Source organism: Oncorhynchus mykiss, chromosome 9 (assembly GCF_057628025.1).
Source record: "Oncorhynchus mykiss isolate SJ-2025 chromosome 9, ASM5762802v1, whole genome shotgun sequence".
Taxonomy (NCBI): domain Eukaryota; kingdom Metazoa; phylum Chordata; class Actinopteri; order Salmoniformes; family Salmonidae; genus Oncorhynchus; species Oncorhynchus mykiss.
The window spans coordinates 39,642,970-39,715,058 of NC_143030.1; the positions used below are offsets into that span (position 1 = coordinate 39,642,970).

The 72,089-nt window shown below is 43.3% G+C and overlaps 1 protein-coding gene and 2 long non-coding RNA genes across 4 annotated transcripts; 1 reads left to right on the forward strand and 2 right to left on the reverse strand.

Annotated features, from left to right (window-relative positions):
* Nucleotides 1–1,804: 1,804 nt before the first annotated feature.
* Nucleotides 1,805–5,734, reverse strand: LOC110531960 (putative G protein-coupled receptor 139). 2 transcript variants are annotated; one of them, XM_090184173.1, is made up of 3 exons: nucleotides 5,223–5,439; nucleotides 3,398–3,546; nucleotides 1,805–2,999 (listed from the first exon to the last, which is right to left on the reverse strand). In XM_090184173.1, exons 1-3 carry the CDS (start codon nucleotides 5,299–5,301, stop codon nucleotides 2,208–2,210), a joined length of 1,020 nt encoding a protein of 339 aa, XP_090040299.1. In that variant the 5' UTR covers nucleotides 5,302–5,439; the 3' UTR covers nucleotides 1,805–2,207. The 2 variants fall into 2 exon arrangements, with proteins under 2 accessions (XP_090040299.1, XP_090040300.1); XM_090184174.1 differs by lacking the exon at nucleotides 5,223–5,439 and adding an exon at nucleotides 5,559–5,734 and having other exon boundaries at nucleotides 2,076–2,999.
* Nucleotides 5,735–8,595: 2,861 nt separating this feature from the next.
* Nucleotides 8,596–14,091, forward strand: LOC118966030 (uncharacterized). The gene is made up of 2 exons (XR_005053229.2): nucleotides 8,596–8,896; nucleotides 13,562–14,091. It is a non-coding gene; the product is annotated as an uncharacterized LOC118966030 (long non-coding RNA).
* A 6,029-nt stretch (nucleotides 14,092–20,120) lies between these two features.
* On the reverse strand, nucleotides 20,121–27,124 carry LOC149980909 (uncharacterized). The gene is made up of 3 exons (XR_016483226.1): nucleotides 27,080–27,124; nucleotides 20,877–20,946; nucleotides 20,121–20,260 (listed from the first exon to the last, which is right to left on the reverse strand). It is a non-coding gene; the product is annotated as an uncharacterized LOC149980909 (long non-coding RNA).
* Between the last annotated feature and the right edge of the window lie 44,965 nt (nucleotides 27,125–72,089).

The following is a 72,089-nucleotide window of genomic DNA, read 5'->3' on the forward strand; positions in this document are numbered from 1 at the left end:
CTCTGTTATTTATTTTGATCCTGACAAACTCCCCAGCTCGACGTAAACAATCACACAGCATCTGATGGAGACAGACCGGTCGAGTGGTGAATGAGGTGAGGCCCTCTCCTCCATAAAGGGAGTCACTCGCCCGCCCAACTGGTCATTCTCGCCTGTCTTCCTTGCGGAAGTTGACTGCGTACACTAAAGCGCTCTTCAACTCGACTGGATTTCCTTTTTTCTTACTGAACCTTTCTCAGGAGAACCGTGAGGTTAACACTGCCAAACGCAGGACTTCAACTTGAAAGGTTTTGCCTCGAGTAGAATTAATTAGTATAATTAATTTTCTACTCGTCAGTCTCCGTTTAGTCTCCCAAAAACAAACACAATTGCATTTTATCGATGGCAAATGCATGGGCAAATGGTAGTCTTACCAGACACTGACTGATTTTCTGATCCACATTGTTAAGGTATCGTGACCAACAGTGCATATCTATATTCCCATTCATGTGAACTCCATAGATTAGGGCCTAATTCATTTATTCCAATGACTGATTTCCTTATGAACTGTAACTCGGCAAACATTTGAAATTGTTCCATGTTGCGTTTTATTTTTGTTCAGGGTAATAGAGTTTGAATTCAGGCTGAAACACAACAAAATGTGGATTAAGTCGACGGGTATAAGTGCCTTCAGAAAGTATTATCTGTTTCCATCACAGTTTGAACAATATGACTTTACTCGCATAACTGGATGGAAACGTGGTTAGTTATGACATAATACTGTGGTTGAAATCTCACCCTCTAAACAACAGTTTACATTGATTGCTTTTTTTCAAAGCCAATGTATTTTCCACGTACTTTCCACATCACAATGCGTTGACAAATGCCCTTGATTCAACCATTTTGTGCCCAATACACAGAAAAGCATATTTTCCATCGTTTTACTCAAACCTGGGAATTGGCACACAAAAATACCTTCCTCTGATATTGTAGATCCCCTCTTACGACTTAGAAAATCACTTCTGAATAATAAGCACTTTACCTTGTGAGGATCTGACATTCTGGGGCAGAGATATTGGGACTCCATTTTTGAGGTAACAATAGATTTTGACCATTGGGCACCAGATTTCTATGATGTGGTTAGCTGATACGTACATTACCTATCCAGGCGCTTAAGATCTGGCATGCGTCAGCAATGTCTGAGCAGGGGAACACAACCTGAACCTACCATCCTATAAGTAGTTTGTGCTGACTTCAAAATGGCGTGATTAATGTAGGCCGGCTCTGGCTCAACCTATTGATTTTGCCCAACAGCACAGTCGTTGATGTTGCACGCAGCCATTGGTTGATGCATGCAACGTCTGAGCAGGGGAGGTCAAACTCATCGGGTATGTTCCAGTTGTAAGGCTACTGAAGGCGAATATTGACCAAAGTCGTCAGGGGAGGTGAATCTGATATAGCCGAAAGTCGGACACTGTAGTGGCTTTCCATCAGCAAGGCTCAGATCAGTATGGCCGTGTGAACACAGCTGCCGTTGTTAAATATAAAAACAACTCTTTCAAGCAGGCTTAAGCAAACGGCAGACAATGCTACCACTCCAAAATATTTGTTGACAAAACAATCAAGATAGCATTTCTTAATCCCAGGCAGCTGTTTTAGGAAATGAAAAATGCTACAGCCAGGAACAGAGCTCTCCCTTTCTTGTACATCCGTCTCCTTTTGTTTGCATTCTAACTGGAAACCTATTAAAGGAAATTAATTCTGACTGCAGGGGCAAACATTGCAGGGTGACCGTTATCCTACTTTTACAGAGCAACAAAAGCTGTAAAGTACACATTTAATTTGACCTTTATTTAACTAGGCAAGTCAGTGAAGAACAAATTCTTATTTACAATGACAGCCTAGGAACAGTGGGTTAACTGTCTTGTTCAGGGGCAGAACAACAGATTTTTTACCTTGTCAGCTCGGGGATTCGATATAGCAACCTTTCGGTTACTGGCCCAACGCTCTAACCACTAGGCTACCTGCCACCCCACACATACTACCCGGGTGAGAATATTAAACTGAGTTCCTAGTTAACTATAGATTTCTGGAGAAACGGTAACCATATATGAATTTGTGTTGTGAGAACTAATCCGTTTTCCATTGTTCTAAGAAACTAGGGTTTAAACAGTCTCACTAACCCCAAGTACCTTCAGCTTGATCCAGACCTGGACAGGGCTAAAGTGTTATAAATGGTAAATAGCTGGTCTAGTGCTGGGCAGGGTTTTGTTAGTCTTGCAATGGGACAAAACCTGTCTGACACAGGTTATGAATACCTGACGGAACTTGGCCTGAGTGCAGGCATACAGGTACGTGTTGATGGCTGCATTACTGAGGCTCAGCATGCTACCAATGTCAGCCGCCACATTGATCTGCAGGTTGTAGTCGTTGCGATCCTGGCCGTAGAAGAAGGTGCGTATGATGATCTGGGTGATTGCGCGGGTGACGGAAAGCAGCACAAAGCTCATGGACACAGTCACCAGGAGCACTACAGACCTCCTCTTTCTGGAGCGCAGCAGGGGCATCACCCTGTAGGCCCCTGAGGTTAGGTTGGCAGCCGTCAACACATGGACCCTGTTGCTAAGGGAGATCTGTCGCAGAGTCAGCCCGTTGAGGGTGAGGATGATGAGGAAAGGTAGGACGTAGGCCACTAAGGTCTGGGCCCCCACCAGGGCATGCACATAACCATGAGGGGCCTCAGGTTCGTATATACAGGCCCATTTGGTCTGGTTGTGGTCATAAACTGAGACATTGGTCCAGTAGTAGGGTATTGCCAGGAGGTGGCTGAGGAGTAAGATGGTGGTGATGGCTGCTAAGGCACTGCGCGGGGTGCAGAGTTTGGTCTTGATGGCCCAGGTGTGGATGGCAATGAAGCGCTCTGCGGTGAAAACCACCACCAGCCAGGTTGAGGTGTTGTAGGCCCCGTAGCTGAATATGTCGCTCAGGCGGCACCAGGGCTCACGGCTCCAAAACGGCTCCTCAAATCAAATCAAGCCTCATTTAAAGTGCATTTAAAATGGAGGGAACAGTTCCTAATGCCATCAGTGTAATAACAACAAACACTAAAATCCATTACAAAGAAATGACAAAACGATTAGTAAAGCAGGCCAGGGTTTCCCAAACTCGGTCCGTTTAGTTTTTTGCCCTAGAAGGGTTGATTATTTGTATCAGCTGTGTACTACTTGGGCAAAAACTAAAGCATGTACTAGGGAGGCCCCGGAACAAAGTTTGGGAAGCCCTGAAACGCTACTGCGTTAATACAATGCTGTTTGCTGTTACTGTAGTAATTACAGCGTTACTATAGAAATCCAATGTAAACTTTTACTGACAGAACAAGAAATGAAAAGAACAGTGACATTTCTGATGAAATAAGTACCTCCTGGTAAAATTTGACAGTGATCTCCAGCACCACGATGAAGATGAGGACCAGAGTGTCAGCTACAGAGATGGCCATCAGGTAGAAGGTGCTGGACTTGGACAGCAGGCAGTTTCTCCGCCAGAAGATGAGAAAGGTAACAATGTTGGCTGGTGGAGGGATTTGTGTCATTAGGGTTTTTCCATTGGAAACAAATTAAGCATTTAATCATACATGCATAGCATATACCAAGCTTATATCAGCCTTTGCTTAATGTTACTATAGCCATATAAACTCAGCAAAAAAAAGAAACGTCCTCTCAATGTCAACTGCGTTTATTTTCAACAAACTAATCATGTGTAAATATTTGTATGAACATAAGATTCAACAAATGAGACAAACTGAACAAATTCCACAGACATGTGACTAACAGAAATTGAATAGTGTGTCCCTGAACAAAGGGGGGTCAAAATCAAAGGTAACAGTGAAGATCTGGTGTGGCCAACAACTGTATTAAGTACTGCAGTGCATCTCCTCCTCATGGACCGCACCAGATTTGCCAGTTCTTGCTGTGAGATGTTACCCCACTCTTCCACCTAACCCGGACATTTCTGGGGGGAATGGCCCCAGCCCTCACCCTCCAATTCAACAGGTCCCAGAAGTGCTCAATGGGATTGAGATCCAGGCTATTTGCTGGCCATGGCAGAACACTGACATTCCTGTCTTGCAGGAAATCACACACAGAATGAGCAGTATGGCTGGTGGTATTGTCATGCTGGAGGGTCATGTCAGGATGAGCCTGCAGGAAGGGTACCACATGAGGGAGGAGGATGTCTTTCCTGTAACGCACAGCGTTGAGATTGCCTGCAATCACAACAAGCTCAGTTCGATGACGCTGTGACACACCGCCCCAGACTATGACGGACCCTCCACCTCCAAATCGACCCCGCTCCAGAGTACCGTGACTCGTCAGTGAAGAGCACTTTCTCCCAGTCCTGTCTGGTCCAGCGACGGTGGGTTTGTGCCCATAGGTGACGTTGTTGCCGGTGATGTCTGGTGAGGACCTGCCTTACAGCAGGCCTACAAGCCCTCAGTCCAGCCTCTCTCAGCCTATTGCGGACAGTGTGAGCACTGATGGAGGGATTGTGCGTTCCTGATGTAACTTGGGCAGTTGTTGTTGCCATCCTGTACCTGTCCTGCAGGTGTGATGTTTGGATGTACCGATCCTGTGCAGGTGTTGTTACACGTGGTCTGCCACTGCGAGGACGATCAGCTGTCCATCCTGTCTCCCTGTAACGCTGTCTTAGGCGTCTCACAGTATAGACATTGCAATTTATTGCCCTGGCCACATCTGCAGTCCTCATGCCTCCTTGCAGCATGCCTAAGGCACATTCACGCAGGTGAGCAGGGACCATGTGCATCTTTCTTTTGGTGTTTTTCAGAGTCCGTAGAATGGCCTCTTGAGTGTCCTTAGTTTTCATAACTGTGACCTTAATTGCGTATCATCTGTAAGCTGTTAGTGTCTTAATGACCGTTCTACAGGTGCATGTTCATAAATTGTTTATGGTTCATTGAACAAGCATGGAAAACAGTTTCATTTGAATAATTTATTTGATAATTTTCTCAAAGAAAGATTCATTATAACCATTAAATGCATTATCCATTAAATGCGGAATACATTAGATTTGTCAAATATATTTGTTGGAAAAAAATAACATGCATATTCTGATGTGTGCTGAACAAATGTACCAGTTTTCCTACAACGCCCCTAGTCATTGTACTCATCCATCTGTATAAGACAGCCATACCTTGCAGCAATTAGTCCTATAGGTTTAGGTATACTCACAGGGGATGCCCACTATAGCCAAGGCTGGGTAGAACACAACCTGCAGAGTGACCATCCAGTGTTCCTCTTGGGGGTTCATGTCTTTACCCACCAGATATATTGTATACTATTAGCAGAAACAGCTTCCAGGAGAGTCCCTCTCCTCTCAACATCACAGCACATATCTGTGCTTCTGTCATATCACTAAGAGTTAACCCCTCACAAGCACAACCCACACAGACATGCAAACGTGCACACAAGTCTTTATTTACCTATTGTTAATCATTACTCTGTGAGGATCTCTGAGGCACAGACAAGCTTATTGGTTGGACTACAGAGGTTGGATATTCTACTCACCTTGTGTGCATCTAAAGAACCTTCTTCCTCTCATTGATCTACTTTTCTTGCCTCATACTGACATCCAAGTTAACAACTCTAGGGAGAGAGAATGTTTTTGTAATGTTACCCGTCTAGGGAGAGAGTACATTTATGTAATACCCATAAATGTTCCTCTGTTGTTTAAGTGTCCAGTTTTCCGTTAGATCAGGGAACAACAGCAAAACCTCCTGGGAACCTATTTAGCAGGTATTGTTGTTAGTTAGGAGAACATTCAAACATGTCAAACAAAACTTAGCCAGAACATGGTTAGCATGTTCTCTGGACACGGATGTTCTTGCAATGTCCCATGAAACATGTTGAGAACATTAACATTGGATATTCTGAGAACATGTTTCATGGGACATTGCAAGAACATCCGTGTCCAGTTTTCTAAAGGTTAGGGGAATATTTCATCAATGTCACACAAAACATACACAGACCATGGTTGCCATGTTCTCAGAATAAATATATTAATTTTCTGGATAGAGGTGTGAATGTTTAAATTAACAAATGGAGAAATTGTACAATGATTGCTCTGCAAGTACAAAGCACGAGCTCTCAAACACCCCATACGTAGCGTTAACAAGAGATTGTTTGACATCTATGAACGCAATGTCATACATCACTGCAATGAGCCATCACATTGATGAAAAGTGGGACAGGAAGTCCCATGAACTGACCACTGAGAACATGGAGGAGAGGCACACAGAGGAATCAAATACCTGCATCATTGCTGAGTGAGTGGGGGCAGCAATAATGTGAGCGCCGTCTGGTAGCCATGACCGCGATAGATGGAACTGCATAGCCACCTAGCGGTCATACGCAAGACCATACCTGCATTGTGAATTCACAAGTAATTTTATGATTTATTTGTATAGTTTAAATGTTTAAACAATACAAAAAGTAACCAAATTGCTACACGATTATTCCTGGGTTTTATATCTACTGTATTTCCACCCTATGAGGTTGGAATAATATTTGAAATTGTGAAAATGGTGACAATGCCCTTTTAGAGTACAACATTTCAGCCTGTTTTGGTGGGATGAAGTTTTGGCCTGTCTGGTGACATCAACAGGTGGTAAATTAATTAATAGACCAATAAGAAAAAGAGATCCAAACCTCTCTGCCAATAACAGCTTGTTTCTAGTTTTCTAAGGATTAGAAGAAAATTCCATTAATGTCACACCAAACATACACAGAAAATGGTTGCCATGTTCTCAGAATATAATAAATTAATATTTTACACACATTTCATTGGAACATTGCAAGAACATTCCTGTGTCCAAAGATGTTTAACCATAGTGTTAATACATTATATTCAGAGAACGTGGCAATATTTTCTGTGTGTGTTTGGTGTGACGTTGATGCAATATTCTCCTGAACCTCAGAAAACTGGACGTTCAATTGAAACGTGTCTAGAATATTAATATTGAGTGTTATGAGAACATGGTAACCACTGTCATGACTGGCCTGTTCGGGTCAGGTTACCGTGGACCATAATCCTACAGAGATATCTCTCACAACCACCAGCGGGGGAGAGATCGAGAGGTATGGAGGTGGGGGGTTTAATGACAACTCCCACCCATTGTAAATCTTATGGCAGCAGACAAAATCCCTTTTGTCCTCTCAGTATGGAGGGATGGAATGTATGATGGGCCTATGGAGAATCTACCTCTGAACAGTAACATGCAATAAATGGACTTTGGGACAATAAGTTTCATCAGCCAAAATGGTATTAGTGATGATAGATGGAATATGAAAAGGAATGTCCTTTTGTCATGTTATTAAAAGTTAAATGACCACGTTATAACGAAAACATTGTGACTTGAAGAGTTCTCCCACTATTTACTTGAGGTTTGCATACTGTACGTCGTGTGGAAAATGTCCAGATCAAAGAGCATGTTTTGTAAAGATGAAATGTGAAGTTAGTTGTCTAAATTGGATCTGAGCAAAATCCAGACCTTGCCTCGTAACTAGTTACACCCAGAGAACTTGCCCTAAAGGCGGAAACTCCCATTTCTGACCCGAGGGTATATAACATATATGATAAGAATTATCCACAGACTAGGTGACCCTGCGCTGCAGCCACGGTCTGAGTAGTCAGCAACCCCAAAATGCAACACAAGGTTGAAGAAGACAAAGGAACCTTTTATATTCTGACCCATAAGAGTTTGGGGCAAGGTTAGGGTTAAAATAAGCATAGTTGAGAAATGTACCCAAGTGTGCTTTTCTCTCATGCACTCTCTTTCTTTCTCTCTCTTTTGAAATCCACATTTTGCCATGTTGCGTTGACCCGCATGGGACCTGTTTCATTGTAAGTTCGAATCAATAGCCTCAACTGTGTGTTTGTGTATGTGTATCTTATAATTTTAGCTTGTTAGTAAATAAATAATCAACTCAATTGGTGCGATACGGACTCATTTAGTGGGACTCGGGTTTGTACAGATTCCTGGATTATGCGACATTCAGAATGAGATTGTAGAGGAAATTAATTAATTAGCAACTGTTGTGAAATTGATATTCTGATATTCTTTGAGTTCATTTGGGAAATAGAAACTCAATAAATCCAATACTTTCCAATGGTGCCCCCGGTCAATGAGTTAATAATTAGCTGATTAATTTAATCACTTAATTATAGACCGTTAATCATTCGATGAGCAGCAGTCGTCACATTAATCAATACAACGTGATGACACCACGTTCTGGGTAAGTTCCGTTTGACATTACGGGAATGGTCTCTTGGAAACAGTCCTTGACATTACTGGCACATTGCTATGAAAACATTGGATAATCACCGAATGAGACTTAAGGTGGCACATCTACACCCGCTCCTCCCCTCTGGCGTTCAACGTCGTTGGTATACTAACCACCAGTCCTGGGATCCATCATTACGCGCACCTGCAGATCATCGTGATACTCACCTGGACTCCATTACCTTCCTGATTACCTCCGCTATATCTGTCACTCCCTTGGGTTTCTTCCTCAGTCAGTATTGTTCCTGTGTTCATGCATAAATGCCACTGTTATGTTGTCTCGGTTGTTGTTTTATTAAATGTTTCTCCTGCTTCTCGACACACAGCGTCAGCGTTACTGAATACTGACTCAAACAAAAGAAGCAGCAGGAAAACGGAATATCTCCCAGACGGTCAACAAGCAGGGTTACCTTCTACGTCAACAACATGACCAGCTGGCACGGCTATGGAAGAGGCTCTTCACAGTTTGCAAGCCTCAAACACGCCCTGGAGGCATTGCATTCAGCTAGAGGAGGATACTCTACAACCAGCCGACACAGCAAGCCAGCTCAGCAACCAGCTCAGGTCAGTAATGCCCATTTGTCATTCCCAGATAAATATGACGGGACCCCATCTAAATGCTGTGGCTTCCTATTTCAGTGTTCCCTCTACTTTACACATCAGTTGCGAGCCTCCACCACCGAGAGGTCAAAGGTTGCCATGGTTATTTCTCTACTGACCTACTGGGCGGGCGTTGGAGTGGGCTACAGCTGTCTAGGAGAGTGTAGAGGATGATCTAGATTCCCGTGAGGGGTTTATGGCTCTGTTTTTTAAATGTACCTTCGCTCATCCCCTCCGGAGGGCAGAGAGAGGGGGGGGTGAGTGTCTACTTCCATTACAGCAGGGTGACCAGACGGCTGCCATGTAGCGCTCACCTTCCGGACAGTAGCAGCAACCAGTGGATTTACTGAGCCAGCGCTTCGTACGCTATTCAGAAGAGGTCTGCATGAGGAGGTCCAGATGGAACTGGCCTATTGAGATGACAACCCCACCTTGGATGCACTCATTGTGATGGCCATCCTTCTGGATAACTAACTTCGGGATCGTTGGTACTAAGATGCAATACAACAAGGGTTCATCCGCACATCCACTTCTCCTGCATCGTCTGGTTTCTTCTTTGTGGCCAAGAAGGTTGGAGGGTTACGTCCATGCATTGACTACAGAGGACTCAATAAGATTACGCGAAGTATCGGTACCCTCTTCCATTGGTGCCGGCAGCCATCAAACCGCTACACTGGGCCCGGTTCTTTACCAAACTGGACCTGCAGAGTGCTTACAATCTGCATCCGGGAGGGGGATGAGTGGAAGACTGCTTTTAGCACGATGTCTGGTCACTAAGAACACTCAGTGATGCCACTTGGCTTAGCCAAAGCCCCGTCAGTATTCCAGGCATTCGTTAACGAGGTGTTCAAGGACGCCAGGTTGTTGTGTACATCAATGATATCTTGATCTATTTGGCTACCCTGGAGGATCACATTTCTCACATTCAAGCAGTCCTGGAATGCCTCCTGGCTAACCACCTGTTCATCATGGCTGAGTAGTACAAATTTCATCAGAGGGCTGTCTCCTTCTTAGGCTACCAAATCAGCGCGCAGGGAGTGAGGATGGACGACAAGAAGGTAGATGTAAAGCCTTACCTTTGATCTTCTTCTGTTGGCACTCCAAAAGGTCCCAGTTACATCACAAATGGTCCTTTTTTTCAATAATGTCCTTCTTAATATCCATAAAAACTCAGTTTAGCTGGCACGCTTCAGTTAATAATCCACCCAGTTTCCCTCCATAAAAATGAATCCCAAATGCGCTCTCATTCACACGCTTGGAAACACTACAGCCAAAATGGGAGGCACCTAGAAAAACGACAACATTTTTCCAAAAATCAACCTGAACTCTTTCTAGAGACTGTTGACATCTAGTGGAAGCCCTAGGAACTGCAATGTGGGAGGTCCTTATAATAAAAGTGACAGCTATTGAAAATAGTGGTAGGCTGAATTTGTTTTTGTTTTGGGATGGTTTGTTTCCTGGGTTTCGCCTGTTATATTCACAGACATTATTTTAAGTTTTAGAAACTCTAGAGTTTTCTATCCAAATCTACCAATTATATGCATTTCCTAGCTTCTGGGCCTGAGAAACGGGCAGTTTACTTTGGACGCGCTTTTCATCCTGACGTGAAAATACTGCCCCCTACCTAAGAGAGGTTAAAACCTGTTAAGGATATGGCAGACGTATGCCCCCTTTGGAGGAATTGGGTACCCCTAGTAAACTGAAAAAAAAATCTGTCAAAAATTGCTAATATATGCATATAATAATTAGTATTGGATAGAAAACACTCTAAAGCTTCTAAAACCGTTGGAATTATGTCTGTAAGTATAGCAGAACTCACAGGGCAGGCATTCTTCCAAACTAGTTTTTGTGGTCATGAAAGTTGGAGCAACTTTGACGTCATCGCCCCCACCCTTCCCAACCAGTTATGATTCTGGGGAGACTTTATATGTCTTCCACTAGATGTCCTCATTCAGTAGAGCTTTTAATCGTTCAAATCCCACGAGAATTGGCCCTATGGGAGTGAAATTAGTGTGTGCCATGAGAAAATATGTTGTGCGTTGTGGCGCGAATTGGTCCCAGCCATTCCTTTGTTCCAGTACTCAGAAGAAGGACAAACGACGACGGGTTGAATTGAAATTTGTTTTGTGTGTTTAAAACATCATAAAGCTTGCTTCTGCACTTAGTTTGACCTGTTTAGTCGACATATAATATGTAATTTTGAAGTTTTGATGCGCAACTTTTCCGGACCAGAGGACATTTTGGGTGCATTTCAGCTGATGTTATTAGCAGTAGCTAATACAAAGACGCAAGACTTGAAACCAAACGATGTATTGGGTAAGTATGAAGCCTTCCAGAACATTCTGAACGAAGACCATCGAAGGTAAGGGAATATTTATGCTGAAATCTGTGTTTCTGTTGACTCCAACATTACGGAGAAATGTAGCTTATATCTGAGCACCGTCTCAGAATATTGAATAGTGTGCGATTTCTGTAACGTTAAAAATAAATGTAACAAAGCGATTGCATAAAGAAGCAGTGTATCTTTCTAACTATATGTAGAACATGTATATTTAGTCAAAGTTTATGATGTCTATTTACGTTATCTTGCCGCGCTACCTAGATTTCCTGCGGACATTTTTGAATAATTTCTGAACATGAACTCAATGTAAATGGACATTTATGGATATAAATGGCATATTATTGAGAAAAAAAATTGTACTGTGTAACATGTCCTATTACTGTCATCTGATTAAGATTTTCAAAAGGTTAGTGAATTATTTATTTTTTAATCCTGCGTTTGTTGATTGCATGTTTTGGCTATTCAAATGAGCTGTGTCTGGTGGTGGTTTGACATATATGTGCTATGTTTTCGCCGTAAAACATTTTAGAAATCTGACTTGCTGGCTAGATGAACAAGGTGTTTATCTTTCATTTGAGCTATTGGACTTGTTAATGTGTGAAGGTTAAATATTTCTAAGAATATTTTTGCGTTCCATGCGCCACCGTTTCAGCTGAACGTGGGAGGGTAGATTCCCAAATGGGAACCAGTATCTCTAAAAAGTAGTTAGGGAGGGCCCCACCATAGGTTGGTGTGGAGCCCAGCGGCTGATGACGCCTTCTGTCTAGTCAAGTGACATTTCACCTCCACCCCATTGCTCGAACATCCAGATCCCAGGTAGGAGTAGAGGCAGTTCTGTCTCAACGACAGTGTAATCCACAAAAGTTGTACCCGTATGCATATTACTCTAAGAACCCTGCAGAGAGGAATTACGACATCGGTGATCGTGAGCTCCTAGCAGTGAAGTTGGCATTAGAGGAGTTGACACACTGGCTGGAGGGTGCCAAGGAACCATTTGTCATTCTCACCGACCATCGCAACCTGGAGTACATACGGACAGTGAGGAGGCTGAATCCGTGCCAAGCATGGTGGGCCCTTCACAAGGTTTGACTTCACGCTGACCCATCACCCAGGTTCTAAGAACACCAAGGCCGATGTCGTGTCTCTACGATTCGGGAGAGGGTCCTGTCCAGAATGTGTCCATAATACCATCTTCCCATGTTTTAGCTTCTTTAGTCGGGGAAGTAGATGTGGTCATCCGCCAGGCTCTGGAGAGGGAGCCCGCACCCAGTAACTGTCTTCCCGAGCGCATCTACGTCCCTAGAGGGTTAAGGGACCGGCTGCTTACCTGGGCAGCTGCTTACCTGTTACACACAGCTGTTGTCACTGGACATCCAGGTATTTCTCGCACTACCCAATCCAACTCTGAGAAATACTGGAGGCCCACCTTGGCGCAGGATGTCACTCGCTACGTCAAATCGTGTTCCGTATAGGCCCAAACCAAATTTCCCTCCGGAACGCTCCAGCAGGGAAGCTCCTTCCCCTTACCGTGCCTCAGCGTCCCTGGTCCCATCTATCCATTTACTTTGTTACTGATCTCCCCTCCCCTGGTTGTGGATAGATTTTCAAAATCCTGTAATTGAAATCCCTCTTTCTGGTGTCCCTACTGCTCTCCAGGTCGCTGAGGCATTCTTCCAGCAGGTCCTCTGGAATTATGGCCTTCCTGGAGGACATTGTCTCTGACTGTGGCCCCCAATTCACATCACGGGTATGGAAAGCCTTTATGGAGAAGCTCGGTGTCATGGCCAGCCTCAGTTCTGGGTACTGGCCTCAGTCCAACGGGCAGGTAGAGAGGATGCACCAGGAGCTTGGGAGGATCCTGAATCACTGTCAGGACTGGCAGGTAGAGTGGGCTCGATTCCTTCCATGGGCAGAGTACGCCCAGAACTTGCTATGTCACTCCTCCTCTGGGTTGACCCCCTTCAGTTTGTTCTGGGTTTTCAACCAGCCCTGGCTCCGTTGACCCTGGGTAAGACCGACGCTCCTGCGGTTGATGAGTGGTTCTGGCGCGCAGAAGAAGTGCGGAGTGACGCTCACGTGAGACTTCAGTGTGCGTCCACTGTCAAAAGGTCCAGGAAGACCATCACCACAGTGCGACCCCTGTGTTCCACCCTGGGGATCATATCTGGCTTTCTACCAGGAACCTTCCACTCTGCCTGCCCTGCCAGAAACTGAGCCCCCGAGGTCACGTATAGGTTACCACTTCCCAGTCACTACAGTATCTCACCTTTTCATGTTTTCCTTCTCAGGCCGGTGGTTCCTGGTCCCCTAGCTGATGCTGTCCCCCATGACTCCCCCTTGGACATCGAGGGGAGTCCAACATATGCTGTCAGATCCCTACTGGACTCCCGACATCGTGGGGGTTGGCTCCATCCAGTACCTGGTGGACTGGGAGGGGTATGGCCCAGAGGAGCGGTGTTGGGTTCCCAACATCACCCGTGATTTCCACCTTCGCCACCCGGACCGGCTCGCTCCTCGTCCTCGGGGTCGTCCCTTTGGTCAGCGTTGTCCTGCGCCGGAAGCTGAGCTTCGCATTTACTCCCACTCCTCCGGCATTCGACATCGCCGGTATACTAACTACCGATCCATCATTACACACACCTGGCATCCATCATTAAGCGCATCTGCAGATCATCATGTTACTCACCTGGACTCCATTACCTTCCTGATCACCTCCCCTATATGTCACTCCCTTGTGTTCCTTCCTCAGTAAGTATTGTCCATGCGTAAACGCAACTGTTATGTTGTCTCTTTTAATTAAACATTTCTCCTGCACCTGCTTCTCGACTCAGTGTCATCGTTACATAAGGGAACGTTCTCTTACGTTGTGGGAAAGTTTGTTGTTAGCTGGAATGGTTCGATGGACATCGCTCATAATATGAAGACCTAAGGGTCTTTCTTGCTGGTAAACATTTACTTTGACATCTAGCACCTTTTTTATTTGTTTTTTATTTAACTAGGCAGTCCGTTAAGAACAAATGTACAAATACTGACTACCCCGACCAAACCCTAGCCCGGATGATGCTGGGCCAATTGTGCGCTGCCCTATTGGACTCCAATCACAGCCGTTTGTGATACAGCTTGGAATCGAACCAGGGTCTGTAGTGATGCCTTTAGCATTGAGGTGCAGTGCCTTAGACATTGCACCACTCGGGAGCTCTGCTCAAAGACAGTGGATGTGTACAGTATATGTTCGATCTCTTCTCATTCAAATGATAATGGCCCAATGCATTGGCCTGTCAGAATGGGAATAACATCTCTATGTGGGTAATATCTGCTTTGCTGTTCCATCTCCACTGTGACATGACAGTAAGCACTTCAGACTAGAGGCAGGGGCTGGAAAGAGTAGACCATGGCACTCCATTACTGCAGTTGTCTGCACTAAGGGACTGTTTGTCTCTAGACAGTGTCTATTCTCTTTTCCCAATCCCTTTTGAAGTGAAAATAAAAATCAGGCTCTGACTGGAATATGGCTTGAAATAGAACATTAATTAAATGAATGAGAACATTTTTCATAACTCTCTCTGATTCATTGTGAGTTTCTGGACATGTTGCCTCAGGGTAGAATATGCAGACGCACCCCTTTCTCTCCTCTCATGGCTGACTGAGTTTGGGGAGACAACATCCATCTGTGTATGTGTGTAGTGGTTCAGAATGAAGCACTGTTTCCCAGGCAGCATCCGTCTGCAACTGCCACTCCTAGTCCATCCGTCTGCCACTGCCATAACCTGTAGGCTATGATGTCAAAAGTAGTGCATTAAGGTATAGGGTGTAATTACAAACGGGTTGGTGCATGCCAAGGAACAATGTGCTGACGTTGGCAATGTATGACCTTCTAGAATCTAGAAGGCAGAATGAGCATTCTATTGTGTTTCCTGCTGAGAGACCATAGACCGTATGAGACAAGCAGGATAAGGCTACTGTGACTTGCCCATGAACCTGTTTCATTATTAGGTGTCACAGTTAAGTGATGTGCTTGGTGGAAGTTTAACTGTTTTCCGCCTTCAAGGGGTGAATTGCTATTACTCCAATGTGAAATTGGTTGTAGGCTAGAGTTGCATAATTAAGTTTAATGCTACATTTGTCCATTAAATTGATGACACAAATTCTTCCTGCTCATATCTAATCTTATCAGATTCCAACCTGGAATGCAAATATGTCTCCCTCTATTTATTATGATATGTTACATTTCATATGGTATGTATTAATTTGTGGATGTCCATTCCACTTTGTTGTGGCTAACATTAGCTACGTGGTCAACTTTAGCTAGGGGTTAGGGGAAGGGTTAGCTAACATGCTAAAGTTGTCTGTGATGTGATTCAAACATGCAACCTTTGGGTTGCCAGACATTCTCATCTGACACCTAGTCATCCTCCTTTCAATTTTTGGGGCTTAAGTTAGAGTTTGTGTGAGGATCGATGCTGGAGACAGGAAGCAGGCACAGGGAAAACATTTAATAGACAATGGACATGAAACAGGACAGGAACAGTGTCTGGACAGAGGACAACATAACGACATGAATGCAGACACAGGGAACAGGGGAGCAGACAATTATATTCGGGGTGAGTCCAATGAGCGCTGCTGCACGTAATGATGGTGACAGGTGTGCGTAATAAAGGGTAGCCTGGTGCCCTCGAGCGCCAGAGAAGGAGAGCGGGAGCAGGCGTGACAGTTTGAGTTTATTTTTACAGGGACAGTACACATTAATTAACATTTCAGTAAAATGCCGGTTTTAGCAAGCCGGCAAATTTTCAACCGCAGTCCCTGTGCTGGTTATTAAAAATAATTACAATAACTATACAGACAACAATTGAGCACATGCAAAGCAACAAAACAAAATACATAAAAGCCACAAAGTGTTTTACACAACTCACAAGCTACAGAAAACAGATCAAATGGAAAGTAACCTTTTGTCTTATGTAACCATACCAAACGTGATATTGTGCTAATTTGGGTGTCACGGATTTACATTTACTATGATACATCTATTCTTTGAGGCCAGGCTGCAGGTACAGATGAAGATGAAGTTTTATTGAATAATTTAGTGTACTGCTGAAGCTAGCCAACAGATGGCACTGTGTGGGTACTTTGGGTAGAGGATTCCTTTCCAACAGTTTGATATTTTGGAAGCTCACATTTTCTACACCACAAGCAAAGCACAATCTTACATGACATTTAGCTGGCCTAAAGACATCTCTGTGCAAAGGTTATACGCTGACAGTAGTTTACAATTTTTCCCATTATATTTCTTATTTATTTATTTTGTTTAACCTTTATTTAACTAGGCAAGTCAGTTAAAGAATACATTCTTAATTTACAATGATGGCCTACCAAAAGGCAAAAGGCCTCCTGCGGGGACGACAAGAGAGACACCACAATACTACATAAAAGAGACCTAAGATATAGATATAGATATAAGACATAGTATAGCAGCAACACATGACAACACAGCATGGTAGCAACACCACATGACAACATGGTAGCAACACAACATGGTAGCAGCACAGCATGGTAGCAGCACAAAACATGGTACAAACATTATTGGGCACAGACAACAGCACAAATGCAAGAAGGTAGAGACAATACATCATGCGAAGCAGCCACAACTGTCAGTAAGACTGTCCATGATTGAGTTTTTGAATGAAGAGATGGAGTGTAAGACTGTATCATCTGCATATAAATGCATGAGAGAGCTTCCTACTGCAAGAGCTATGTTGTTGATGCACATTTTGAAGAGCGTGGGGCCTAGGATCGAGCCTTGGGTTACTCCCTTGGTGACAGGCAGTGGCTGAGACAGCAGATGTTCTGACTTTATACATTGCACCCTTTGAGAGAGGTAGTCAGCAAACCAGGTGAAAGACCCCTCAGAGACACCAATACGGGAATGGTCTACCGTATCAAAAGCTTTGGCCAAGTCAACAAAAATAGCAGAACAACATTGCTTAGAATCAAAGGCAAGGGAGACATCATTTAGGACTTTTAAGGTTGCAGTGACACATCCATAACCTGAGAGGAAACAAGATTGCATACCAGTGAAAATACTATAAACATCAAGAAAGCCAGTAAGTTGATAATTGACAAGTTTTTCCAACACTTTTGATAAACAGGGCAAAATAGAAATTGGCCTAACAGTTAGGATCAACTTGATCTCCCCCTGTAAATATAGGATGCAACGTGGCTGCCTTCCAAGCAATGGGAACCTCCCCAGAGAGGAGAGACAGTGAATGCCTGCAGGGAGAAACTTTGTAGCGGGGCAGGGGAAAAATAGGGAGGAGCATCGGGGCTAGTCGCATTAGAAGGGGTGGGAGATGAGGAAATGTTGGACAGGCAATGAGATATAGCTGATAGGAATCTTAACTCAATTAAGTGGTGATTAAAGAGCTCAGCCACGTGCTCCTTGTCAGTAACAACCACATTATCTACATTAAGGGACATTGGCAGCTGTGAGGAGGAGGGTTTACTATCCAGGTCTTTAAAACGGTTTTACAGAACTTCTTGTGGTTAGACCCACAGAGAGTGAACTCCTCCTTAAAGTAACTAACTTTGGCCTTCCGGATAGCCTGAGTGGACTTATTTCTCAATTGCCTGAACGAGACCCAGTCAGACTGAGTATGCGTGTGCCGAGCCTTTCGCCAAATGGAATTCTTGAGGTGGAGTAACTCTGCCAGATCACGGTCGAACAAGGGGCTGAACCTGTTTTAATTCTCATTTTCTTTATGGTGGTGTGTTTATTAACAATACCGCTGAAAATATCAAGAAATACTGTCCACGTGTCTTTGACAGAGGGGATCAAGCTGATTCTATACCAATTTACAGAGGCCAGGTCATGAAGGAAGGCTTGCTCATTAAAGTTTTTTAGCAAGAGTCTATGACAAATCAGGACAGAGAGATTCACTGAGCAGCCGTTACGAACACAGGCTGTAAAACTGTGATCACTAAGGCCATTACAGAAAACACCAGACTGATGCCTATCAGGAATATTTGTGAGGATACATCAAGGAGAGTAGCCTTTTCTGGATGTTTGGAGTCATACCTTGTGAAATTGGTAATAATCTGAGAAAGATTTAGGGAGTCCCAATGCTTTACAACTTGGTCAGGTGGTTTAAGCATGTCCCAGTTTAGGTCAACTAGCAGGAAAAATTCAGACTTAGTGTAAGGGGCCAGGAGAGAGCTTAGGGCAGGTAGGGTACAGGCCGGTGCCCACGGTGGATGATAACACCCAGCAACAATCAACAAAGAGCTATTTGAAAGATTAATGCTTTAAACCAGCAAATCAAATTGTTTGGAGAACGGCTTGGTGGAGACAACCGAGCACTGAAGGTGTTCCTTGGTAAAGATTGCTACTCCACCACCTTTGGAAGATCTATCTTGCAGAAAAATAATACAAACAGAAAGGTTAACATCAGTGTTCAAAACACTCTTTCTTAACCATGTCTCAGTAATGACCAACACATCTGGATTGGAACTGTGAACCTACACTTTCAATTGATACATTTTAGGTAATAAGCTTCTAGTGTTAATGTGCAGATAACCCAGGCTTTTACGAGAGCAGAAATCAGTGAAGCAGATATCAGAGCACAAGTCAGAATTGGAGCTAGCAACTGTAGATGGGCCAGGGTGTACATGCACATATCTAGATATCAGCAGTAATACAATCAGGGCACGGAAGAGGACAGTGTTGATTTTTTATTTCATCAGGTAAAATGAATACAAAGCTGGAGAGAGGTGGTTAGAATAGGATGGGAGGCCAAGAGTGTTAACTTATAGAGAGTCAGATTCCCGAGTGTGGTAAGAAAGATAGTCTGTGCAACGTTTGGGTAAACAAGCAAGTTCATAGTCAACAAAGCAGACAGGAGCCATGAGGCAAATAGCATAAAGCACCAGAATAAAAAATATAACGACTTGGGGCTAGCCATTGTAGGTTCAAGGAGTCACCCACCCCAACAAGATTAACTTGATAGAGTGACTCTCTAGGAGTCCAGTAGGCTATAAAAGTATGAGATAAAATAAATAAATAGTAGGCCTATACAGATTAATTAAAGCGTTTCTGAGTAAGTTCACATAATAAGCTTGGCAAGTTAATTAGTTGTCAAAACGGTGGTTGTAGCTGATGCATGGAAGTCAGGCACAGGAGAGCAGAGATGAGTGGACAAAGCACTTTACTGAGGCGATATAATTAGAACAGAACGCAACCGTGTCACAAAAACAAATGCCCAAAGAACAAGTGAGGCATCACAAAGTACAACAACCCAGTACAAAGTACCGGCTGCCACAAAGCACGGGTACAAAACAAAACCCGGCGCAAACCAGCCGGAAGCGTGCCAACCTTGACAATAAACAATACCCCACACAGACATGGAGGGAACAGAGGGTGAAATACACATAGTAATTATGAGATGTAAACCAGGTGTGCAGGAAATCAAGACAAAACAAATGGAAAATGAAAGGTGGAGCGGCTATGGCTAGAAGACGGTGAACAAATCGCCAGGTGGAATCCAAGCAGATATGACTGAACCCAGGCAGTGAGTGATGGTATTTTGGGCACCAATGGGAACACAATGACAGTAATGACAATACTTCAAGGCTCAATTTATTAGGTAACAGGATCCAGTCCTGGGTTGCTTACCTGCTTGACATTTTGCAACGTACAACAGCATGCCAACCACACTGATTAGAGGTGTATAGAAAAGGATTTCTGCTGTTCATAAAACATGTTGAAAGCAGAGGGAAATTCCTTGGAGGAGGAGTGAACGAAACAGGCATGCCACTGATTGAATAGACATGAAGAGAGTAAGGGTTGGTTGGAATTAGAAAACAACAAAAACATTCTGGCACGTGTGCTGGTTGTTATATTAGAAGAGGAGTCTTGTTTCCAGGGAAACCAGGGTTCCGTGAAGAGGAATTGCTGTGGAGGATTCGACATCTGGGGTCATCTTGTACTTCACCCCCTGAGGGACAGGGAATCCATGATAATGAAAATGATGATAATGCCATTTAAGTACAAGAGCTGATTGAAAAGACAGCCTGAAATATCTGCCTGTTTTGGCCTGCCTGGTGACATCACCAGTTGATAAATTAGTTAATAGACCAACAAGAAAAATGATTTCAAACCTCTCTGCCAATACCATAGTTTTCAGTTTCCCCCTCCCCACTCCGACAGTAATATCAAAATTATTGCTTGAGCTATTTTTGTTTGTTTTTGACCATTTGAAAACAATCACAGTACGGTGCTTCATTGTTACCCATAAAATGATATGATATTGAGATAAAAACGCATTGGACCGTTAAAAATTTCTGTATTTGGCATCTGTTCAATCCCATTCAGTAGATGGTAATGGTGATGATAAAAGGGTACCATTCTGGTGTAACTGTTGAGGATGGTTTTACCTCCCACACAGTGACGATTTCAGAATGTAAATCTTGGTGGGGCAAAACAATTAAAAGTGGGATGCATGCCAGCAAAGCCACTACACAACCCAACACTAAACAATACATTAATTTCATTATAACAGTGACAAACAGTGCCCACATAAAGCTGTCCCAACAGCAGTCCCAAATTCTTACCATTGCTACACCTGGCTATCAGCGGAGCCTTGTCTGGCAGCGAAACAGGTCATTCAGCCTCATTTACTGCCTTTAAAAAAAACAAAGCTGGTATGACTGACTTTCTTAAACAAATGTGGTTTCTAATGACAATTGAGATGTACAAACTAATCAAATCAAATCAAATCTAATTTTATTTGTCACATACACAAGGTTAGCAGATGTTAATGCGAGTGTAGCGAAATGCTTGTGCTTCTAGTTCCGACAATGCAGTAATAACAAGTAATCTAACTAACAATTCCAAAACTACTGTCTTGTACACAGTGTAAGGGGATAAAGAATATGTACATAAGGATATATGAATGAGTGATGGTACAGAGCAGCATAGGCAAGATACAGTAGATGGTATCGAGTACAGTATGTACAAATGAGATGAGTATGTAAACAAAGTGGCATAGTTTAAAGTGGCTAGTGATACATGTATTACATAAGGATACAGTCGATGATATAGAGTACAGTATATACGTATGCATATGAGATGAATAATGTAGGATAAGTAACATTATATAAGGTAGCATTGTTTAAAGTGGCTAGTGATATATTTACATCATTTCCCATCAATTCCCATTATTAAAGTGGCTGGAGTTGAGTCAGTGTCAGTGTGTTGGAAGCAGCCACTCAGTGTTAGTGGTGGCTGTTTAACAGTCTGATGGCCTTGAGATAGAAGCTGTTTTTCAGTCTCTCGGTCCCAGCTTTGATGCACCTGTACTGACCTCGCCTTCTGGATGATAGCGGGGTGAACAGGCAGTGGCTCGGGTGGTTGATGTCCTTGATGATCTGTATGGCCTTCCTGTGACATCGGGTGGTGTAGGTGTCCTGGAGGGCAGGTAGTTTGCCCCCGGTGATGCGTTGTGCAGACCTCACTACCCTCTGGAGAGCCTTACGGTTGAGGGCGGTGCAGTTGCCATACCAGGCGGTGATACAGCCCACCAGGATGCTCTCGATTGTGCATCTGTAGAAGTTTGTGAGTGCTTTTGGTGACAAGCCGAATTTCTTCAGCCTCCTGAGGTTGAAGAGGCGCTGCTGCGCCTTCTTCACGATGCTGTCTGTGTGAGTGGACCAATTCAGTTCAATTCACATCTGTGATGTGTATGCCGAGGAACTTAAAACTTGCTACCCTCTCCACTACTGTTCCATCAATGTGGATAGGGGGGTGTTCCCTCTGCTGTTTCCTGAAGTCCACAATCATCTCCTTAGTTTTGTTGACGTTGAGTGTGAGGTTATTTTCCTGACACCACACTCCAAGGGCCCTCACCTCCTCCCTGTAGGCCGTCTCGTCGTTGTTGGTAATCAAGCCTACCACTGTTGTGTCGTCCGCAAACTTGATGATTGAGTTGGAGGCGTGCTTGGCCACGCAGTCGTGGGTGAACAGGGAGTACAGGAGAGGGCTCAGAACGCACCCTTGTGGGGCCCCAGTGTTGAGCATCAGCGGGGAGGAGATGTTGTTGCCTACCCTCACCACCTGGGGGCGGCCCGTCAGGAAGTCCAGTACCCAGTTGCACAGGGCGGGGTCGAGACCCAGGGTCTCGAGCTTGATGACGAGCTTGGAGGGTACTATGGTGTTGAATGCCGAGCTGTAGTCGATGAACAGCATTCTCACATAGGTATTCCTCTTGTCCAGATGGGTTAGGGCAGTGTGCAGTGTGGTTGAGATTGCATCGTCTGTGGACCTATTTGGGCGGTAAGCAAATTGGAGTGGGTCTAGGGTGTCAGGTAGGGTGGAGGTGATATGGTCCTTGACTAGTCTCTCAAAGCACTTCATGATGACGGATGTGAGTGCTACGGGGCGGTAGTCGTTTAGCTCAGTTACCTTAGCTTTCTTGGGAACAGGAACAATGGTGGCCCTCTTGAAGCATGTGGGAACAGCAGACTGGTATAGGGATTGATTGAATATGTCCGTAAACACACCGGCCAGCTGGTCTGCGCATGCTCTGAGGGCGCGGCTGGGGATGCAGCCTTGCGAGGGTTAACACGTTTAAATGTCTTACTCACCTCGGCTGCAGTGAAGGAGAGACCGCATGTTTTCGTTGCAGGCCGTGTCAGTGGCACTGTATTGTCCTCAAAGCGGGCAAAAAAGTTATTTAGTCTGCCTGGGAGCAAGACATCCTGGTCCGTGACTGGGCTGGATTTCTTCCTGTAGTCCGTGATTGACTGTAGACCCTGCCACATGCCTCTTGTGTCTGAGCCGTTGAATTGAGATTCTACTTTGTCTCTGTACTGGCGCTTAGCTTGTTTGATAGCCTTGCGGAGGGAATAGCTGCACTGTTTGTATTCGGTCATGTTACCAGACACCTTGCCCTGATTAAAAGCAGTGGTTCGCGCTTTCAGTTTCACACGAATGCTGCCATCAATCCACGGTTTCTGGTTAGGGAATGTTTTAATCGTTGCTATGGGAACGACATCTTCAACGCACGTTCTAATGAACTCGCACACCGAATCAGCGTATTCGTCAATGCTGTTATCTGACGCAATACGAAACATCTCCCAGTCCACGTGATGGAAGCAGTCTTGGAGTGTGGAGTCAGCTTGGTCGGACCAGCGTTGGACAGACCTCAGCGTGGGAGCCTCTTGTTTTAGTTTCTGTCTGTAGGCAGGGATCAACAAAATGGAGTCGTGGTCAGCTTTTCCGAAAGGGGGGCGGGGCAGGGCTTTATATGCGTTGCGGAAGTTAGAGTAACAATGATCCAAGGTCTTTCCACCCCTGGTTGCGCAATCGATATGCTGATAAAATTTAGGGAGTCTTGTTTTCAGATTAGCCTTGTTAAAATCCCCAGCTACAATGAATGCAGCCTCCGGATAAATCGTTTCCAGTTTGCAGAGAGTTAAATAAAGTTCGTTCAGAGCCATCGATGTGTCTGCTTGGGGGGGGATATATGTACGGCTGTGATTATAATCGAAGAGAATTCTCTTGGTAGATAATGCGGTCTACATTTGATTGTGAGGAATTCTAAATCAGGTGAACAGAAGGATTTGAGTTCCTGTATGTTTCTTTCATCACACCATGTCACGTTGGCCATGAGGCATACGCCCCCGCCCCTCTTCTTACCAGAAAGATGTTTGTTTCTGTCAGCGCGATGCGTGGAGAAACCCGTTGGCTGCACCGCTTCGGATAGAGTCTCTCCAGTGAGCCATGTTTCAGTGAAGCAAAGGACGTTACAGTCTCTGATGTGCCTCTGGAATGCTACCCTTGCTCGGATTTCATCAACCTTGTTGTCAAGAGACTGGACATTGGCAAGAAGAATGCTAGGGAGTGGTGCACGGTGTGCCCGTCTCCGGAGTCTGACCAGAAGACCGCCTCGTTTCCCTCTCTTTCGGAGTCGTTTTTTTGGGTCGCTGCATAGGATCCACTCCGTTGTCCTGTTTGTAAGGCAGAACACAGGATCCGCGTCGCGAAAAACATATTCTTGGTCATACTGATGGTGAGTTGACGCTGATCTTATATTCAGTAGTTCTTCTCGACTATATGTAATGAAACCTAAGATGACCTGGGGTACTAATGTAAGAAATAACACGTAAAAAAACAAAAAACTGCATAGTTTCCTAGGAACGCGAAGCGAGGCGGCCATCTCTGTCGGCGACGGAAGTCCAACATAGTGTTGGACATAATGGGACGACAGGCAGAAAAGCGGAAATCTGTAATTTCGATTAAGACATTAATGAGTGAGCTAGGACGGACATAAGTTAGTCAATATAAATATTTGTTTAGCACTTTGAAATTTACAGCGACAGAATTCAGAAGATGGGCCATTCTTACAGTACACCAAGTCAGAACCGTGGGATAAAAAAAGGGGGCATATAAGCAGACAATGAAAGCTCTGACAATATTCGATGATTACATTTCTCTACAACAGTTTATAGGCTACATGTGCACCACCATAGACCAAATTATTAGGGTGAGACACATGGGTTACTAACATCTAACAACATACATTTAGTATTACTTTCTTAGCTACAGTATACATTTCTCCCTGGCATAGTACATAATTTATGCAGCAGCGTACAATACATTTTGTTGGCTCACCTTTTTGTCCTTCGAGGGCAAATTTTGTCATCAAAGTATGGCATTCTCTGGATTTATGGTGCTTTCAAAACAACTGGGAACTCGAGAAAAAAAAACAAGGTCGAATCATGATGACGTCATTGATCTTCAGGTTTTACCTCTAGAAAGAGGCCGGATTTACAATTCTGAGTTGGATGACCGATCAAAACTTATTTTCCCAGTCAGAGCTTAATTATTCCCAGACTTCCCAGTTGTATTCAACTCACTGAAGTCAAGTTTTCGCAGATCCGAGTTAACCTGTTAGATCTCTAGGGGCGCTATTTCATTTTTGGATAAAAAACGTTCCCGTTTTAAGCGCAATATTTTGTCACGAAAAGATGCTCGACTATGCATATTCTTGACAGTTTTGGAAAGAAAACACTCTGAAGTTTCAGAATCTGCAAAGATTTTGTCTGTAAGTGCCCCAGAACTCATTCTACAGGCGAAACCAAGATGATACGTCAAACAGGAAATTAGCAGAATTTCTGAAGCTCTGTTTTCTAATGTCTCCTTATATGGCTGTGAATGCGACAGGAATAAGCTTAGACCTTCTGCCGTTTCCCCAAGATGTCGGCAGCATTGTGACGTATTTGTAGGCATATCATTGGAAGATTGACCATAAGAGACTACATTTTCCAAGTGTCCGCCTGGTGTCCTGCGTCGAAACTGGTGCGCAAAGCCAGGTGCAAGTATTTTTCCATTTGATTGAGAGGGGAAACCATGCTTCCACGAACGATATATCATCGAAGAGATATGTGAAAAACACCTTGAGGATTGATTCTAAACAACGTTTGCCATGTTTTCAGTCGATATTATGGAGTTAATTTGGAAAAAAGTTCGCGTTTTGAGGACTGAATTTTCGTTTTTTTTTGGTAGCCAAATGTGATGTAAAAAACGGAGCTATTTCTAATACACAAAGAATCTTTTTGGAAAAACTGAGCATCTGCTATCTAACTGAGAGTCTCCTCATTGAAAACATCTGAAGTTCTTCAAAGGTAAATTATTTTATTTCAAGGCTTTTATGTTTTTGTTGAAATGTTGCGTGCTGGATGCTAACGCTAATGCTAATGCTAAATGCTACGCTAGCTAGCTACTTTTACACAAATGATTGTTTTCCTATGGTTGAGAAGCATATTTTGAAAATCTGAGATGACAGTGTTGTTTACAAAAGGCTAAGCTTGCGAGATGGCATATTTATTTCATTTCATTTGCGATTTTCATGAATAGTTAACGTTGCGTTATGGTAATGAGCTTGAGGCTGTAGTCACGATACCGGATCCGGGTTTGGGAGATCAGAGAGGTTAACAGTTGTTTTGAGCGCGGCACAAATCATGCTTCATTGACAGCTTGGTCAATGTTGAATGTTTATCATTTTAAACTTGGAAAAGAGCCTTTTAATCCCAGATTTGGGACCACATAGCCACTGTCACTGATTCCTTCCAAACCACTTTTTTTGCGATTTCCAACTTGTTGTGTAATGTTTATGGCCGATGAGCACTGTTAAGTTTTATCTATCAATTCCCTTCATTATTTCACTTCATATGACAAGGATGTAAAAGTATTTGCCAGTAAATTGTCGATTTATTCATGATGAAGAATGATAGCTAAGATTTTGAAAGTATGATGTTGAGATGATCAGTCCAATCAAAGCTACTGTACATAAATGTCAATTTTTCAGGACCCTGGCTTTCAAAGATAATTCGTAAAGATCCAAATAATTTCACAGATCTTCATTGTAAAGGGTTTAAACACTGTTTCCCATGCTTGTTTAATGAACCATAAACAATTAATCAACATGCACCTGTGAAACGGACGTTAACCTTTCTGATCTCCCCATCCCGGATCCGGGATCGTGAATACAGACTCAAGCTCATTACCATAACGCAACGTTAACTATTCGTGAAAATCGCAAATGAAATGAAATAAATATGCCATCTCTCAAGCTTAGCCTTTTGTAAACAACACTGTCATCTCAGATTTTCAAAATATGCTTCTCAACCATAGGAAAACAATCATTTGTGTAAAAGTAGCTAGCTAGCGTAGCATTTAGCATTAGCATTAGCGTTAGCATCCAGCACGCAACATTTCAACAAAAACATAAAAGCCTTGAAATAAAATAATTTACCTTTGAAGAACTTCAGATGTTTTCAATGAGGAGACTCTCAGTTAGATAGCAGATGCTCAGTTTTTCCAAAAAGATTCTTTGTGTATTAGAAATAGCTCCGTTTTTTACATCACATTTGGCTACCAAAAAAAAACGAAAATTCAGTCCTCAAAACGCGAACTTTTTTCCAAATTAACTCCATAATATCGACTGAAAACATGGCAAACGTTGTTTAGAATCAATCCTCAAGGTGTTTTTCACATATCTCTTCGATGATATATCGTTCGTGGAAGCATGGTTTCCCCTCTCAATCAAATGGAAAAATACTTGCACCTGGCTTTGCGCACCAGTTTCGACGCAGGACACCAGGCGGACACTTGGAAAATGTAGTCTCTTATGGTCAATCTTCCAATGATATGCCTACAAATACGTCACAATGCTGCCGACATCTTGGGGAAACGGCAGAAGGTCTAAGCTTATTCCTGTCGCATTCACAGCCATATAAGGAGACATTAGAAAACAGAGCTTCAGAAATTCTGCTAATTTCCTGTTTGACGTATCATCTTGGTTTCGCCTGTAGAATGAGTTCTGGGGCACTTACAGACAAAATCTTTGCAGATTCTGAAACTTCAGAGTGTTTTCTTTCCAAAACTGTCAAGAATATGCATAGTCGAGCATCTTTTCGTGACAAAATATCGCGCTTAAAACGGGAACGTTTTTTATCCAAAAAGGAAATAGCGCCCCTAGAGATGCAACTGCTACAGATGGTAGGCAATTAAGGTCACTGTTACGAAAACTTAGGACACTAAAGAGGCCTTTCAACTGACTCTGAAAAACACCCAAAGAAAGATGCCATGGTCCCTGCTCCTTTGCGTAAACGTGCCTTAGGCATGCTGCAAGGAGGCATGAGGACTGGAGATGTGGCCAGGGCAATAAATTGCAATGTCCGTACTGTGAGACGCCTAAGACAGTGCTACAGGGAGACAGGATGGACAGCTGATCAACCTCGCAGTGGCAGACCATGTGTAACAACACCTGCAGAGGATCGGTAAATCCTGTTGTTTGTGGGATCTTGATTTTGTATTGTTGCTTTTTAGCCCTACAAGGCTGTACATTTCGTTTGTTACTTTTTCTTGTTTTGTGCCGGTTATCATAAATAAAAATGATTAACCTACCCCACGCTGCATCTTGGTCCGACCATCCTTCCAACAACGATCGTTACACAAAGGTTGCGAAGAAAAAGGTCAAACGCTTCGTTAAAGCCAAGCCCACTCAAAATCTGAAAAGTCAATCGGCTTCCACTTTGAACAGAAATGACACATCATGTCGTTGCGAATGACCACTCCACTTTGTGGGGAATATGTCCACCAATCATGAATCTAAACGCCCATACCTGGAAATGGTCCTGGAGGACTGCTTGACTTGTCATGCGCTAATTGATTCGTGTGCAATATTATCACTCATCTCTCAAACATTGTTTGATGATTTCAAAAGGGCTGTGAAGCCAACTAAACGTTGGTTGAAAGTGGAACGATGCGACACTACACTTCGAGAGGTCACACAGACTACTTCGGCTCTCACATTGAGAGTCATGCTGAAACTACACTTCCAGGATGTATCGCTCGTTCACCCTGTGTATGTTACCAGACTTGAAACTGTACCCCTGCTACTTGGAGCAGACTTGATGGAATGGTTTCTCCCATTGATGGATTGGAAAACCAACCAGGTATGGTCACAGGCCACAGTGCCTTCTCCACTGACCACACTGTCTTCCCCTAACGCTAGCTGCAACGCAGTCATTCACGAGAGGTATCTTTCGAAAGCGCCCCTTGGAAAAAGACATTTAGAAACCTCTTGGTGCAGAATCCAATCCAATGAGGTATTATGATATCTCTACACATTCCATCAGCCAATCTGATTGACCATTCTTTCCATGATTTCGAGCCAGTTGTCTCTGTGAATGAGCAACTTCACTAGTAGCCAAGACCCATGATGAGGCCGGTGAGGGGGGCGAGACTATGGACAACACCGTACGAGGCCGCCAGAGCATATATCAAATCTAGATGTAAGCTCCCCCATGAGAAAAGTGAGGAGCAGACAGGCTCCTTTACGGGGATTATCTTAGAACACATCTAAGATAGTACTGAGGTGTACTACACTGGTCGTAAAGGAAGTCCAGTGAACTTGTCCACCTCCAAAACAAATGACAACAATAATCATTCCTTGCCATGTGTAGTAGCCTCTATAAGACAACTGGTAAAATGCTCTAATCATGTACTCCTATAGGATAACATTTCAGAATAAATCAGTAGGACAACTGATCCCCTTGAGTACCAGTACCAATACCACAGTCAGTCCCGCAACACTCAGTAAAAGGATTAGTAACCTCACAAGTTCAATTGCTATTGATAACTCAGAGTGCAACACGGGGAAGGGAATCTCCATTGCACTCTTCCAATGGTTTACACACATGCCACTAATAAATAGAACCCTCCGTTCAGGAGAAAGGTTATTAGAAGTCGTGAACCATGATCACACCGCGTACGACTGGTTCCGTGGTTAGAGAGTACTTCCGTCGTGAGGTTAGCTCCTCCGGGGATAACATAGCTATGAAGTATACTTCTTCATACCTACCGTCACTACAATAGTGGAAGACGGTGACTGGAAGTAAAACCACTAAAGACTCCCTCCTCACCAATTCTGACTGACCTCCAGGCATTGACCTGAAAGTTACCTGACTGCGTCAGACTCATTCTGGACAAGTTGTAATCTGCCAGGATACTTGGTTTTCTTCCCTTGACATGTGCGCTTGTGTAAGCATAAACGCACATGCACAACGGAACATCCAATTAGGATTTATGCTGGGATCACTTAAGGGTCCGAGCAAAATACCAGCCTTAGTAAAGTTGAACATTTATTTTGAGGCCTTTGCCTCTACAGCTACAGTACTCACCAGTTTTCTTCCCAGAAGTCCATAGGTCATCCATGTAGACTGCCTCAAAACTAGTGCCTTACAGCTGTAGACTTATCATGTAGGTATCAACTTTGGATAGTACCCTAAGCAACACCCCGCAAATTAGGAAAGCTCTATATATGACATTAGACAAAGCCATGACAAGGTCATTTTGCCAAGACCATGGACGTACAGTGGGGCAAAAAAGTATTTAGTCAGCCACCAATTGTGCAAGTTCTCCCACTTAAAAAGATGAGAGAGTCCTATAATTTTCATCATAGGTACACTTCAACTATGACAGACAAAATTAGAAAAAAATCCAGAAAATCACATTGTAGGATTTTTGATGAATTTCTTTGCAAATTATGGTGGAAAATAAATATTGGTAAATGTAGTTTTGTTTATGCTTTCATTTAATATTGTTTCATTGTCTTCCGCACGTAGAAAGTGATAGAGCCATTAACAACTTCCCCATACAACCATCAGTTAGTGCCACAACGCCGCTCATTTGGGAGGAAATGCAATGGTATATTTCATGAGTGTGTGTGCGTTGTTAACATCTGCCTAAGTTACTGCCCAGATCTTCCAGTCTGGACGACCAGACGACCGGTCCGGAATGGCGATCCCAATCCAGACATCCGCTGCCCAGCCTTGGAGCGGACTTCTTCATTTGCAGACACCCTACCCAGGTCGACCACCAGAGGTGGGGACTGCAACAGCGATCACCAACTGGACATCTGCTGCCCAGCGTTGGAGCGGACTTCTTCATTCGCAGAAACCATACCCGGGTCAACCACAACGATGGTCCACAACCAGGACAACCCACGGTTATTTTTATGTTGGTTTGCAACGTGCAGGTTAATCAGACGATTGAACCCAACATTTGGGGACTGTCATAACATTGGCCTGTTGGGGAGGTTTATGACCCCCATAAATACCTTTCCCCTTTTCTCTCTCTCTCTCTACTTTATAGAGTTGACTCTTGTAAAGCCTTTGTAACATAGAGATTCTGGTAACATCAAAAGGTGGGAAACTGAACCATATTTCGGTAATCCAACAGGTTGAAAATATGCCTTGGTACTTGATGAATATGATCTAAGATCAGTTGTTGTCTGAGACATTACTACTAATGACAGGATGACATAAACTGTATCTTGGAAAGTCGACATTCTAGTTATCAGATTCACATTGAATGCTTGTGCAATTTAAATGTTTAAATATGAAACTATTTGTGAAAAGATTAAATGTAATTTTAGCTTCTTAAATGAGAGAACAGTTTGTCATAGGGGGCGGCAGGGTAGCCTAGTGGTTAGAGCGTTGGACTAGTAACCGGAGGGTTGCAAGTTCAAACCCCCAAGCTGACAAGGTACAAATCTGTCATTCTACCACATGCAGTTAACCCACTGTTCTTAGGCCGTCATTGAAAATAAGAATTTGTTCTTAACTGACTTGCCTAGTTAAATAAAGGTTAAAAAAAATAGAGAAACTCTGCTAACTCAGAGGCCCTGGCCAAGTGAACAGATATTGGTTGTAAACTATGAAACACGCCCTTCTTTCACCACTATATAAACCTGTTGATGAAAATGTCTCTTTCTGTGAGTTCGACGTTCAAAAGGCTCAGATAATAACCTAACGAAATTAGCATTGTGACGATCGACATGCTGAAAGGATGAATTTTGACTATACGAGCTTAAAAGTATGGCAACTTGGTATGAACTTTGAACTCTTATTCACTACAGAAGTGATACTTCCTAGCCGTTGAGTTAGCAGCAGCCGCTGTAAACGTGGGCTAGGATAGGACGGGTGACGTATCCAGTCTAACACACACAACGATGCTACAACGTATCCAGTTTACCACCAGAGACATTCTTCAGAGGACAAGAGATCCATGCTGGACAACCCGGCCTTCTATCTACGACCAATCTACCGAAGTGCAGCTCAGAGTAAATATTTATTGCATTTTCCTTTTTCAAAAGGGCGGGTATTTAGAATGCATAAGATACTGTATTTATGATAGCATAGCTGCCTACGGCCCGATAGAGACACAAAATCTTTTTGTTCTTCTGTCTTCCCGTGTCACGCCCTGACCTTAGTATTCTTTGTTTTCTTTATTATTTTGGCTAGGTCAGGGTGTGACATGGGTGATGTATGTGTTTTAACCCTGTCTAAGGGTTTTGTATGTCTATGTCTATGGGTGTTCACTAGTCTAGGTGTTATGTATGTCTATGGTTGCCTAGATTGGTTCTCAATTAGAGGCAGGTGTTTATCGTTGCCTCTGATTGGGAACCATATTTAGGCAGCCATATTCCTTGGGTATTTTGTGGGTTATTGTCTATGTGTTAGTTGCCTGAGTCTGCACTTATCATATATAGCTTCACGTTCATCTTGTAAGTTTGTTTAAGTATTCTTCGTGTCATTAAATAATAAGATGTATACATCTCACGCTGCGCCTTGGTCTCATCCATACAACGACGTGACATCCCGCTCTTTCATTCAAAACCCAACCCCCTTTCTTTGTGTAACCAGCCGTCATATCTGTTCCGTCCGCTAGGGACGTTTTCCTTTATGACAAAATTTGTAATCAATGTATGATCCATTCTGTGTAGATGTAATTCTGTGTGATTATTTAGTAAATAAATAATTAAACCAAATGTTGTATTGCTGATTCAACTTGTTAGCCAGGGTTTGTGAAGATAACCAATAATTTACAACTTTCAGATGAGACTGAATAAAGTGATTAAATATTGACTGCTACTCATGTAAAAGATTACTAGGTCTTTAAGAGTTTATTCGGAAGATAACAGCGCTATAAACATTGTTTCGTGGTGCCCCGACTTTCTAGTTAATTAGCTTAATCAGGTAATATTAATTACAGGGAAATTATTTGATAGAATAGCATGTCATATCACTTAATCCGGCATAGCCAAAGACACGACACAAGACATGGCGTTAACATTTCCATGGCTCGTTTGATAGTCCAGATTCTGTTGAATCTATAAGAATATTTTGAATATAAATACACAAAGCAGAGGATGAGAGGCCTAAAAACTAGAGTACTAATGGTCAATAGCGAATTGTAAATAGGAGTTGGGTTTCAGTTCAACATCTGTTAGAATCTGTGGAATGTCACTCCTGTACTCAGCGCGATGTGTGCCACGCTTTAATTGGTCTGTACATTGAATCGGGATGCAGGAGACTGGTTATTTGGCCATTGGCCAAGTTCTACTGCAAGGACTTCTGATTGGTCAACCCTAGGCTAGGGTGGAGGGTTATAAATGGCATCCTGTTCCTTTGTTCAGGGGGAGAAAGCTGAGGACAGGGGAGACTGAACATCTGACTACCAGCACAACATCTTGATTTGTCCTCTCTGAATAAACCAATTTTTCTCCCCCTGATTTGCTTTGAAGTTTGTGTCATTGAAGAAAAACCTAAATTGCTAACATATCTGCACACTAACGTTATACACCACTTATTCTGCAATGCATTATTACATAGATGATATGATCTTATGTGGATATGGTGTATTGGTCCCCAGAAAATGATGGGAAATCAGGTTTGGAGCTCTTACCGTGATTAGGTTATAACCTGATCAAAGTGCAGTAGAAGGAGAGGAGTTATATGTGCACTTCTTCGTTGGTAGATTGTTGTACAAGTGAAGCCACAGACACCAGTTGAGCTGCTCTTCCATTACAAGGTGAACTGAGTGGGATCTCATCAAGCAGCTCTCTTGACTAGGACAGGTCTAGGACAGGTATTTTCCTGGCTGTCAAGATAATGCCTTTTCTGGATGGAAGTAAGGCTGGTTTGGGAATACTATATCCATTACAGACAGCATCGATCGTCTTCATCAGTTCATTACACACAGATAAAAAGGTCCCACAGGACCCTGGGTGGAAAGACTGGCACCTGTTAAGTGCAACATGTCACACTGTCATTGACTTCAACACAAGTCCATTACCTTGACCGTCTGCTGCGTTTCTGACGTGGTTGTGTGGTGCCTGGAGCCACAATCAGATAGAGAACTTGGCCATTACGGCTTGGAACAGACCAGCATTTTTATGTTTTAGATGACATTGGATTCCAGGGCAACCTCAATCAGTGGCAGCAACATGGCATCCTTATGTGATTCTGGTTGTGCTAAACTGTTAATAGACATATTATCAATAAACCAGAACAAAAACAAAGAGATCTCACAGATGCAGCAGACTTCCATGACTTTAACCATACCCATGATGACTAATTTTAGGGCCCAAGGTGTTGGGGTAATTAGGTCCCATGAGAGGAGACTTGTTTTGGGATGCTGCCTGGTGTTGGGGCCAGGTCCCTCCTGTTGTGATGGTTGTGTTATTATACTGACTCTATTTGCCCAGGGATGGAGCTCTGGGATACTGCTGGAGATAGCTACAGTACGCTGATGACTGCATTTTTGTTGTTTCACTGAGTTGACCCTGTATCCTGTAGAACTGTCTGTACTGCAAAGTCTGTTTTCCCTTTGATGGAAGGTTACTATTAAAATGGATCTGGTGAAAATAACTACTCGGATTACTATCTGATTGTTTAACCTCTCTCTCTACCTCTCTCTCTACCTCTCTCTCTACCTCTCTCTCTCTACCTCTCTCTCTCTACCTCTCTCGCTCTACCTCTCTCTCTACCTCTCTCTCTACCTCTCTCTCTCTACCTCTCTCTCTACCTCTCTCTCTCTACCTCTCTCTCTACCTCTCTCTCTACCTCTCTCTCTCTCTACCTCTACCTCTCTCTACCTCTACCCCTCTCTCTCTACCTCTCTCTCTACCTCTCTCTCTACCTCTCTCTCTCTACCTCTCTCTCTCTACCTCTCTCGCTCTACCTCTCTCTCTACCTCTCTCTCTACCTCTCTCTCTCTACCTCTCTCTCTACCTCTCTCTCTCTACCTCTCTCTCTACCTCTCTCTCTACCTCTCTCTCTCTCTACCTCTACCTCTCTCTACCCCTACCTCTCTCTACCCCTACCTCTCTGTTTGTTTTATGAGACATGGAGTGAACTCTGGAGGTGCTACTCATCACTGATCCATGAACAGAATACGTTGTCATGCTGAGAGGATTGGGGATCTAAAATGGATTAAACTGCTTGACATTTTTGATGACGGAGGCAGATCGGATTTTTGACCTCGATCCTGACCTCCTGGGACTGATGTGGTTGAATCAGAGATAGATGATGGGCAGCCGTATGCTGTATAATACAGTACAGCCGTATCTCCAGCCTGGTCTCAGAGCAAAACATATTATATTTTACTACACTTTCTTAACAGAAAAACAAAAGAAGGGTGGTTGGTCGGGGTGGATGGGTGGCCGTATAACGCAAACTTCTAGCTACCCAAAGGTTTTGTGTTTGAACCTCATCAACTTTGCAACTACTTACTACTTTTTAGCTACTTTGCATCTACTTAGCATGTTAGCTAACCCTTCCCTTAACCCTTTAACCTAAACCCTAACCTTAACCACTAACCTAATGTAGCATATCATACTAAAGCAGCCGAGCGTAGCATATCATACTAAAGCAGTAGAACATAATATAGCATACTAAATGGGTCAAAGTAAACCGGTGCGATCAAGACGTAGGACTCTACAGTCTACATTTTGTATTATATTGTACAACCGACCGCTATTACATTGGTAGGCCAATGTAATATAGCCTAATGTAAAGTAACATACTGTATCATACTAAATGGAGTGGCATGAATTTTAGTAAAATATAATATGTTTTGCTCTGAGACTAGGGTTCAGTTTCCTGATAGTGATGGAACTTAGGCCTGTGAGTGTTTTAACTATGAATCTTTCCTAAAACAGCCAAATATGTAGCATGTAGCATGAAAATAGTCACTTAGTGCGTCGGTAGAGCACGTGTCGATACTGATATGATTGAAAGAAAGGGAGCGCTTCTCTCGGATCAGCTTATTCCTTTCAAATCTTACCTTAACGTTATAATTTTTTCACAATAGTGATGATGGATCAGCTCCTAGAGAAATATTACCACCTATGGCTGCAAATGTTGAGATGGCTTATGCTTACCTCAAAAAAATGCACAAAATCACTGATTTGGCACATCATTCCACACGTTAGGCTACACATTCTGAAGAGTGAAGGCTCATCAGAGGAGGAAGGGGAGGACCATCCTCCTCAGTGAATTTCATAAAAATAAAAATAGTGAAACAGTAATAAAGTTATCATTTTTTAGATAGAACTATACTAAACATATTCACATCACCAAATAATTGATTAAAACACACTGTTTTTCAATGGTCTACAGTTGCCTCAACAGCACTCTGTAGGGTAGCACTATGATGTATCCGGAGGACAGCTAGTTTCCATCCTCCTTTGGGTACATTGACTTTAATACAAAACCTAGGAGGCTCATGGTTCTCACCCCCTTCCACAGACATACACAGTAATTATGACATCTTCCGGAGGACATCCTCCATCCAATCAGAGCTCTTGCAGCATGAACTGACATGTCCACCCAATCAAAGGATCAGAGAATGGATCTAGTACTGAAAGCATAAGCTACACCTAGCTAGCAATACAGTGCATAAAATGCGGTGAATAGTTGACTCAAAGAGAGAGTAAGACAATAGTTGAACAGTTTTTAGTTGAACAGTTTTTAGTTGAACAGTTTTTAACAACTTCCAAAATACAGGAGAAGCAAGAGAGGGAGAGAAAGAGATAGATATGTTTTGTTGTATTTTTTTTCAGTTTCACTTACTTATCTAGAGAATGCAGCTAGTTTAGCCTACACAAACACCCAGCTCAAACAGAGAGGGATCCCATGTTAGCTGGCTATGGTTATCCATAAGTCAAGGTAAGCTTTAGGTTTAATTCATGTATTGTCGCCGGGGCCAGCTGGTGTAACTGCTAAACTGCTTGATGACTGTACACTGTAATGCATGATTGTAGCGGGTTTACTAAAGTGTTAGTTCTAGTAGCTATGTTGACTATGACGTTAACTAATATGGTGACAATGATGTAGGTTGTGTGTAGCGGTTATGATAGGAATATTTGGTTGGAAAGGTTTTTTCGCCTGGTCAAAGACAGCTAACGTATTGTGCACAGAAGTCCACAAGTGAATGGAAAAGGTGAGAGAAGGAGAATTTGTAGATGCGAGAAGGAATTAACGAGCAAAGTGATCCATCTGTTTTGTTTGGCAGCTATGAAAGTGAACTGTGTTTGCGTGTGATCAGGGGTGTATTCATTCAATTCGGTTGAAAAATGTTTCGCAAACGGAATGAAACGGGGATAACATACCTGAATTTGTCCAATTGAAACTTGTTTGCAACTGTTGAACTTACGTAAACTAGATTAACTATATGCGGGCAAGAGTGTGCAAGGCAGTATTGAAAGTGTCACTGTCTGTTGCCTTGATTATTCAAATGTTTCTCTCGACCTGTGCTCCCAAGTTGTATACTTTCATTCATAGGCGAGGTTGTAGGAACCTCATGATGGGTTTAGGGAAAAGTTAAACATCATGTAGTAACCTAAACCTATCGATGTTACATTGAGCTGGGTGAATGGAATATGAACGACAGTCATCCAATAAACTGTAATAGAAATAAGGCCATGCTCATGAAAAAAAAATTGTGCTCGCTCACCTTAAACGACACAGACCGCAAACAATTCTGAAATATATTGAGACAAATTAAAGACAGTAGCCTACAAGTACCAAAATATAACTAAATTTATTGAACATAAAATCTACTACGTGACCAAAAGTATGTGGACACCTGCTTGTCGAACATCTCATTCCAAAATCAAGGGCATTAATATGGAGTTGGTCCCCCCTTGCTATAACAGCATCCACTCTTCTGGGAAGGCTTTCCAATAGATGTTGGAACATTGCTGCAGGGATTTGCTTCCATTCAGCCACAATAACATTAGTGAGGTCGGGCACTGATGTTGGGCGATTAGTCCTGGCTCGCAGTCTGTTTTTCCAATTCATCCCAAAAGTGTTCGATGGGTTTGAGGTGCAGGCCAGTCAAGTTCTTCCACACCAATCTCGACAAACCATTTTTGTATGGACCTCGCTTTGTGCATGGGGACATTGTCATGCCGAAATAGGAAAGGGCCTTTCCCAAACATATTTTTACATGTTGCAATAAAGTTGACTCTTTTGTTTGTAGGTATTTTCACTTGGTAATGAGTAATAAGTACTGAACAAAAATATAACGCAACATGTAACAATTTCAATGATTTTACGGAGTTACAGTTCATATAAGGAATTTCACATGACTGGGCAGGGGTGCAGCCATGGGTGGGCATGGGAGGGCATAGGCAAACCCACTGGGGCACCAAGCCCACCCACTGGGGAGCCAGGCCCAGCCAATCAGAATGAGCTTTCCCCACTAAATGGCTTTATTACAGACAGAAATACTCTGTGATAAGCTGTCCAGGTGGCTGATCTCAGATGATCCCGCAGTTGAAGAAGCTGGATGTGGAGGTCCTTGGTTGGCGTGGTTACATGTGGTCTGCGGTTGTGAGGTGGTTGGATATACTGCCAAATTCTCTAAAGCAACGTTGGAGGCGGCTTATGGTAGAGACATTAACATTCAATTCTCTGGCAACATTCCTGCAGTCAGCATGCCAATTGTACACTAAAACTTGAGGCATCTGTGGCATTGTATTGTGTGACAAAACTGCACATTTTAGAGTGGTCTTTTATTGTCACTTTCACAAGGTGCACCTGTGTAATGATCATGCTTCTTGATATGCCACACCTGTCAGGTGGATGGATTATCTTGGCATAGGAGAAATGCCAACTAATCGGGATGTAAACAAATTTGTACACTAAATTTGAGAGAAATATGTATTTTGTTCATATGCAACATTTCTGGAATATTTTATTTCAGCTTAAGAAACATGGGACCAAAACTTTACATGTTGCATTTATATTTTTGTTCAGTAAATATAGAAAGTGCTCATAGGTAAACTATAAGTTACTCTTAACTTGATATAGCTAAATCCTGTGTAAGAACAAGCGACGACCTTGTACTTATGCAGATATTACAGATATGCACTCTGTGGTTTACTGGTGTATTTATCTCTCACTTGATTGGCGCTTTCAGAAGCTGACGATTAGATTGTCAGAATGGGTAACACAATTTGTAGGTACACAATAATTATAATAAGTACACCTCAAGATACACTTAACTAGCTAAATCCCGTGTAACACCTAGTAATTACATTGTACTTGTGCATATATTTAATGTACTCTGTGTTGTACTAGTGTGTTTATCTTCTCACTTGGATGGTGCATCCGGAAGCCTTAACATAAGGGTCAGGATGGGTAATGTGCTACAGAAGTACATATTAATTACAAGTAAGTACCCATCAAGTTACACTCTGTGGTGTACGTGTGGGTTTATCCTCTCACTTGGATGGCAAGGGGATTCTGGATGTCATAATGGGTAACATACACATTCAATATCATAAAAAAAATACAATCAGGGATGACACCTGTATGGTAGACCCCAGTCAGTGAGGTTGACCAATATCTGATCTGTTTTTGTAAATTCAACGTGTCCCCAAAAAGGCACACCTTTTAGGGACAAGTGCTAGCGACAACATTGAGTGGAGATCTTGAAGATTGCGCATTTTAAGTAATTAGACTCTATAGCCTCCAACCTTCGTAATCTCTGACACCCAGTGTGTCTGTCCACAAAATGTTCCAATCTTGTGACCAGTTATTACCGAATCAGATGCAGCTGAGAAGAAACTAAACACTAAATTGGTGAATTTAGGAGAAACTTTCCCATTTGTATGGTAACAAACATTTGTTGTTACACATCTATAATTACAGACTGCAATTACCACCAGTTACATTTTGTTATTACAGTGTAACTATGAGTTATTACAATTAACTGCAATACTTGTTACAGTGTAAATACACATGTAATAATACTGTAATAAGGACCCCTTAAAATTAAATGTTACCAAAATGAACTATTCACTCTGAAAAATAAATCATGACTCTTGAGTCAGAAAAAAGAGCTGTTCAAAACTAACGAATTGTTTGCGAACTGCACATCAATATTTGGAGACGAACATGAAGCGAGGGACAGCCAACGAGAGCATAAAGGTCGTAGTGGTCGGTAGTATATGGGGCTTTGGTGACAAAACGGATGGCACTGTGATAGACTGCATCCAATTTGCCGAGTAGAGTGTTGGAGGCTATTTTGTAAATTACATCGCCAAAGTCAAGGATCGGTAGGATAGTCAGTTTTACGAGGGTATGTTTGGCAGCATGAGTGAAGGATGCTTTGTTGCAAAATAGGAAGCCGATTCTAGATTTAATTTTGGATTGGAGATGCTTAATGTGAGTCTGGAAGGAGAGTTTACAGTCTAACCAGACACCTAGGTATTTGTAGTTGTCCACATATTCTAAGTCAGAACCGTTCAGAGTAGTGATGCTAGACGGGCGGGCAGGTGCAGATAGCGATCGGTTGAAGAGCATACATTTAGTTTTGCTTGCATTTAAGAGCAGTTGAAGGCCACGAAAGGAGAGTTGTATGGCAATGAACCTCGTCTGGAGGTTTGTTAAACTAGGGCATGTGGGACGCTAGCGTCCTACCTGGCCAACATCCAGTGAGATTGCAGAGTGCCAAATTCAAATACAGAAAAACTCATAAAAATTCAGAAAACATACAACTATTTCACATAGGTTTAAAGATTAACTTCTTGTGAATCCAACCACGGTGTCAGATTTCAAAACTTATTTACGGCGAAAGCATACATTACGATTATTTGAGAACATCGCCCAGCAGACAAATCATTACAAACAGTAACCAGCCAAGAAGAAGAGTCAGAAATAGAGATACAATTAATCACTTACCTTTGATGATCTTCATATGGTTGCACTCCGAAGACATTCATTTACTCAATAAATGTTTGTTTTGTTCGATAAAGTCTCTCTTTATATCCAAAAACCTTCGTTTTGTTCGCACGTTTTCTTCAGTAATCCACAGGCTCAAACGCAGTCACAACAGGCAGACAAAAAATCCAAATTGTATCCGTAATGTTCATAGAAACATGTTAAACGATGTTTATATTCAATCCTCAGGTTGTTTTTAGAGTAAATAATTGATAATATTTAAACCGGACAATAACGTCGTCAATACAAAAGGTAAACAAGAAATGCACTCTCTCGGTTGCGCGCATGAAAAAGCTCTATGACACGGCTGGGTCCATTCATTCAGACTGCTCTTACTCCCGAATTTTTCAGAATACAAGCCTGAAACAATTTCTAAAGACTGTTGACATCTAGTGGAAGGCAAATGAACTGCAATTTGAGTCCTAAGTGAATGGATACTGTAATGGCATTGAATAGAAAACTACAACAAACAAAAAAATCCTACTTCCTGGATGGATTTTTCTCAGATTTTCGCCTGCCAAATCAGTTCTGTTATACTCACAGACACTATTTGTTTTGGAAACTTTAGAGTGTTTTCTATCCAAATCTACCAATTATATGCATATCCTATCTTCTGGGCCCGAGTAGCAGGCAGTTTAATTTGAGCACGCTTTTCATCCAAAATCCCGAATGCTGCCCCCTACCTTAGAGAAGTTAACACAGTGTCCAAAGAAGGGCCAGAAGTATACAGAATGGTGTTGTCTGCGTAGAGGTGGATCAGAGAATCACCAGCAGCAAGAGCGTCATCATTGATGTATACAGAGAAAAAAGTCGGCCTGAGAATTGAACCCTGTGGCACCCCATAGAGACTGCCAGAGGTTGGGACAACAGGCCCTCCGATTTGACACACTGAACTCTGTCTGAGAAGTAGTTGGTGAACCAGGCGAGGCAGTCTCTATGGGGGTGCCACAGGGTTCAGTTCTCGCGCCGAGAATTAATCACTAACTAGCTGGAAGATTATTAATCTATCATGAAAATATGGCTGTGTGGGAACCCTAACCCTATTTAAAAGGTTAGAATGTGCAGCTATGAACAGTTATGTAACAAATTACGTTTTGCATGCATTCATCTTGTCAGTTGTATTACCAGTGCTGCTGTTATAAAGTATTTGCTACCCCCCCCCCCCCCCCCCCCCCCCTCAAAAGGTGAATCCTGCTGTTTGCCCTGCGTGGAAAAGATGAGGGATCATAAAGTTGTAAGGAGAGTGAGAGGGAGAGAGAGTGTGTGTGTTTGCCTGCGAGCGTGCTGGTGTGTGTGCATGCGGGTGGTTGCTTGCACGCATGGTGCATGAGTGCGTGCACATTCTTGTGGTACAGTGCCTTGCGAAAGTATTCGGCCCCCTTGAACTTTGCGACCTTTTGCCACATTTCAGGCTTCAAACATAAAGATATAAAACTGTATTTTTTTGTGAAGAATCAACAACAAGTGGGACACAATCATGAAGTGGAACGACATCTATTGGATATTTCAAACTTTTTTAACAAATCAAAAACTGAAGAATTGGGCGTGCAAAATTATTCAGCCCCTTTACTTTCAGTGCAGCAAACTCTCTCCAGAAGTTCAGTGAGGATCTCTGAATGATCCAATGTTGACCTAAATGACTAATGATGATAAATACAATCCACCTGTGTATAATCAAGTCTCCGTATAAATGCACCTGCACTGTGATAGTCTCAGAGGTCCGTTAAAAGCGTAGAGAGCATCATGAAGAACAAGGAACACACCAGGCAGGTCCGAGATACTGTTGTGAAGAAGTTTAAAGCCGGATTTGGATACAAAAATATTTCCCAAGCTTTAAACATCCCAAGGAGCACTGTGCAAGCGATAATATTGAAATGGAAGGAGTATCAGACCACTGCAAATCTACCAAGACCTGGCCGTCCCTCTAAACTTTCAGCTCATACAAGGAGAAGACTGATCAGAGATGCAGCCAAGAGGCCCATGAACACTCTGGATGAACTGCAGAGATCTACAGCTGAGGTGGGAGACTCTGTCCATAGGACAACAATCAGTCGTATATTGCACAAATCTGGCCTTTATGGAAGAGTGGCAAGAAGAAAGCCATTTCTTAAAGATATCCATAAAAAGTGTTGTTTAAAGTTTGTCACAAGCCACCTGGGAGACACACCAAACATGTGGAAGAAGGTGCTCTGGTCAGATGAAACCAAAATTGAACTTTTTGGCAACAATGCAAAACGTTATGTTTGGCGTAAAAGAACACACCATCCCCACTGTCAAACATGGTGGTGGCAGCGTCATGGTTTGGGCCTGCTTTTCTTCAGCAGGGACAGGGAAGATGGTTAAAATTGATGGGAAGATGGATGGAGCCAAATACAGGATCATTCTGGAAGAAAACCTGATGGAGTCTGCAAAAGACCTGAGACTGGGACGGAGATTTGTCTTCCAACAAGACAATGATCCAAAACATAAAGCAAAATCTACAATGGAATGGTTCAAAAATAAACATATCCAGGTGTTAGAATGGCCAAGTCAAAGTCCAGACCTGAATCCAATCGAGAATCTATGGAAAGAACTGAAAACTGCTGTTCACAAATGCTCTCCATCCAACCTCACTGAGCTCGAGCTGTTTTTCAAGGAGGAATGGGAAAAAATTTCAGTCTCTCGATGTGCAAAACTGATAGAGACATACCCCAAGCGACTTACAGCTGTAATCGCAGCAAAAGGCGGCGCTACAAAGTATTAACATAAGGGGGCTGAATAATTTTGCACGCCCAATTTTTCAGTTTTTGATTTGTTCAAAAAGTTTGAAATATCCAATAAATGTCGTTCCACTTCATGATTGTGTCCCACTTGTTGTTGATTCTTCACAAAAAAATACAGTTTTATATCTTTATGTTTGAAGCCTGAAATGTGGCAAAAGGTTGCAAAGTTCAAGGGGGCCGAATACTTTCGCAAGGCACTGTAAGTGTGTGTGAGTATATAAAGTCAGTTGCATAATTATTGGCACCCTTGATAAAGATGAGCAAATGAACACTGTATAAAATAATACTGTATATAAATAAATATTGCATGCTAAAAAAAATAGGAAAATTATGTGATTTCATATTAACACAATTGCTCAGAGAATATTATCGGCACCCCTGTTTTCAGTACTCTAGCAGCCTACCCTTACAAGGATAATGACACTGAGCCTTTATCTAAAATGTTTTATGATATGGGAGAACACATTGGGAGGGATCTTAGACCATTCCTCCATACAGAATCTTTCCGGATCCTTGATATCGTTTGTCTGTGCTTATGAACTGCCCTCTTCAATTCAAACCACAGGTTTACAATGGGGTTCAGAAATCCATTCTTATCAATCATGTTTACGACTTCATAAATCTCACTGTCTGAGATTGTACGGCACCACAAACACAAAAAAACGAACATTAACAGCAAATCAAAAGTAATTACATCAAAGTATAATACATTGATTTTGGGTGAAGAGATGAGTGGGTACTTCACACAAAGATTTAGAAACTGAGAAAGTCACACCATTGATATAGAAATCAATATGAGTGGACCGAGATGGGAGCTCTTTTATATTAAAACACGGTTACCAGATTTCCGTGATAAGGCGAAAACACAATTTATCTTGAACAATTTAAACGTAAGGCCGAATATTCCAATAGTATAATATAATATTCAATTTGAGTTTTTCCAGGAAGACGGTTTTGATTGAACAGAGATTGTGTGTGTATCTGACCTAGGTAGCGTGGTCATCAGCAGCGCCCTTGTCGAGAGATTCCCAGTAAGCCTGTCTCCCTCAAACGCCACTGGGCTGTTAATGTGCGTAAGTGGAATGTGGACATAATTGTCATTCTGAATGTCTCTCACAGTCTGTTGCATAATTCATCAGCCGAGACTCCTTCCTACTCCCTTCTCTGGGCTATTTATAGCCCGGCCTCACTCTTAATTCATTTACAGACTTTTCCTACTTTCCATCTAGGCTGTTAAGACAGCACAACAGCACCTTTATATTTTCATCAAAAAGCTCTCTATCACTCTCTCTCTCTCTCTCTCTCTCTCTCTCTGGATTTCATTGTCTTTCCCTGTCTCCCGCTGACTCGCTTTCTCTCCATCTCACTCATTCTCCATCTTTCTATCCTTCTCCCTCTCTCTTCTGCGTTCAGTCTCTTCCTATCCACTTCCTCTAGGCCTCGGAGGGAAAAAGTGGAAACCCTGGAGTTCCTTGAGAGATGGAGATACTGTATCTCGCTGTCAGATTTCCCTGTGACTATGGCAGAGTGAAGCAGGATTTCACATACAGTATGCATGCAGATTACACTCACTCAGTAGCCACCTATCATGACTGGAAAGGCTTGAAATGTCAGCATTCATAATTCATACTCCAGATTACGAGTGTCTTTAGACCCCTATTAATGCATTAACAATTATGAGCATCCACTCTTCCACAATGAGAAAGTAAAACTTTTTATAATTTGACAAATCTGGTTATCAGCATTTCTTCTCCGAACTGTCCTGGCTGAGAAGTGTGAGGTTAATCTTCAATACTTGACATTCTACAATGACATAGAACGAACAGTGATCTAGATCTGAGAGAATGAACAATGCCATTACATTGCTACACCTATATGGCCCCTCTGACTGCTGCCATGTCTCTGAGGTTTCTGAAATCAAACCCAGAGCCCCTGATTCCTATTCCTCTCTCTGCATCTCTTTCATTATGCGCAGCTCAGCTCATTACCACCCTACAAAAGCTCTGAGGTTTAATCTTACTCACTTTAATGTCATCAGGCTTGTAATATCACACTCGAACAAAATGCCTGCCTACTACAGTGCCTTGCGAAAGTATTCGGCCCCCTTGAACTTTGCGACCTTTTGCCACATTTCAGGCTTCAAACATAAATATATAAAACTGTATTTTTTTGTGAAGAATCAACAACAAGTGGGACACAATCATGAAGTGGAACGACATTTATTGGATATTTCAAACTTTTTTAACAAATCAAAAACTGAAAAATTGGGCGTGCAAAATTATTCAGCCCCCTTAAGTTAATAATTTGTAGCGCCACCTTTTGCTGCGATTACAGCTGTAAGTCGCTTGCGGTATGTCTCTATCAGTTTTGCACATCGAGAGACTGACATTTTTTCCCATTCCTCCTTTGAAAACAGCTCGAGCTCAGTGAGGTTGGATGGAGAGCATTTGTGAACAGCAGTTTTCAGTTCTTTCCACAGATTCTCGATTGGATTCAGGTCTGGACTTTGACTTGGCCATTCTAACACCTGGATATGTTTATTTTTGAACCATTCCATTGTAGATTTTGCTTTATGTTTTGGATCATTGTCTTGTTGGAAGACAAATCTCCGTCCCAGTCTCAGGTCTTTTGCAGACTCCATCAGGTTTTCCTCCAGAATGGTCCTGTATTTGGCTCCATCCATCTTCCCATCAATTTTAACCATCTTCCCTGTCCCTGCTGAAGAAAAGCAGGCCCAAACCATGATGCTGCCACCACCATGTTTGACAGTGGGGATGGTGTGTTCAGCTGTTTTGCTTTTACGCCAAACATAACGTTTTGCATTGTTGCCAAAAAGTTCCATTTTGGTTTCATCTGACCAGAGCACCTTCTTCCACATGTTTGGTGTGTCTCCCATGTGGCTTGTGGCAAACTTGAAACAACACTTTTCATGGATATCTTTAAGAAATGGCTTTCTTCTTGCCTCTCTTCCATAAAGGCCATATTTGTGCAATATACGACTGATTGTTGTCCTATGGACAGAGTCTCCCACCTCAGCTGTAGATCTCTGCAGTTCATCCAGAGTGATCATGGGCCTCTTGGCTGCATCTCTGATCAGTCTTCTCCTTGTATGAGCTGAAAGTTTAGAGGGACGGCCAGGTCTTGGTGGATTTGCAGTGGTCTGACACTCCTTCCATTTCAATTTTATCGTTTGCACAGTGCTCCTTGGGCTGTTTAAAGCTTGGGAAATCTTTTTGTATCCAAATCCGGCTTTAAACTTCTTCACAACAGTATCTCGGACCTGCCTGGTGTGTTCCTTGTTCTTCATGATGCTCTCTGCGCTTTTAACGGACCTCTGAGACTATCACAGTGCAGGTGCATTTATACGGAGACTTGATTACACACAGGTGGATTGTATTTATCATCATTAGTCATTTAGGTCAACATTGGATCATTCAGAGATCCTCACTGAACTTCTGGAGAGAGTTTGCTGCACTGAAAGTAAAGGGGCTGAATAATTTTGCACGCCCAATTTTTCAGTTTTTGATTTGTTAAAAAAGTTTGAAATATCCAATAAATGTCGTTCCACTTCATGATTGTGTCCCACTTGTTGTTGATTCTTCACAAAAAAATAAAGTTTTATATCTTTATGTTTGAAGCCTGAAATGTGGCAAAAGGTCGCAAAGTTCAAGGGGGCCGAATACTTTCGCAAGGCACTGTACATTTTGATTCATCTGATTCCTCCTATCTCTCTCTCTCTCTGTCTCTCTCTCTCTTTACACATCTATTTAATTTGCCCTTAACATGGTGTACTTTGGAAGCATCTCAAGGGCTTATATAAAGGCAGACATCACTTTAAAATGGAAAGGGCTTCAGAGTGGAAGGTAAATAAGTCAAGGTAAAGAGATGTGTTAACTAGAGAGCCAAACTCTTCAGAGATGTTCCTATTCTTCCAAGGCCTGGAGGATGACTCAGTCTGGGGGCTTGGTGCTGTCTCTGCTGTCTCACTACTGCCTTCTTGGAAGGCAGGAACCTAACCCTCCTCTCCTTTCAGCAAGGAGATGAGGGACCTGTAGTATATACAGGCGTTCTAGGTAGTCGTTGGTCGTAGACACAGATCTAGAATCAATTTACCCTTCCGATCTAGCCATTAGGGAGGATACATAAAACTGACCATAGATAAGTAGGGGCAAGTTCATCCAATTCCTAGACATACAGTGCCTTGCGAAAGTATTCGGCCCCCTTGAACTTTGCGACCTTTTGCCACATTTCAGGCTTCAAACATAAAGATATAAAACTGTATTTTTTTGTGAAGAATCAACAACAAGTGGGACACAATCATGAAGTGGAACGACATTTATTGGATATTTCAAACTTTTTTAACAAATCAAAAACTGAAAAATTGGGCGTGCAAAATTATTCAGCCCCTTTACTTTCAGTGCAGCAAACTCTCTCCAGAAGTTCAGTGAGGATCTCTGAATGATCCAATGTTGACCTAAATGACTAATGATGATAAATACAATCCACCTGTGTGTAATCAAGTCTCCGTATAAATGCACCTGCACTGTGATAGTCTCAGAGGTCCGTCAAAAGCGCAGAGAGCATCATGAAGAACAAGGAACACACCAGGCAGGTCCGAGATACTGTTGTGAAGAAGTTTAAAGCCGGATTTGGATACAAAAATATTTCCCAAGCTTTAAACATCCCAAGGAGCACTGTGCAAGCGATAATATTGAAATGGAAGGAGTATCAGACCACTGCAAATCTACCAAGACCTGGCCGTCCCTCTAAACTTTCAGCTCATACAAGGAGAAGACTGATCAGAGATGCAGCCAAGAGGCCCATGATCACTCTGGATGAACTGCAGAGATCTACAGTTGAGGTGGGAGACTCTGTCCATAGGACAACAATCAGTCGTATATTGCACAAATCTGGCCTTTATGGAAGAGTGGCAAGAAGAAAGCCATTTCTTAAAGATATCCATAAAAGTGTTGTTTAAAGTTTGCCACAAGCCACCTGGGACACACCAAACATGTGGAAGAAGGTGCTCTGGTCAGATGAAACCAAAATTGAACTTTTTGGCAACAATGCAAAACGTTATGTTTGGCGTAAAAGCAACACAGCTCATCACCCTGAACACACCATCCCCACTGTCAAACATGGTCGTGGCAGCATCATGGTTTGGGCCTGCTTTTCTTCAGCAGGGACAGGGAAGATGGTTAAAATTGATGGGAAGATTGATGGAGCCAAATACAGGACCATTCTGGAAGAAAACCTGATGGAGTCTGCAAAAGACCTGAGACTGGGACGGAGATTTGTCTTCCAACAAGACAATGATCCAAAACATAAAGCAAAATCTACAATGGAATGGTTCAAAAATAAACATATCCAGGTGTTAGAAGGGCCAAGTCAAAGTCCAGACCTGAATCCAATCGAGAATCTGTGGAAAGAACTGAAAACTGCTGTTCACAAATGCTCTCCATCCAACCTCACTGAGCTCGAGCTGTTTTGCAAGGAGGAATGGGAAAAAATGTCAGTCTCTAGATGTGCAAAACTGATAGAGACATACCCCAAGCGACTTACAGCTGTAATCGCAGCAAAAGGTGGCGCTACAAAGTATTAACTTAAGGGGGCTGAATAATTTTGCACTCCCAATTTTTCAGTTTTTGATTTGTTAAAAAAGTCTGAAATATCCAATAAATGTCGTTCCACTTCATGATTGTGTCCCACTTGTTGTTGATTCTTCACAAAAAATACAGTTTTATATCTTTATGTTTGAAGCCTGAAATGTGGCAAAAGGTCGCAAAGTTCAAGGAGGCCGAATACTTTCGCAAGGCACTGTACAGTCTGAAAATATGTCCTGAGATCACTCCATTTGCTCTTTATTGACTTTCCCATATTTCATCCTCATTGACGGTGGCAATACATTTTTTATCCAAGCATAATTGGAGAAATAATTATTTTTCTGTATGAATCTCCTGGGGCAGACGTTCCATAGGATTTCCATAATAATTATGACTATGTAAATGAAGGAAGTGCATGATTAATGTGTTATCATACATGCTTGATGATTTATCTAGATAATATACCATGATGTTGTGGAAATACTTGTTTGTGATTGGCTTGAAGGGCATTCTAGAGCATGTATTATTACCCTATAATGCACGGTACATTTGCAAGGTAGAATTCAATGGCTATAGTTAGTTACATATTAGTTAGCCTAGAGATATGACCAGGGATAGTCTCCATGGAGATGACATAATTATGATTTTCATGGTTATACATAATTTGAATATAAAAAGTAATATATACAGTATTTTATGGAACCAGGATTTACACATATAGAACATTAATAATTTAACATTATTCAATGCCCTTCCCAAATTGTGTGATGGCCCATAGTATGAGAAACAACAGACATTATGCTCATGGTATGTAGTAATATTAGCAGAGCATGACATTTAGATGATGTTTAGAAATCTGTCCAAAAAGACAAAAAAATACTATTCAAATACTATACATTTTTTATGCATTAATCTTTGCTACTTGACTATTGTGCTGTTTACGTGGGGATTCACTGACAACAGTGTAAACAACATACAGTTGCATCTCGCGGCTATCAACAAACCACGGCTGTTGTAGCTATGCCATCAAACACTGAATTACTAATGAGGATCAAATCCCTTTAAAAAGAGAGTGGACCTTTTGACCAGTCGGATCTCCTCATCGATGGGTGTCCCTCTCTACAGGCAAGGCCAAAGTGGAGGAGAGGTGATTAAGTAATGGATTAAAGATTTCCTTTTCACCTTCATCTATCAGTGTCAATGACCTTATGGAGTCATTCAACAAAGGTTTTAGTGAAGGCACTGATGGCCCAAGTACAGTATGTCTGTAAGAAATTATATATTTTATATTTTTATCCAACAAATGGATAACATTGAATTGACACGTGGGCCCTCCATTTCAATGGGGCTGACTTTTTTTGCATGACAGCCCCTTAGACAAGTAAAAGTATGGACTCAGCTGATATGGAAAAAGGGTAGATGAGTACAGGCCTGCTGTCTGTCTGGTGCAATAAAAGCTTAGTCCTCATGTTGACAGGGGGTACTCGACCCTTTAAAAGAAGTGCCATTGTTAAAAAGCTGCATTGGAATTCTGCAGATTGCTGTTTCCTACTCTGTATTCCACATGTTTCTCATATCTCTTGTTTTATTGTAAAATCTTCATTCAGATGGTAAAAAGTGGGTGGTAGCAATGGGTGTTCCAGATAATTCATTGTATAATTGTAATGGTGTTGTGTATGGCTATTTGACCAAGAAGGAGAGTGATGACGTGCTGCATCAGATGATCTGGCCTCCACAATCCCTCAAACTCAACACAATTGAGATGGTTTGGGAAGAGTTGGACCGCAGAGTGAAGGAAAAGCAGCCAACAATTCCTCAGCAAATGTGGGAACTCCTTCAAGACGGTTGGAAAAGCATTCCAGGTGAATCTGGTTGAGAGAATGCCAATAGTGTGCAAAGCTGTCATCAAAGCAAAGGGTGGCTACTTTGAAGAATCTGAAATATAAAATATGTTTAGATTTTTTTAACACTTTTTTGGTTACTACATGATTCCATGTGTATTATTACATAGTTTTGATGTCTTAACTATTCTTTTACAATGTAGAAAACAGTAGAAATTAAGAAAAACCCTTGAATGAGTAGATGTGTCCAAACTTTTGAATGGTTCTGTATATTTGATGGTTTCCAATTTCATAACATTTTTGTTACATGTAATTTTTGGGTTCAACCATAACGCATAATAAGCATAATCAACGGGGGGAACATATCGGTTGATAAGTTGTAGAAATAATATATTAATTTACAAGACTTGTTCAAAGGAAATATCATTGTTCATAAGAAGGGCCTGAAATCAAAGTCAATATTCAGACACTAGGGTTCAATGTTTTTTTAAACAAGATATCCTGTACGCCTCCCTCTGTAGTAGTAGGATCTCGATGTTACATCCTCTCCTTGGAAGAGCAACATCCTCAATGCCTGTGTATTTGAGGGAGGAGACGGGATGGTTAGTTTCAACAAAGTAAGCTTCTACTGGATAGTCAGTGTTCTCACACCTGATTGAGCTGCGGTGTTCAGCGATGCGTTGTTTTAATTGTCTTTTTGTTTGTCCTACGTAGGCTTTTCCACATGAACAGGTGATGAGATAGATTACTCTCTTGGTCTTGCATGAGATGATATCCCTGACAGAGATTTTTCGACCTGTATGTGGGTGTCGGAAGTAGGATGTTTTTGTAGTGCTTTTTCTTTTGGCTTTGAAAAAAGTCAGTTCACCTCATCAACTCACCGCGTGTTTTATTTTACCCATTTTTTAATGACAAACATACACCATATATGTGCTCCATCAAGCCTAGATAATGTGACTCAACCTCTGTACGGTTGCCACATCACTGTGTATGTGTGTGTCTGTTTGTGTGTGTGCGGTGGGTGGGGGCTGGGGGTGGCTCTCTCAGAAGTTTTATGAGAGCACTACAGCTGGCAGAAATATGGTTTGGAGGTCAGGGCAGCACAGCCCCAGAGCTCATATACCATCACTTCTGCCTTTGGTTGCCCTTGGAAAGCCCTGGGGACAGATTCAGGACAGCTCAATCTCTCACTCCTTTTTCACACTGCTCTCAGAGTCCCATATCAGTCGTAAATCTCAAAACCATATGGACTGCATTTCCAATAATGACAGAGTCGACCACATTGGCTTAAACGAATTTAGCACCGCACTGTATCAACTTCAGCACTACACTGCTAGCATAAAACAGTTTCTGCTGGTAGAATAGGGAGAAAAAAAACTTGAGAAACAACAGTATAGCAACTGACACGCTATACACATTTGTGGTATATCAATATATCACACAGGGAAAAATGCATGATATTGAAACCTACATTATATACTGTAAACAATGTTCAGTTAACATGCATTATTGAACAGAAACATAGAAATATGGCTAACAACATCTAACATAAAACGCACCGTGAAGCAACAAGTTGTTTGTGGGGCAGTTTGGAGAGATTTCAACTATACAGTGCTCTTAATAACAAGCCCCATTAAGATCTGACTGGGCCCAAGGTCTTCCCAAGGCAGGCCCCGAGCAGTCAGGGAAGACATGCCATCTGCAAATCAGCATCATCAGCAACTAGCCTAGAGGAAACCTTATGAGTTGGACATGGGTAGGACCTGGTCTGGTCAAGGCATCAGGGAAAACCTCCTGGCGTGAATTTTTTGGGGATTCACGCCCATGGCCAGGCGATATCCTGACCATGTGATCAGACTAGGAAAAACTGATCAGATCACTGGCATGTTAGGGAAGGAGATAAAAATAAAAAACACTATTTAAAAAGAGTGTGCCTGGAAAAGTTAATCAGCCAAACCCAGGGCTCTACGGCCTTAATCTGAGGGATTAGGGCATCAGAAATGCTCCTGTGACTGTGTGCGTGTGCACGTGTAAGTGCGTGTCTGTGTGCATGCATGCATGTGCACATGTGTATACTTGCGAGTGAATCCTTGTGTAAGTATGCTCGCGCGTGTATATGTGTGAGTGTGTGTATGGGCATGCGTATGTGTATACTTGTGCATGCATGTGTGTTTGTGTTTGTGAGATTGTGTTGCATGTGCATCAGACAGGCAGGGATGTGCCCACTGGTTCAAAACTAAAGCCGCTTGGCCCAGATGAATATGACTCTCAGGCTCCCGACCAATCCCACCACAGCCAGCAACCCACTCTCACTGATGGTGAGCTAGGACACACCCACACAGCAATGAATGGCAGACTTAAGCATTCTCTCTCTCAACCACTGTATTCACTTTCTTGCCCGATTGGTTGAATCAGATGTGTTAGTGCTGGGCTGGTAGAAAAGCCTGCACACCCTGTGAGTCCCCAGGACCAGAATTGAAGAATACCATTTCAAATGTAATTACATTCAAACTCAACAGGCACTCCCACATCTGAGCTATCTTTTTTTGCAGGTGCTGGTAACGGTTGAATACAATGAAGAAACCCACACACCATTTAATATTTCACCTTTATTTAACCAGGTAGGCCAGTTAAGAACAAGTTCTCATTTACAACTGTGACCTGGCCAAGATAAAGCAAAGCAGTGTGACACAAACAACAACACAGAGTTACACATGGAATAAACAAGCGTACAGTCAATAACACAATAGATAAAAGAAAGTCTATATACAGTGTGTGCAAATGGCGTGAGGAGGTAAGGCAATAAATAGGCCATAGTAGTGAAGTAATTACAATTTAGCAAATTAACACTGGAGTGATAGATATGCAGATAATGATGTGCAAGTAGAAATACTGGTGTGCAAAAGAGCAGAAAAGTAAATAAAAATAATATGGGGATGAGGTGGGTAGATTGGATGGGCTATTTACAGATGTGCTATGCACAGCTGCAGCAATCGGTTAGCTGCTCAGATAGTTGATGTTTAAATTTAGTGAGGGAAATATAAGTCTCCAGCTTCAGCAATTTTTGCAATTTGTTCCAGTCATTGGCAGCAGAGAACTGGAAGGAAAGGCGGTCAAAGTAGGTGTTGGCTTTGGGGATGACCAGTGCTCCAGAAGGTATATCTCAATGGTCATCCCCAAAGCCAACACCTACTTTGGCCGCCTTTCCTTCCAGTTCTCTGCTGCCTATGACTGGAACAAATGTAAGAAATTGCTGAAGAGGAGCTTTACCTAGCATAGACTTATAGATGACCTGGAGCCAGTGGGTCTGGCGACGAATAGGTAGCGAGGGCATTCTTGATAGTATCACTGTTCTTTAATAAGCTTTAAGTATCGGCCACACGGCCTTCATCAGAGCTTTTGTACATGTGCTTAAATTTAATCTTGCGAAAGAATTTAAAACAGAATTTATTTTGTATCAAATGGTTTGTCTGTACATGTAGGTACAAAAGAGAGGCCCTTAGATAAGACTGAGACTTGCACGTCAGTGAGCTTTATTTTGGAGAGTTTAGTTACCGAGTCCTGCTGTAGCTCCGTGTCCACACCCTGTGTTCACAGAGCTACGGAGCTACAGCAGAACGTGCAAATCTCAGTCTTTTCTAAGGGCCTCTCTTTGGTACCTACACTACCGTTCAAATGTTTGGGGTCACTTAGAAATGTCCTTGTTTTTTAAATAAAAGCACATTTTTTGTCCATTAAAATAACATTGAATTCATCATAAATACAGTGTAGACATTGTTAATGTGGTAAATGACTATTGTAGCTGGAAAAGGCAGATTTTTTATGGAATATCTATATAGGCGTACAGAGGCCCATTATCAGAAACCACCACTCCTGTGTTCCAGTGGAACGTTGTGTTAGCTAATCCAAGTTTATCATTTTAAAAGGCTAATTGATCATTAGAAAACCCTTTTGCAATTATTTCTAAGTGACCCCAAACTGTTGAACCGTAGTGTACATCAACAGACAAACAATTTAATAGGAAAGTAGATCTGTTTAAATTATTTCACAAGATTAAACTTAAGGACAGCAGGGTAGTTTAGTGGTTACAGCGTTGGACTTGTAAAAGAAAGGTTTCAAGATTGAATCCCCTAGCTGACAAGGTAAAAATGTGTCATTCTGCCTCTGAACAAGGCAGTTAACCCACTGTTCCTAGGCCGTCATTGAAAATAAGAATTTGTTCTTAACTGACGTGCCTAGTAAAATAAAAAGGACATGTTTTTTCAAAACATTGTTTCAGGCCTAGAAACCCAACAAAGACTGTTACCCATTTTAAGCACAAAAGCTAATTCTGTCCTATAGCTAACATCTCATCGGTTATTACCCATTTGTTGGTTAGTTGAACAAGAAACCATGTCAGTATATAGGATAAAAACAAACCACATTCAGAAGAATCTCACAAGGACAGAACAACAGGCACTTAATGAATTAATGAAAGATTCATCTTTGGTTATTAAACCTGCAGACAATGGGGGTGCTGTGGTTGTTTTACACTATGAAAAATATAAAGAAGAAATTCAGAGACAACTCAGTAATGAAGTGTTTATCCCACACAGGTGTTCCAAAGGGATACAGTATATGCTCTAATCTGGAGCAAGCCCTATTAAATAACCTTATCACAAAACTTGAATATGAATATCTTTGCTGCAAATGTGCCATGTCCATGCCTGTACATTCTGTTGAAATTACACAAACCTAAAACACAACAAGGCAATTATCCAGGCAGACCAGTGGTTGCAGGAATAGGCTCAATGCTAGTGCCGTTGCCAACCATCGTAGACTATTTTATTAAATGTGCAAAGAAATGTGCAAGCATTGCCATCATATGTAAAAGACTCTATAGACATCATTAACAAGATTTCACCAATAACAGAAGACTGCATTTTGATGCCCATTAGATGTCGGGAGTCTATATAACAGCCTTCCCCATGTGGGGGGGAAGAACGTTTTGTTAACAATGAAAACTACAATACATTTTTGAATAAAGTCCTGAAGTGGTATCGATATATTGACCAAAAAAATTGCATATGGGAAGGAACGGAAAAAGAGCTGTCAGACTTTATGGCACTACTCAATGACATTGACTCCAATCTCAAATTCACTATGAATGTGACATTCTACGTGTTCATCACATCGATATGTGGTTTTAGAAATCAAATGGAACCCTGTTTACAACTCTGTATAGAAAAGAAACGGACAGAAATACTCTATTACAGGGGGACAGCTTCCATCGTGAGCCATTAAAAAGAGGACTTCCAAGAAGTCCGTTTTTCAGACTGCACTGTATATGGGGCGGCAGGTAGCCTACTGGTTAGAGTCTTGGACTAGTAACCGAAAGGTTGCAAGATCAAATCCCAAGCTGACAAGACAAAAATCTGTTGTTCTGCCCCTGAACAGGGCAGTTAACCCACTGTTCCTACTAAGATTTTGTTCTTAACTGATTTGACTGGTAAAACAAGGACTATCTAGAAAAAGAAGCAGAGATGTGCAATAGGTTTCTAAGAAGAGGTTGTATGGATGAAGCTCTTATTTTGGCATTGGTGAAAACATGAGATGAACTGCTACAAAAAAGACCCATTAGATCTAAAGAACACTCTGTAATGTTCACCTCCACATATACTTTGAACTCACGAAAAGTGGGAGCTGCTGTCAAGAAACACTGGCATGTTTTATCATCAGAGCCAGTTTTGCCATCTGAATTTAAGAATTCACCACTTGTCGCAATTACCGTAATAAATTGGTCCATGCCAACTGCCAGCCACAAAAGAAAATCAGCCAGGCTCTTTCATGCCCTCTTCCAAATGGTAGCTATACATGCAGAGGTTGCACACAGTGCAACAATGTGATGAAGTGTGAATATTTCTGCCACCCACACACAGGAAAACGGTTCCAAATAAATGACATTATTATGTGCTCCACCACCAATGTTATGTACATGATTAAATGTCCATGTGGGCTGTGTTATGAAGGTAAAACCTCTCGTTCTCTCAAACAGATAATTTGTGAACATAAAAGTTCAATCAGGAGAAACAACAGGGATTATCCAGTCGCAGTGCATTTTAATGACAGTTCTACCGTTTAGATTTTGTGGCATAGAGAAAGTTAAGATATCAGACAAGGGAGGTGATATAAATAATACTCTGAGCAAAATATAATGTTTTGGGATTTTCACACTCCAGAAATAATTTCCTTGATGTCTTAATGATGAAATGCCTATGTATGTTATGTTGTAAATGTGAACATTAATTATGCCCCCATTCCAAATTTTCTGACTTTTTTCTTGAGCTGATTTATGAAAACTTGCTTTGTAGGTCGATGTCCTCGTTGTGGTTTTACAGACATGTTTAATATATTTTATGTACACACACTATTCAAATATTTATGACATGCACATTGTTATATTTGGTAGCACTTATATGTTTTCCCTTGACTCCAACCCCATTCGATGCTTGGAATGTGGGTGGGGCTATGTCTACATAAGGGTTCTAATTTTAAAAACTCACAAAAGCTCTGACGAAGGCCACGTGTCCGATACCGAAAGCTTATTAATTAAAGTGATACTATCAAGAGCGGTTTGGGAGTTTCTTATTTTTCTCAAATGCAATTACATTGCAATGTTTTTAAAACCACTTATATATCTTGCCATTTTGCGTTCAGGAATGGTTCACTGAATATGTCAGTGCAATCTTGCATGCTCTGTTACAAATATAGTGTTGTTGTTTCAAAGGCCTGCAATTTGTGCACTGTGACTTTAAGATACACTATATACAGTGCCTTGCGAAAGTATTCGCCCCCCTTGAACTTTGCGACCTTTTGCCACATTTCAGGCTTCAAACATAAAGATATAAAACGGTATTTTTTTGTGAAGAATCAACAACAAGTGGGACACAATCATGAAGTGGAACAACATTTATTGGATATTTCAAACTTTTTTAACAAATCAAAAACTGAAAAATTGGGCGTGCAAAATTATTAACGGAAGCAAGTCCTGAACGGAAGCAAGTCCCTGCAGGAATGTTCCAACATTCAGTGGAAAGCCCTCCCAGAAGAGTGGAGGCTGTTATAGCAGCAAAATGGGGACCAACTCCATATTAATGCCTGTGATTTTGGAATGAGACGTTCGACAAGCAAGTGTCCACATACTTCTGGTCATGTAGTGTATATTGAATTGAGGCAGTCCTGGTAAAGAGTAGATTGTTGTCTTCTTTGGATGAGACAGTGTATCACTGAATTGGTGGTCCTGTTATCTATAGGAGTGTAGAAAGGATGAATAAGCAATAGGAAAAAAAGCCATGATCAATTGTACTGAACAACATCCCGTGGGGTTTGAATTCATCTTCATTTGCTCAGTTTTACAAGAGCAATTTAGCCATATCAGGTTCTGTCATGCTGGATATGATTTAGCATGTCTCAAGTAAGCAAGTAGAAGCCTGAGCTTGGAGTAAGAGAAGGGAGAGTGCCTTCCCTTCCCTGACTCTATCTCTCCTTCCCTTCCCCTATGGGAGAATACATAGGATGGTTTGCTCTCAATCGCAGCTAAAAATAGTCAACATTAAACTCTCAAATGCTTTAAGGAGGAAACATAATTTTCCACTACCATTGCCAGGAAGAAACCCACCGTGACTGTTCGCCATTCATCTTCCACCAGCATTCTCTGAGGACAAATCAAATGCTATATCATCTTCCACCCCCCCCCCCCCCCCATCTGCACGAAGCTAAAAGTATCCTTATTGAAGTGGTTTTGATATTGGATCCATCTCCCTGACAACATACCTGCTACATAATGTAAACAAACATTTGATTTTGCAGAGGGGCCAATGCAGGGGGTCCCACTTCCACAACGGGTCAAAGGAGACAGAAGCATCTGGAGGATTTTATGATTTATGTTTGAAGCTTAATGGTCAGGAAGTTTCTCTCTGCTTGATTAAAGATGTTCCTCATTAGTGATGCTTTTAATTAGACTGCCGGTGAGTCTTCTCTAGCTCACAGCACAGCACAGCCATACAAAACACTGTCTGTATGACCCAGATTTCACTACTCCCTCAGAGATCCCAGTGTGCCATATATAGTGTACTGGATAAGTCATTTGCTGCTAAGATGCCAGGGAGTTTAAAGGTTTGAGGATAAAGTATCAAACATAAGAAACACTTAAATTGGAGGGGAGAGGGAGGTAAGGTGAGCCAAAAGGTTAGTTGGGCCACCCCTTGTTGTAACGGCAGATTTCCTCCTCTTCGTCTGAAGAGGAGTAAGGATCGGACCAAGATGCGGCGTGGTAAGTATTAATGACGATTTTAATAAGAAAAGCACTGAACACTATGAAATACAAAAGCAATAAACAAATACGTGAAATAACCAAACCGAAACAGTACCGTGTGGCGACAAACACTCACACGGAAACAAACACCCACAAACCAACAGTGAAACCCAGGCTACCTAAATATGGTTCTCAATCAGGGACAACGATAAACAACTGCCTCTGATTGAGAACCATATCAGGCCAAACATAGAAATGGAAAAACATAGAAAAACACACATAGGCTGCCCACCCCAACTCTGCCCTGACCATACTAAATAAAGACAAAACAAAGGAAATAAAGGTCAGAACGTGACACTTGTTTCTTGGAAACCATACATAAAATGAATCTTTGGAGCAAATATTTAGGAAGAGGTCATCATTTCATGGAGTCTTTGAAGGAAGAAACCACATGGCAAAAGTGGCAAGTTAGGTCCAAAAAATCTTCAACAAAATCGTCTTCTACAGGAACAAAATCATATGCTTCAGGAACAACTCGATTTAGCCAAAACTAAATACGATGATGTCCACGCCAAACTAGATAAATCTGACGAGTTATCTACAATCAGGCGTGCTCAACTTGATAACATGCATGCAGTTTTGTTGAACGTTACTCAAAGTAACATGGTTCTACTCAAAATGCTGCAGACCAAAGACGATCAGTTAATGAACACGATGGCTAAGTTCGATGACAGATCAGCAGAACTCATTGAAGTCGCTGACCAAATGAACGATGAGAGAACTCGGGTGATGAAGATGGAAATATTGATTTCTAACTAAGCGGAGGAAATCTCATCACTGAATCTCTCGCTCTGTACTCAAGACCTCTATCTGCAAACCATGACGTATAAGGTTCATACCGAAAGGAGCAAGTGCGAAACTCACGTGTCCAAAATCAGTACTCTAAGTGCTCAAGTGGACTCTGCAATGCAGCAGAATACCACCCATAGGTACCATCTGGAGGAAGTCCAGAATGGTCACGCTCTACAGCGTGACTACCCATCCAAGCAACCGGAGCCCTGTACTCAAAGGAGTAAAGACAATAGGTTTCAGTCTTTGCCTCCCTCATGTGTCCCTCAGTCTTCTCCTCTTGGCCTTTCGGAACTGAGTAATATGACGCATCTTGGCCAACAAAGCCAAAGCTTGGCTTATCCTCTTGGTCTTTCGGCCCCAGTTTCCCCTATAATTTCACCCAATTTCCCCTGTCTGCCATCCCTGAGAGACCCCAACCTCCCAGTACATTTTATCCTTTTAGTGGTGAGTTGGTACAGCCTACCCCACAAACCCTGCTTACTTCCTCTGGAGCAATATTCTGGAGATCCTGGTACTTGTCTGGGATTTCTTTCTCAGTGCTCGCTTATTTTTGAGCTACATGCTGTCATCTGGAGGAATTCATGGCAGAGGTGAGGAAGGTATTCGAGAGAGGGGCGGCCAGTAAACATCTTGATTTACGCCAAAACTCCCATAATGTGGCAGACTACGCGGTTAATTTTCGCACGTTGGCCGATGAGAGTGCTTGGAATCCGGAGTCTCTCTTCGATACTTTTCTTCATGGATTATCGAGGGGGTGAAGGATTTAGCTAGCTGCTCGAGAATTGCCGTTGGATCTCGACTCCCTCATCGCCATAACCATTCAAATTGATGGACTCTTAAGGGAACGCAGGAGTGAGAGGAAGTCTGGCCTCAGGCACACTCGTTCACCCGTTATGGCTCACTCACCTTCGAAGGAATCCAGAAGTTCATGAAGGCAGTTTTCCAGAGAGGGTCCGAAGCCACCCGAGCTTCCTCGTGAATTATCAATGATGGGTGAATTGGATTCTCCTGAGCCTATGCAATTGGGAAGAGCTAGGTCATCGGTTGGGGAACGCTCACGTAGGCTGAACTCCAACTGTTGTCTGTACTGTGGAGGGACAGGACATTACATAGCTACCTGCCCTGTTAGAAAACACTTGTCTCTGGTGGGTACAAGTACTTTGGTAAGTCAGACTGGGAGTTCCCTAATTCCCATCACCCGCACATCTTTCTTTGTGCTTGTGCTGTGGGGAGATCAATCTAAGTCTCTCTGAGTGCTTATTGACTCTGGGGCGATGTAAGTTTTATGGATGCTACTGTTGCTTCTGAGCTAGGTATTCCCATTCAACCTTTCTCCGTTCCTATGGATGCCAGGGCACTGGCTCAATAGGTAGAGTCGCCCATTGTACTGTGCCCATTCAACCAAAGATTTCCGGTAACCACAGTGAGACCATACAGTTTGTGCTCATTGCATCTCCCTATGTTCCTGATGTTTTAGGGTTTTCCTGGCCCCAAAAACGTAACCCTGTTATTGACTGGACCACAAGCTCCATCATGAGTTGGAGCCCATTTTGCCATTCCCACTGTCTTCAAGCAGCACAGCCTTCTCCCAGACGTCTTCCTGAGGATGTCAGCAAGGCTTTGGATGTTTCTGGTCAATCCCACTGAGTACCATGACCTACTTGAAGTTTTCAGTAAGGCACGTGCAACTTCCCTACCCCCGCACCGTCCTTATGATGGTGCTATTGATCTTCTCCCAGGCACAACACCACCTCGGGGTCGGCTATATTCTCTATCCGAGCCGGAGGCCAAGGTTATGGAGGAATACATAGAGGAGTCTCCGGCTACTGAGGCTGTCCGTCCGTCTGTCTGCACAAGGTTTTTCTTTGTGGAGAAGAAGGACAAGACACTGCATCAGTGCATTGACTACCGGTGACTGAATGGCATTACTGTAAAAAATGACCAGTCCTCTCCTCAGCTTTGAAATTCTCCAGGGGGGCCACCATTTTATTCCAAGTTGGACATCCGGAATGACTACCACCTGGTTCGGCTACGTGAAGGGGATGAGTGGAAGACAGCCTTCAACACAGCCAGCGGATATTATGAGTATCAGGTCATGCCGTTTGGACTCACCAACGCCCCTGCTGTCTTCCAGGCTTTGGTAAACAATGTGCTCCAGGACATACTCAACCGTTTGTATTCGTCTACCTTGACAACATCCTGTTTTTTTCCCGGTCTGCCCAATAACATTTTCTTCACCTCAGGCAGGTCCTTCAGTGCCTCCTGGAGAACCAACTGTTCGTGAAAGCCGAGAAGTGTGAGTTCCACCGCTCTAAAATTGCTTTTCTGGGGATATGTCCAGATGGATCCTGGAACAGTGAAAGCTGTGTTGGATTGGCCTCAACCTACGTCCAGGGTGCAGTTGCAACGTTTCCTAGTATATGCAAACTTCTACCGCCGTTTCATTCGGGGTTACAGCACCCTGGCGGCCCACCTCTCGGCACTCACTTCTCCCAAAGTACCGCTCAAATAATCTCCTGCTGTCAACAAAGTCTTTGTGGACCTACAGCATTGGTTCACAACAGCACCCATCTTCATCCATCCGGACCCGTTGCGTCAATTTGTGGTTGAGGTGGATGCATCTGATGTTGGAGTGCGGGCCATCCTGTCCCAGCGATCTGCCCAGGAGCAAAAGCTTCATCCCTGTACCTTCCTGTCCCATCGTTTCAATTTTGCAGAGAGGAACTACGACGTAGGCAACCGAGAACTCCTGGCGGTCAAGATGGCATTGGAAGAGTGGAGGCACTGGCTGGAAGGAGCAGAACAGCCATTCTTGGTCTGGACCTACCATAAAAGTCTGGAATATCTCTGTACAGCCAAGCGCCTTTAACTTCAGGCAGTCCCGGTGGGCTCTGTTGTTTACAATATTTTTTCAACTTCACCATTTCCTACCTCCCAAGGTCCAAAAATGTGAAGTCTGATGCTCTCTATCGCCTACACAGTTCCCCTGCCACACCCTCGGTCACCAAAACCATTCTCCCTACCTCATGCCTAGCAGGTTCCTGACGTCTCTGCCTTTGTCACTGCATGCACGGTGTGCGCCCAGAACAAGACTCCACGGCAAGCTCCTTCTGGCCTTCTTCAGGCACTACCGGTCCCTCATCGTCCCTGGTTCCATATCTCTCTGGACTTTGACACTGTCATCCCTCTACCTAAACTACCCTCTGCCAAGGAAACGGCCCAGCTCATGGTGCAGCATGTCTTCCGGATCCATGGTCTCCTGGTGGATATGGTTTCCGACCGGGGTCCTCAATTCTCATCTCTGTTTTGGAAGACGTTCTGCACCCTTATTGGGGCATTGGCCAGCCTCCAGATTCCATCACCAATCAAATGGCGAGCTAATCAAGACCTGGAGACCCCCCTAAGATGCCTGGTCCCAACCAACCCCACTACCTGGAGCCGTCAACTGCTCTGGGTGGAGTATGCCCGGAACACCCTTCCCTGTTCTGCCATGGGACTCTCCCCTTTCGAGTGCTCCAAAGGGTATCAGCCTCCGCTCTTCCCAGAACAAGAGCAGGGGTCAGCGTACCCTCGGCCCAGATGTTTGTCCGCCGCTGTCGACGTACCTGGAGAAGTGCCAGGGCGGCTATTATCAAGACCAACTCCAGGTATCGTTGACAAGCGGAACGTCGCCGGACCCCAGCTTCCTGCTACCGCATTGGGCAGATGGTATGGCTTTCCCCTTCGGGTGGAATCCCGCAAGCTGTCTTTTATTGGTCATTTTCCCGCAAGCTGTCTTTTATTGGTAATTTTCCCATCTCTAGAATCCTTAGGTCCACTGCTGTCTGTCTCTTTTTACCCCGTACCCTCTATTTTCGCCCAAAGTTCCATGTGTCTAGAATTAAGCCCGTGTCTCAGTCTTTTATCTTCCTTCCCCAGGCTCACCCCCCCCCCTCCCCGTGTCATTGAAGGCCATCCGGCATACACCGTGAAATGTCTCCTGGGTGTTCGACCATGGGGCAGGGGTTTCCAGTACCTGGTTGCCTGGGAGGGTTACGGCCCAGAGGAGAGGTGCCATATGTTCAACAGAAACTATATCCCACCTTCATTACCTACTACAGCCCACGTTGGCTTTCCTATCTTGCAAGCACATCTTAACCTCTCTGGGACATTCGGAACGGTAGCGTCCCACCTCAACAACAGCCAGTAAAAGTGCAGGGCGCCAAATTCAAAACAACAGAAATCCCATACTTAAAATTCCTAAAACATACAAGTATTGCACAGCATTTTAAAGATAAACTTGTTGTAAATCCAACCACAGTGTCCGATTTCAAAAAGGCTTTACGACAAAAGCACACCAAACGATTATGTTTGGTCAGTACCTAGTCACAGAAAAACACAGCCATTTTCCAGCCAAAGAGAGGAGTCACAAAAAGCAGAAATAGAGATACAATTAATCACTAACCTTTGATGATCTTCATGAGATGACACTCATAGGATTTCATGTTACACAATACATGTATGTTTTGTTCGATAAAATTAATATTTATATCCAAAAATCTCAGTTTACATTGGCGCGTTACATTTAGTAGTTCCAAAACATCCGGTGATTTTGCAGAGTGCCACATCAATTTACAGAAATCCTCATAGTAAACATTGCTAAAAGATACAAGTGTTAAGCATAGAATTTTAGATCCACTTCTCCTTAATGCAACCGCTGTGTCAGATTTCAAAAAAGCTTTACCGAAAAAGCACACCATGCAATAATCTGAGTACAGAACTCAGACAACAAAACAAGCCATACAGATATCCTCCATGTTGTGGAGTCAACAGAAGTCAGAAATAGCATTATAAATATTCACTTACCTTTGATGATCTTCATCAGAATGCACTCCCAGGAATCCCAGTTCCACAATAAATGTTTGATTTGTTCGATAAAGTCCATCATTTATGTCCAAATACCTCCTTTTTGTTCGCGCGTTTAGTACACAATCCAAACTTATGATGCGCGGGCAAGTCCAGGTGAAAGTTCAGACGAAAAGTCATATTACAGTTCGTAGAAACATGTCAAACGAAGTATAGAATCAATCTTTCGGATGTTTTTATCATAAATCTTCAATAATGTTCCAACCGGAGAATTCCTTTGTCTGTAGAAATGCGATGGAACGCAGCAACCTCTCACTTGAGCGCGCGTGATCAGCTCATGCCACTCTGGCAGACCTCTGACTCATTCAGCTCCCATTCCCCCCTCCTTTACAGTAGAAGCATCAAACAAGGTTCTAAAGACTGTTGACATCTAGTGGAAGCCTTAGGAAGTGCAATATGACCCCATAGACACTGTATATTCGATAGGCAATGATTTGAAAAACTACAAACCTCAGATTTCCCACTTCCTGTTTTGATTTTTTCTCAGGTTTTTTTCCTGACATATGAGTTCTGTTATACTCAGACATCATTCAAACAGTTTTAGAATCTTCAGAGTGTTTTCTATCCAAATATACATATAATATATATATAATATGCATATATTAGCAACTGGGCCTGAGGAGCAGGCAGTTTACTCTGGGCACCTTATTCATCCAAGCTACTCAATACTGCACCCCAGTCCCAAAGAAGTTGAAAAACGCTGCCATCGAAATGACTACCGCTACAAACTACCTGATCGCTACGCTCCTGCACCCAACCCACACAAAGTGTCAGAGCACAAGGGTAACAACGAGTTCAAGGACGATCAAAACATAGACCAATGTTCTCTAGAAGATCTACTACATGGAGAACTAAAGCGATAACAATTTGAGAAAAGGGAAAAAGATAAGTCACTAGGACTAGATGTGGAATTGCCGGACAACAGATCCGCCAGAATTAACACCCTTAACAAGAACGTTAATAATCAAATTACTCCCACTCTCAATCGAGACCCTGTCCAGGGCCCGCTCGATCAAGAAACAAGCCCAGAGGCCTTGTCTATAGACTCAGATACAAAGGTTGCAAAGAAAGGGTCAAAGGTTTGCAAAAGCCGAGCCCACTCAAAACCTGATAAGTCGGTCTGCTTTCACCATGAACAGAAACGACACATCACGTCGCTGTGAACAACCATTCCACTTTATGGGGAATATGTCCAGTACACGCCACTCAAAAAGGCCATATCTGGAAACAGTCCTGGAAGACTGCCTAACCTGTCATGCGCTAATTGTTTCGGGCTTGACATTATCTCTCCAACGTTGTTCAATGATCTCAAAAGGGCTTTGAAGCCAACTAAACGTCGATTGAAAGGCAACGATGCAACACTACACTTCAAAGTTTCACTCAGACTACCTCGCCTCTCACATTGAGACTCATGCTGAAACTACACTTACAGGACCTATTGCTTGTATGTTACTAGCCTCAAATCTGTAAACCTGCTACTCAGAGCAGACTTGATGGATCGTTTACTTCAACTGATTAATTGGAAAACCAACCACGTATGGTCACAGGTCACAGTGCCACCTCCACTGACCACACGGTCTCCTCCTAGCGCTAGCTGCAATGCAGTCATCCATGAGGGGTATCTGTTGACAGCACCCCTTGGGAAAAAGGCGTTTCAAATCCTTGTGATGCGAAATCTGACTCAAGGAGATATTATGATATCTCGTCACATTCAATCAACAAACCTGATTGACCATTATTTTAATGATTATGAGGCAGCAGTCTTTGTGAAGGAGCAGCTTCCCTCCTCCTTGGAGTCATGCAATACTGTATCTGAGATAAACTTTTCCTGTCCTATGGACACTTCCGCAAGCACTGTGGCTGTCTCAGCAATAAAACCATCGACGTGCAGAGTGTAATCTGCTTCCGATGATACATTTAACGCTTTGTGAGAGACTGAAACCCCTTACAATGACACTAACGGCGTCAGTCCCGCAACTGACCCAACTGACCCACACTTTGCGATATCACTGTCACGCCCTGAACTTGGAGATCCTTATTATTCTCTGTTTGGTTAGGTCAGGGTGTGACTCGGGTGGGAAATTCTATATCTTCTGTTTCTTTGTTTTTGGCCGGGTTGGCCGCTGTCTATCGTTGTCTCTGATTGGGGATCATACATAGGCAGCTCTTTTTCCCACCATTAGGTTGTGGGATCTTGTTTTCTGTTTAGTTTCTGTAGCCTGACAGAACTGTGCGCCTTCGTTTTTTTGACTTTGTTATTTTGTTTGGTGTCATCTTGCTTGGTTTCCTTCTACCAACGAGAGCCGTTACAATCACAAGCCGTTACAAAAAGATATCCCCGTCTCAATTCGCAGGTACTGAAGAGGTCTCGACTGCCGCTGATCGTTTTTAAACACCAGAAGATTTGGTAAAAGGTTTCAGCCAATCTAATAACGAACCGGCTGCCGACAACTCGGACAAAGGGTCCGACCTTTCATTTGTGCCTCGGACACCAACACCAACCGCTGGTGGAGGGGTCCTGAGACACAAACGGGGGAATACTAGCCCAGACCCATGATGAGCCTGGGGGGGTCAAGACTACTTGCAACACTGACGAGGCCACCAGACCAGAAAACAAATCTTGTTGTAAACTCCCCCATGAGAACAGTGAGGAGCAGACAGGCCCCTTGAAGGGGATAACCTTAGAACACATCTAAGATATCACTGAGGTGTACCCCACTGGTTGTAAAAGAAGTCCAGTGGACTTTCCTCCTCCAAAACAAATGGCAACAACAACAATTTCACCTTCAATGCAAATAGTAAAACGCTCTAATCATGTGTTCCGGTAGGATAATAAATCGGTAGGATAACTGGTTCCTTTGAGTACCAGTACCAATGCCAGCACAGTCCAGCCACAAGCAGTAAAAAGGTTAGAGACCTAACAAGTTCAATTGCGATTGATAACAGTGACAGAGGAGTTAGTAGTAATTGCAACACGTGTAAGGGAATCTCCAGAACACACTTCTGATGGTTAACACACATGCCAATAATACATAGAACCCTCAATTCAGGAGGAAAGTTATTAGAAGACAAGATCCATGATCACCATGCCTACGACTGGCTCAGTGCCTATGGACTACTTCCGTCGGGAGCTTTGCTCCTCCGTGGAACACCATGTCAACTCCAGTGGTAACTTTAAACCTTAATGCTTTAACCAAGACCGAGTAGACATGAGAGAGAGAAGGAACGCCTTCTAAAAATGAATGACAGAGATGGGGTGAATGTGATAAGGGTGCTCCTGAAAGAGCAAAAAAAGAGCCTTGGAAAAGAGCCTGAGTTTCCAGTGGAAATGTAACCGACCGGGAGGGTAAAGCCACTCAACACAGAGGGAAAGAGAAGAGGGGAGTGGAGAAAGAGAGTGGAAGAGAGGAGAGAAGGGTAGAGATTGAAGGAAGGGAGAGAGTTGGGAAGAATAGGGGGGAGTGGTAATAAGGGGATGGGGGAATAGAGGAGGGGCTAGAGAGAGGGGTGGAAGTGAAGGGAGAGAGTCAAGGAGAAGGGGAATGTGGGTGAGTATGGGGGAGTGGAAGAGGAAAGCAAAGAGAAGAACAGTACAGTATGGGGAGAAAATGGGAAAGAAAGGGAAACTAGGAGAAGAGGGATGACAGAGGGAGAGTAGTGAACATGCAGCAGCTACTCTTCCTGGGGTGCACCTAAAACGTACAAATACTGTACATGAGACCAGGCACCAGAGAGAGAGTGAGATAGATGGAGAGAAACAATGAGACAATTAGCACTTTAGGGATGAACATGTAGTACACATGCTGTATGTTTGCCATTGTAGCCATAGTGCCATGTGCCTCTGTTAGGATGATTATGTTTCTTGGCAGCCATTCAGGAGTATGTTGTCCTCACAGAAAGCAACAGCGTCAGTGTCCACTCAAAACCACATCTTCACAGCTGGTTTGTTACGATCTACTAGGTGTGGTGGGTGGAATCAGGCGCAGAGAGCAGGGTTCAGTCGTTTCTTCAGATTTATTCCCCAGCGCAACAAAAACAGTCACGCCAACACACAGGGCGTAAATAAGTTGCCAGTCCAAAACAACAACAGGACTAAACAGTCCGGAGAATAAATACAAGAATAAATCACACCATCAAAACACAGAGTAACAAAAACAAGCCTGCATAGATACCCAGCGGGCCTAGTGCCCCTAAATACCCTACAAACAAACCCTAATACAAAACAGGTGTACCCAATTAACCAATAACCCAAAACAAACGGAAAGGGAATCGATGGCAGCTAATAGGCCGGCGACGACGACCGCCGAGCACCGCCCAAACAGGAAGAGGCACCATCCTCGGCGAGGTTCGTGACAGTACCCCCCCCCCCTGACGCGCGGCTCCCGCAGCGCGCCGACCCCGGCCTCGAGGACGACCCGGAGGACGAGGCGCAGGGCGATCCGGGTGGAGGCGATGGAAATCCCTCAAGAGGGAAGGATCTAAAATGTCCCTCCCCGGTACCCAGCACCTCTCCTCCGGACCGTACCCCTCCCAGTCCACGAGGTACTGCAGGCCCCTCACCCGGCGTCACGAGTCCAGTATAGCTCGTACTGTGTACGCCGGGGACCCCTCGATGTCCAGAGGGGGTGGAGGGACCTCCGGTACCTTACCGTCTTGTAGGGGACCAGCTACCACCGGCCTGAGGAGAGACACATGAAACGAGGGGTTAATACGATAATAAGAGGGAAGTTGCAATCTATAACACACCTCGTTTATCCTCCTCAGGACTTTAAATGGCCCCACACACTGCGGCCCCAGCTTCCGGCAGGGCAGGCGGAGGGGCAGGTTTCGGGTCGAGAGCCAGACCCTGTCCCCTGGTGCGAACACCGGGGCCTCACTGCGGTGGCGGTCAGCGTCTCTCTTCTGCCCTTCACTGGCCTGCCTGAGAGAATCCTGGACTGCCCGCCAGGTCTCTCTAGAGCGCTGTACCCACTCCTCCACCGCAGGAGCCTCGGTCTGACTCTGATGCCACGGAGCCAGGACCGGCTGGTAGCCCAGTACACATTCGAATGGCGACATATTCGTGGACGAATGCCGAAGAGAATTCTGGGCTAACTCTGCCCACGGGACGTACCTCGCCCATTCTCCTGGCCGGTCCTGGCAATACGACCTCAGAAACCTGCCCACTTCCTGGTTTACTCTCTCCACCTGCCCATTACTTTCGGGGTGATAACCAGAGGTAAGGCTGACCGAGATCCCCAGACGCTCCAATAACGCCTTCCAAACCCGAGATGTGAACTGGGGACCCCGATCGGAGACGATATCCTCTGGGACCCCATAGTGCCGGAAGACGTGGGTAAAAAGAGCCTCTGCAGTCTGTAGGGCCGTAGGGAGACCAGGCAATGGGAGGAGACGGCAGGACTTAGAGAACCGATCCACAACGACCAGAACGGTAGTGTTCCCCTGAGATGGGGGAAGATCAGTAAGGAAATCTACCGAGAGATGGGACCATGGCCGTTGTGGAACCGGGAGGGGCTGTAACTTCCCTCTAGGAAGGTGCCTAGGAGCCTTACTCTGGGCGCATACCGAACAGGAAGAGACATAGAGCCTCACATCCCTAGCTAAGGTGGGCCACCAGTATTTCCCTCTAAGACCCCACACTGTCCTATCGATCCCCGGATGACCCGCAGACGGTAGTGTGTGAGCCCACCGAATCAACTTATCACAGACACCAAGCGGTACGTAACTTCTACCAGTCGGACACTGTGCAGGCGCAGGTTCAACCCTCAACGCCCGCTCGATGTCCGCGTCCACCTCCCATACCACTGGGGCCACCAGCCGAGAAGCTGGAAGGATGGGAGTGGGTTCGATAGACCGGTCCTCGGTGTCATAGAGACGGGACAGCGCGTCGGCCTTAGTGTTGAGGGAACCTGGTCTGTAAGAGATCGTAAATCTAAAACGTGTAAAGAACATGGCCCACCTAACCTGGCGCGGATTCAGTCTCCTCGCTGCTCGAATATACTCCAGATTACGGTGATCAGTCCAGATGAGAAAAGGGTGTTTAGCCCCCTCTAGCCAGTGTCTCCACACCTTCAGGGCCTTTACCATAGCTAGTAACTCCCGGTCCCCCACATCATAGTTCCGCTCTGCCGGACCCAGCTTCTTAGAAAAGAAAGCGCAGGGACGGAGCTTCGGTGGTGTACCCGAGCGCTGAGACAGCACGGCTCCAACCCCAGCCTCGGACGCATCCACCTCCACTATGAATGCTAACGAAGGGTCCGGATGCGCCAACACGGGAGCCCCAGTGAACAGTGCCTTCAACTGGTTGAAGGCTCAATCAGCCTCTGCTGACCACCGCAAACGCACCGGCCCCCCCTTCAGCAGTGAGGTAATGGGCGCCGCTACTTGGCCAAAACCCCGGATAAACCTCCGGTAGTAATTGGCAAACCCTAAAAACCGCTGCACCTCCTTTACCGTGGTCGGAGTCGGCCAATTACGCACGGCGTTAACGCGGTCACACTCCATCATCATCCCCGAGCTGGAAATGCGATAACCCAAGAAGGAAACGGCTGGTTTGAAGAACACACATTTCTCAGCCTTGACGTATAGGTCATGCTCCAGCAGTCGCCCAAGAACCTTGAGCACCAGGGAAACATGCGCGGCGCGTGTGGCAGAATAAATCAAGATGTCATCAATATAGACTACCACACCCTGCCCGTGCAAGTCCCTGAGAATCTCATCTACAAAGGATTGAAAGACGGCTGGAGCATTTTTCAACCCATACGGCATGACGAGGTACTCATAGTGGCCTGATGTGGTACTAAACTTCGTTTTCCACTCGTCTCCTCCCCGAATACGCACCAGATTATACGCGCTCCTGAGGTCCAGTTTTGTGAAGAAACGCGCTCCGTGGAATGATTCCACCGCCGTAGCGATGAGAGGTAGCG

Coding starts and splice junctions, on each gene's coding strand:
- LOC110531960 (XM_090184173.1), bottom strand. CDS start 5,301: ATGAACCCCCAAGAGGAACACTGGATGGTCACTCTGCAGGTTGTGTTC. Junction 3,547..5,222: donor GGCTATAGTGGGCATCCCCT/GTGAGTATACCT, acceptor TCCCTCCACCAG/CCAACATTGTTACCTTTCTC. Junction 3,000..3,397: donor CTGTCAAATTTTACCAGGAG/GTACTTATTTCA, acceptor ATTTGATTTGAG/GAGCCGTTTTGGAGCCGTGA.